The 72,089-nt window shown below is 36.1% G+C and overlaps 4 protein-coding genes across 4 annotated transcripts; all 4 read right to left on the minus strand.

Moving 5' to 3' along the window:
- Positions 1-1,722: 1,722 nt before the first annotated feature.
- On the minus strand, positions 1,723-5,360 carry LOC131626040 (nucleobase-ascorbate transporter 6-like). The gene is made up of 12 exons (XM_058896857.1): positions 4,915-5,360; positions 4,707-4,804; positions 4,430-4,606; positions 4,166-4,342; positions 3,822-4,066; positions 3,602-3,698; positions 3,359-3,445; positions 3,169-3,227; positions 2,902-2,993; positions 2,628-2,705; positions 2,365-2,525; positions 1,723-2,255 (listed from the first exon to the last, which is right to left on the minus strand). Exons 1-12 carry the CDS (start codon positions 5,024-5,026, stop codon positions 2,037-2,039), a joined length of 1,602 nt encoding a protein of 533 aa, XP_058752840.1. The 5' UTR covers positions 5,027-5,360; the 3' UTR covers positions 1,723-2,036.
- A 5,220-nt stretch (positions 5,361-10,580) lies between these two features.
- LOC131626041 (uncharacterized) lies at positions 10,581-13,532 on the minus strand. Its single transcript, XM_058896858.1, has 4 exons — positions 13,180-13,532; positions 13,008-13,088; positions 10,961-11,084; positions 10,581-10,855 (listed from the first exon to the last, which is right to left on the minus strand). The coding sequence occupies exons 1-4, from the start codon at positions 13,482-13,484 to the stop codon at positions 10,817-10,819; spliced, it is 549 nt and encodes a 182-aa protein (XP_058752841.1). The 5' UTR covers positions 13,485-13,532; the 3' UTR covers positions 10,581-10,816.
- Positions 13,533-54,486: 40,954 nt separating this feature from the next.
- On the minus strand, positions 54,487-59,001 carry LOC131626069 (cellulose synthase A catalytic subunit 9 [UDP-forming]-like). The gene is made up of 11 exons (XM_058896885.1): positions 58,864-59,001; positions 58,588-58,783; positions 58,178-58,430; positions 57,764-58,030; positions 57,301-57,646; positions 56,686-56,946; positions 56,384-56,596; positions 56,106-56,277; positions 55,824-56,023; positions 55,314-55,667; positions 54,487-55,222 (listed from the first exon to the last, which is right to left on the minus strand). Exons 1-11 carry the CDS (start codon positions 58,936-58,938, stop codon positions 54,635-54,637), a joined length of 2,925 nt encoding a protein of 974 aa, XP_058752868.1. The 5' UTR covers positions 58,939-59,001; the 3' UTR covers positions 54,487-54,634.
- Positions 59,002-62,306: 3,305 nt separating this feature from the next.
- Positions 62,307-64,795, minus strand: LOC131626070 (putative pentatricopeptide repeat-containing protein At3g49142). The gene has a single exon (XM_058896886.1). It carries the CDS (start codon positions 64,618-64,620, stop codon positions 62,590-62,592), a length of 2,031 nt encoding a protein of 676 aa, XP_058752869.1. The 5' UTR covers positions 64,621-64,795; the 3' UTR covers positions 62,307-62,589.
- Positions 64,796-72,089: the final 7,294 nt, after the last annotated feature.

Raw genomic sequence — 72,089 nt, forward strand, 5'->3', positions numbered from 1 at the left:
TTAAATAAAACACACAAGCAATCATCAAATATCTAATAATCCTAATTAAATAAAATCTAATACAAATAGGATGTTACATATCTCATCATCCATTACAACAATAGGGTTGTCGAAATCTTTGTGTGTTGCTTCAGAGGAAATGGGTCGTCGATAGGAATCCATACAGGTTGTGGAATGTGTTAATGAGCAATGAGGAAGGAAATTAAGCAAATTAGGTTTTTGAATGCAAGAGCCTGGTTGTTGTGGTGTTTCATCTTTGACAGTGTCGCCAAGATTTTCAAAAACGTGAGAAGCAATGTTGGAGGAATTTGGGATTAGAGGCAACCCATTGTCCCAATAATCCATATCATGTTCCTTTTCCTCATCTTCTGTCGGTAATAGGGGTTGCTTATGTGGTGGTTTTGTTTCATCATATAGATTAGGTTGCTCCGGTGATTCTTCCAGTTTCTTCTCGGCAATACAATTTTGCTCGTTCAAGAACGACGATTCTTTAACAGTTTCTTCTTCGTTCTCCTCAACATAATCATTGGTTGAATAAAAGGACTCAATTGATTCATACGGTGGTTCCTCTTCATCATCCAGCGGTAAAATGGGTCTCCACTCCGGCTAGAAACGCCATAATATTGCTGTTGTAAAAGTATCCCAACTATATCTACGGTGAACACGAGACCACCATATCCACCATTTGAAAGTAGAACCTCCCAATGCTCCAACAGCTTTTAAAACCTTCAATGACTTAGGTGTTTCATGCTTTTTGAAAAATTTCTCTAAACAAAGAATCCACCAATAGGCATCTTCTTCCCCCATCAAACAATAATATTGTCATGAATTTAAGCGGAAGTCAGATCGAAAATAAAAGCACCAATTGATAGGATGCTAAATCTAAACCCTAACAAACTAAGAAAAAGTTGTAAAATAAAATAGACAATAAAAGCTAACTAAGAAAATAAAGATAAAAGATAAACTTCATTTCTTTTCATTGATACCCTAATGTCTCAATGAGACATATATAATGTTACTAGTGGATAACAAACTTAAAAGCCCAAATATTAATAAAGGCCCAAATAAATAACAATACAAATAAAACTATTACTTATATAAATTCTAAATAAACTTAAATACTAAATTCTACTCTCTATCACTTTGATGCATAACGGCGAAAAGTACTATGCATAACCTCTAAATCTTTATCTGTCTACAGTTCAAAGTTGGTGAACTGTATCTTTCATTCACTGTCAAATGAAGGTGAACGATACTCGAACTTGACAACTCTTCGATTTTTTGGATATCGCGGAAATTGGATATCAAATTAGTGAAAGGTGTGTCCTCGGTGACCCTAAATTGAATTGACGGTTTTTTGCCATTGAAATACAAAAATACAAGGTGGAGATGTATTCATTCTCTAATTGTGGTGTATTTTGTAGAAAATATGGGATAAAAGACACCTTATTTATACAAGTTTTGGATCACTTTGGACCTTATAAACATTATCCTGTCATTAGAACACATTTCAGAGATGCATGTCCGGATACACCTTATTTTTTTACGAAAAAACAATGTATACAGATATGCACATCCGTAAAGTACCCTGTTGTGTTTTTTTTTTTAATTTAATATGGGTGTATCCGAATAGACATATCCGAAATCAATTTTTGTAAAAAATAGTGACTTTTTGATTTACGAAAGATGTAGCGATTTAATGTACGTCTAGAGGTGTGAGCCATAGAAAAAAATTCCCTAAATAATTTACTTGGTGTGGGCCCACTTCAGAATGACCCACCCATAAATTCAAATTACAAAACTAAATATGACATCATACAATAAAGAAGTATGTAGCTACAATTAATATGACCATATTCTTGTAAAATATTTTTGACAAAACTCATTGCTATCAGTAAATTAAATAAGCACCTAACTACAATTAAATATGACAGTTATTATGTTTCTTCACATTGAAAATGAGAAGCATGACCAACAACAAGATACTGCAAGACTATACCTTAAAATCACCATGCAACAATTCTAAGAACAACTAATTACACAGAAGGAAAAAACTTGTTTAGATTGAAAGGAAGAGAATAAAATTCTTCACTCCTCGTATCTGTCTTGAATGATCGAAACTTATCCCACCAATGCATTCCTCTATCTTTTCGCGTTTGGTTATCTTTCTTATGCAGCGTTACGTCTAAGAACAACGCCAAGAAACTAGCAACGAATGGTTCAGACGCAAACGGAACATTGATCATATCATTGAACTGTCAAAAAAGGAAAAAATATTTGTCAAGGGTCGAGTTTTCTATACTATTAGAATGTGATTTTCTAGTTGAAATCTCGCGTCAAGGAAGTAGGAAGAAAGAGACATACCCATCTTGCACGCGTGTGTACGGGACCATAGCCTTTAAACGCGGTGTACTCGTTGAAATATTGTGGTATTGAAAATCCCATGAAAATAGAGAAGCCTAAGATGAATTTTGTTCTGAAACTGTTTAAATTGCAAAATTGAAGGAAGCTAAGACCTGCAGAGCCTGTGTTGCGTCGAAACACAAATAAAAGTAAGCAAATATTGCTCGAATGAAATTTCGATAATATTAATATCTCAACTTCTTGAAATTGAGAATATTACATACCAACATAAGCAAAGAATAGGCAATATAAAGCCGCGACTATTGGTGCTGGAATTGAAGCAAATACGGCTCCAAATTTTCCTGCATATAACGATGATGGTTCGTAACAAGTTTTCAGTTTCAAGATGGTCTAAAAAAAACATTAAACTAAGCAAACAAGAATATTCCACGGTTAGAATTAGTTAGAGTTTTTTATAGGAAGTTGCGAGTTAATTAAGATTAGTGCGAGTTGGTTTAGTTAGTTTAGTTATGATCACCGTGTAAAGTGTATTCTTACCCAAAATTGAGAAAAAGATCATGAATCCGGAGGATATTTGAACAACTCTTCGGCTACCTACGCGTGTCAAAGCTAAGAGTCCTGCATTTTCCCTGAGGAAAAACCAATATTGTTTCATATCATTTCTACATTGCTAGGAAAAAAAATAGGTGCTTTCTTGCAATAGAAGAAACATAAAAATTGTAGTGTTGGGGGGTGGTGTAATTGTGCAATTATTGTTTTAAAATCTTGCAAATAACATGAAGTCATCTTAGTATGGAATCTTACACAGAAACTGATGATCCATTTCCTGTCCCAAATATCCCAGACAACATTATTCCAACTCCCTGATATGAAACATACAAAATTTTACACGAAAATATTACAAAATTTAACGCGAGAAAAAATAAAAAAGCCTGATTAGTAAATAAAAGACAGAAAAAGTAAAGAAAAAATCGGACTCGTTAATTTTGTTTACCTGCCAGCCTACACCTCTGCTAAGAACCGAAGGTGGAATCGGAGTTGCACTTGCATACCTTGAAACAGCAATGAAAGCACCAGTTGACTGTGGCACAAGTAAGTTAATGCTAGAGTATTAGATGCAATCATGCAACAATACGCTCCGGTTAAATCGTGGTTTTGTCTTGATTTTTGAGCTGGTTAATACTATTAAACCATAATCTAAATGTCTCGTAGGTTCGACGTTGAAACAATAACATACCTCTACCAGAGCAACAAGTGAAGCAGCCATCATAGCAAAAGTTTCACCAGCATCAAATGTTGGAGCTCCCCATTGAAACGGATACGGGACTCTTATCCTACAAAATGTATTTTCGTAAGGAACTATCAGTCGAAATTAGTCTATTTAAGCTTAACCGTTCGCATAAGTACTTTTTGAAAGAGATTATCAAGCAGCTTACGAAAATGTCTTTTGAGCTTACCAAGGAGCACCGCCTATGATTCCAGCACGATCCGTCCTACATGTAATTTGTGTTTTAGGTGCTGAGTTTTTGTAAGCTCCACCAACAGTAAGAAGATAAGCATAAAGCCACACAATTGCCACCGAGAATATAACAGCGAATCGATCGAAGATAGGCTTTTCTCCTTTCATCATGTGAGGAATGTACTGCGAAAATACTACTAGGATGATGATTTCTGGTAGTCCAATCTCCACGCATTTCGCAAGCTAGAATTCATCGGCCACAATCAAAAGAGCAAGAATCAGACATCATATATAAAATATAGGAAGAAATCAAAGGTTAGATCTTGTTAGAAATACGCATACCACAGGAAATCCGAATTCGTACAGTCCAAAGCCTGAGAGAGCAACCAAGGGGACTGCGGAGAGAGGACTTAAGAACCTAACTACATTGCGCCAAAGTCCACTAAAACCAAGAACAATTTGAAGTGTTGAAGCAACTATAAGTGCACCTTGTGTTCCCCTCATGATCTTCTCAAATTTCTGCATATTTATTAAGTAAAACCAAATGATTAATAACAGAAAGAAAAAAATGAAGATACAATCAAGTCGAGTTTGTGATAGACCAACCTCGTGAGGATTCACAATGTCGCTATAACGACCGGCCAAAATAATTGAAATAGTTGTTGGAACAAAAGTGTAGGATCCTCCGATGACTGCTGGAAGACGAGTCCCGAATGTTGTTTGGAAAAATGTGTTAATTCCGGCTACAAATAGTAGGGTCTGAATCACTTTTGCTTTCTCTTCCTACATTGAAACCATAATTGAATTCTTCATTAGATTTATGAACCAAACAACAATATCAATAACTTTTTTCTTTTCGTATCTCTTTGATTCGAAGACTTACATTTCCTCCTCCCATTTGAGGAACTAGCGAGCTCGGAATTAGAACAGTTGTACCAAGCATCACAAGGTAATGCTGAAAGCCAAGTAGGATTGCCTCGGCTTCATTAACATAAAAAAAAAAAATGTCAGTATCGTATTGAAGATGTGTCAATGTCAGCGTCGTGTTTAGTACTGAAAAAATGTTTCAATGAAGAAGTTGAGTAACTTACGCCATGGAGGAGGACTTGTAATGCAATAAGAAACATTTGGTAATTGATCTTTAACCGGATGTGGAAGAAGTTCATCTTGCTTTGGTTGCGGCGCAGCTCCACCTCCTGCCATTCTTTTTATATATTATAAACTTAACAATGCAACCAAAATTCAAAGCTTCTCCACATCAATTTCTCAACCTTAAAAAACCAGTAGTTATTACGCAGAACTGACTCAGATACAAACACGATTCTAAACAAGTATTTTAGTGAACGGATCAAAGAAGTAGAAGCTCAAAACAACCTTAGAGAATAAAAACAACACTCTTGGGAAACTAATACAAGAATTCAAGTAAGGAGACAACTTGTCAGCAAGGTAATGCAATGCATAAAAAGTGAGTGTGAAGATGTGAAGAAAAGGAAAAGGAGGAAGCCAGCTCTTACTAAAGCAACAAACAAAATAAAAAATGGAAAAGAATCACTTTGATTTCCAACTTTGCTTTACATTTTTATAGTACAATATTGTAATGAAATATTTAATAGTGTTAACCATAGTACTTTTCTTTTTATTCAACACGTAAAGATAAAGTAATGCATAAAAGCATCTTGACCTTAACCTTTATTAACCTCAGGTTTAATGTTTAACTTATACAAGTTTATTGTTGGAAATTCAAGTTATGCTTAAGTTATGTCTCTTTTGATAAATTGGCAATTCAAGTTGTGAGAAGGTAACTTGATGCGCACGAAACTCACCACCTTAGATTTATAGATGACTAGTTAAGGACTTTTGATCTTTTTGAGAAAATCTTGTGACTGTATAAACCGTCACAAAAATGTTTTAGAAAAATAGTTTAATTGATTCAAAGATGTTCTTATCGAACTCAAGTCCACACAACTACAACTAGACGGGGTAAAGCTCGCTTCGGTGAGAAACTCTACCTACTTAAAACCAAGGATAGCATCATTGAGTATAATAAAAATGAATCCGACCATATATTTTGCAACTTTTACCAAAGGGACTTTAGAATCCTTTCGGCTACACATTGTTTTGAAAGGGAAAAAATAGCCATTTCAATTTGACCTATCATTACTCTTCATTTTTGTCAAAGTGAAGAGTTCATAGTGGCAACATATAATACTCAATAGTAGAAATCATCCCACGGTTGTTCTGTGGACTAAGGAAAATATAGTTGTGGTCCCCCGTATGAAATGATGTCAGACAAATGCTGAAATAAAGGGTTACACAATTCTTCCTTTAACTTCATCATCCCACATGCTACACAAAAATTATGTACCAAAAGATTGCTCTACAAGAAAGAGCGACGCAAATAAGTTTAAATATCTAATTACTTCCTACAAATATATTATTTTTTGTATTGATCTGTTTAATTTTGTTCGTATGACATTGATCTTTATATATATATATATATATATATATATATATATATATATATATATATATATATATATATATATATATATATATATATATATGACATGTTGTTATAACTAGTGAAGTCATTCTTGATGTCTAGCCCAAAACTATTACTCTAGTCAAACTTAAAATGGCTTTTTATGACTCTATACCCTTAAAACCAGGTATGCATCGTCTCCATTTCTTAAAAGAAATGGAAAATTTTATTACTATAGTTTTATAGTTTTATGTATATAAAATTAAATATATGTCACATGTCTTAGATGTGTGTCATTTACACATAAACTATAATAACAAAAAAATGGAAAGGGAGAAAATGGAGAGGATCTTAACTCCCTTAAAATCGGACATGCACATTGGAAACTTCGAGGATAGTATAATTTGAGTGAATTTTCGATATGAAAAAATCTCAATGTTTTGTTTCAATTATAACATCATTATTCACAATGACGAACATTTCTCCATTGGAAATCAAAAGAGTGTAGACCCTAAGACTTTGTTTGCGAGTTTGGAGAGAAAGGGAGGAGAGAGCTTTGGAAAGGGAGGGGAGACCCAAATATCTTTTAGGTTGTTATACTATTTTGAAAAGAGAATTTCTTAATTGACCCCACTCTCTTCTTGGTCACCCTCGCTGAAATTCCGTAATTGCCCCTATACGTCGGAAATGTATTTCCGAAGTTGAAAAAAAGACTGATTTCGGAGATGCATTTTCGAAATCACTTTTTTTTACGTAAAAAAAACATTTCGAAAAATGCGCGTTTTTGCTGTTTAAACAAAACAGCCTCCCCCCAAAATCATTTACCCTAAAACTCAAAAGTTTTCAAAAATCTTCCCATTTGAGGTTCCTATTACACGAAGTTGCTCTACAAAGTTGCTATACATCCTTCAAAGAGGACTCAAAGGCTACATTCAAAGCTTAAAAATTGTAAGTTCTCACAAACTTAAATTGTAGCATTAAAATTCATATTAGGGTTGTTAAAAATTAGGAAAATGATATAGGGTTAAGTTACTATTAGTCACTTAGGTTGTTTAGATAAGAAAAATCTGATTTTGAAGCATTTAGGGGAAGAAATGGGTTTTCTGCAAAAATGGAGTCGTAGGTGTTTTCGGAAGTGCATTTTCGAAAACACCTTCCTGACCAGTTTCGGAAATGCACTTCCGAAGTTGACCAAAAAGTTTTTTTTTAATTTTCTTGATTATTTTGCCTTTTAACCTGTTCGCTTATGGATTTCAATTGTTTTAGGAAAATGGCAGGCAATCTAGCTAGAATTAGACAGGGGAGAGAGACACAGATAGCGTCGGCTAGACGCGAGCGGGCGGTGCAGCTGGCATCGACGCAGTGACAAGGTAGAGTACGAGCACCCGTCTAGACAGATGAGCCTGGTTCCTCGTCTGGATCGAGGAGTCGGCTGGCTCGGGTATCTTCTTCCCGTCAAGAGGAGGTACGGGAGGAGGAGGAGGTGAGTTACCAGGAGGCGGATGAGGAGATACCTGATGCTGATCCTCCACACGGGGAGGAGGAGGAGGGCTACCCGGGAGGGCCTAGGGATACGTCCGTGCTAATTTCCTACCACGAGCACGTCGCTCGACGTGTCTGGGAGGGAGAGGTATTTTTTATAATTTATCCGACTTTATTATTTAACCGTTTTTTATTTAGCTTTTTATTCCACATTTTCTTAACGGTCTAATTAACAATGTTTTTTGTTTTTGTTGTAACAACAAAGGCCGACTTTAAAAATGGTGAACCACGCTCGGAAGATTTTTGGTCTCTTTAAACGAGAGGCACAGTGGTTTAATGATGCGGTGAATGCTTCCGAGCTAGGTGGGTTGTGCATGACTGGGTATACCACCATCAGCCACGACATGCAGGGGGCTTTTATGGAGCGGTGACATAGGGAGACGTCTTCTTTCCACTTACCGGTTGGGGAGATGACGATCACCTTGCACGATGTGCATTGTCTTCTCCACTTGCCGATAAGGGGGATGCTGCTGAACCATTTCCGGATCCAGAGGGTCGATGCGATCGAGTGGATGGGGATCTATCTGGGTATGGACCCTTATATGGCTGATTATGAGTGTCGGACGACAAATGGGCCTCATATCCGGTTCTCCACCTTGAGCGATCTGTATGAGCACCACTTGGTGGCGGCGGCCAATTCCGAGGAAGCGGGTAACGACCTATTTATGGAGTATCATCGTGCCTGCGCTCTCCGGTGTTGGTTCATGTTTTTGGTAGGCACTACACTCTTTGTGGACAAGAGTGCAAGATACGTCGACGTGACCTACCTCCGCTACTTCATGGACGTGACTACCATTCACTAGTGGAACTGGGGGTCAGTTATTCTGGTATACCTATACCATTCACTCCTGACGGTACGTTTCATTTTAATTGTTTCACATTTATTTATGGTTCGTATTTATTTTTAATACATTATCGTGTTTGTGTTTCAGGGATGGATCATCTCCTACTTCCCCCGCATCCACGACTTCGTCATTGATCCTGCGTACGATGACGCCATGCACAAGGCCGCCTGATACGTTCTCCAAAGGAGGAACAATGCAGTGGGACCATATCGCGGGTACCTCAACCGCAGAGCTCACGATGACATTCGTTGGAGGCCATTCAGTGACTACACTCCTGTTGTCCCCTTTGACCGCATCGCGTTATACTCTGGCTGGTTGGCATGCGAGGCCAACACCATGGTGAGGTATCTCCCTGAGCGGTGCATGCGGCAATTCGGACATGTGCAGATGATACCGAGGTCACCGTTTGAGGCTGCTTCCGACACAGTTACCCGAGTGGAGCTCACTGTCATATTTGAGGACTGGGAGCATCATTTGGTCCCGGAGGAGTATCGTCGCATGCAGGCCACCCAGGAGTGGCATTGTGTAGAGGGATACGTGACATGGTTCTATTGGGTGTCACATCCTCTGATGACACCCGACGCTCCCGACGCTCCTACGCTAGCATACGAGGAGATCCTGGAGAACCAACAAGCCGAGGATGACCACGCCATTGATCTCCTGCCGATATGCCAGCGGATAGAGATGCTTGGGCGAGACGCGTTGGAGCGAGGTATCATTGATCAGGGAAAGTCGTCGTGGTAGAGGGATGGTCGGTGATGCGGCCGGTGCGGCAGCATATAGGAGGCATAGGAGGTCCCAGGGCGTTAGGGTTAAACATACACAGTAGGGGTTCCTGTTTATTTTTCTTGGATTTTATTGTATTCGGGTTGTATTTCTTGACATTCACGTACATTTTCGCACACTATGACTATTTTATTCGGCTTGTATATATTATTCGGCTTGTATTTATTATATTAGTATTTTATGTTGATATGTCGTTTATTTTATTCTGCGTTTTCGTTTAATTAAAAATACGGGACTAAACGTTAAGAAAAACATAAAAAAAAAAGACATTTTCTGCATATTTCGGAAGTGCACTTCCGAAAACTCCCTAAAATGTGAAAAAGGTGTTCTCGGAAGTGCATCTCCGAAAACACCCCCTATTTAGTGTTTTCGGAAGTGCATCTCTGAAAAACACTCCCCATTTTGTGTTTTCGGAAGTGCACTTCCGAAATTTGGAAAAATTTAAAAAAAAAAATACTTCGGAGATACATCTCCGAAGCAGGGGCAACTTAGAAAATTCGCTGAAGGTCACCCCCATAGGAGGGTAAATAAAGAAATTCTCTTTTGAAAATTAACAATTTAGTAATGATAATGACTCTTTTATCAGTTTAAACAAAATCATTTTTTTTAAATGTCAAATATTTTTCTATATTTTTGAAAAATTTCATTTTCGGAAACCTTCCCCTCCCCTCCCTTCCAAACTCGCAAACATAGCCTAAGATACTGAACGCCTTTAACTTGTGGCTTAGATCAACAAAACATGAGAAAAGAATTATCGAATAATTGAAAAAATGCTACAGAAATAACCTCATGAACTCGCCTAGTTACGGGACATTCAGCCCAATATCGGAGTCTATATTTAAAACAACTTGACGACATGTCTTTAGCGGAACAACAACATAAAAATCTTATTCAGCCTGACAGGATGGGAACATAAGGAAACAACACTCATTCTCAATCTCACATTAGTACCTCTATTTAAGATAACAAGCGGAAGTGTGTTGAAGATAATTTGAAGAGAATCAACAAAAATGAGCATAACAACATTATCACTCAAATGAGGTTATCGTCTCCTAACTCACAAACAAACCCTAAAGACCATGCTAGCAAAACACAATGAACAATTCTTGAAGATCAGAACATGACAATCAATAAGGATTTTGGATCTCTAATCTACAACGGAAAGATGAGACGAAGGAACAGATGCGACACTATGCTACAAAAGGCGTTTTTTATGTATCAAAAACAAAATTAGCAAATATCACAGCAATAAATAAAAAACTATTAAAGTAAGGTCAATCTAATATAAAATAAAACGAATAAAGTATATCCTCCATGTTTCTTCCTTAGACAATCTTTCTAACCGCGAAGTTGCAACCTCTTTCTCTCGAACTCAAGCTACAAAAAAGGAAAAACGAAAAGCGAACATCAAACCAAGTACTAGCTGACAAGAATTATTACTGAATATTAAGACTAAACAAATAATGAAAGAAAAATGCTTACCACTTTCTTGACTCGGTCGTTTGCAGCAGGAGTACCACCAATCACACATTCCGAGTGATAAGGACTGCTGACACGAACCTCATTCATCACAACTATGACGGTCTTGTCCCAGTGGACTGGAAGCCTGGTTACATGTAAATGTCTTCTGTTAACAATATAACTAATACGCAGTACAAGACTACTAGTTCATAAATCACATTCATATTGATCGGGACAAATATAAAACAGGTGGAAAGCTAACGACTCCATGGCAAAAAGCACTAAAAAAATATGTATCGATGAACTTGCCTTATAAATCAATTACACAATCCTAACATTCATGTTAATAAAATGAAAGTTGGGTTTCCAAATGACAAAATTCTAATACAAGTTATACAACTGCATGAAGGAACTAAATCTAGTCATGAATATTCTACCACCCAAGTAAAAGTTGACAAACTAAAAGCTCAAGCACTCAATTAATTGACTCAAACAATTACAGATAACGATTGCAGCTTAACATTACAACTCGAAAATTTTTAGAAAACAAAGGTATACGAATTCGCTAGTATCTATATTATCTATTATGGTATCCCACATTAAGCACATGCAAAGGAATGACCGGGTATGTTTCTTTTTCTCTTTAGACAAATAAAACAGAAGTTCCCCTAAAACAAGCATTTTGTTTGGACATCCTTTCACGTTACTCGATCGATATGGTGTTGGGAATTGGGAACACTTGGAACATCAAACATAACAATAACAGAAGTATGTGCAAAGTTAAATTTTACAACCAAAGGAAAATTATCTTCCCCTAAATCGAAAGCTCAATAGTCACCCTAAATAATGCACGCCAGAGAGTAAACTAGGAATTAGGGAAAATCCTGATAGAAAACAACTCATTAGACTTCTGCATAAAAAATAAGTAGCTTATAAATACGAACAAGTTTGGATAAACATTTTCACAAGCTCTTATATAGAGTTGTCAATCATAGAATGTGGAAAATTATGGTTTGTTCAAAATCATCTATGCTACCACTATTTGAACAGCCAAGGTAGTTAAAATTGAGATTTTATGCAAAATCAGGTAGGGGAAGTAAAATTGCAAACTGTGGAATCATAACACTATGTCTAGGATTATACAAAATTCTAAAACTCATATATATGTATATCAAACAGCATTAGTAAGACTGTAAGACAAATAAAATCTAAATCACTCGAAATACTTGAGTAAATTTAAATTCATAAGCACAACTCAAAAGTAAGATAACAAAAAACCTTAAATCACACTTGAAATACTTATATAAATTTAAATTCATTCATAAGCATTATTGCAGAAAGTTTTCAAGGATAATAGATTATACCATTCAACAATTAATTAACAGGAAAGATTCCACCCGATTCCACCAAAATAGGATTATGTATTCTCTTAATTGCCGAGGGCAAGTATAATCACAAGATCATGGATTTTTACAATTCAAATCGGGATTTTAACTACCATGACAACACTCTATACTAACTAGAGTATTGCTTCCACCACGCTATAGCACCGCTATATGATAATAGCACTACTTTTACAACAACAACAACAACAACAACCATGTATTATCCCACTAAGTGGAGTCTGCTACACTAATCAACTTCGGCCATAATGTTTTATCCAGGATCATGTTTCTATCCAAATTGTTAATCTTGAGATCTTTCTCAATAACTTTTCTTATAGTTTTTCTAGGTCTTCATCTACCTCTAACTATTTGATTTCTCACCATCTGATCTACTCTCCTTACCACGGAATCTACACGTCTTCCCTCTACATGCCTAAACCACCTAAGTCTATAACACTACTTTTATAGAAATTATAAGACGAATTAGATAAAAATAAAAAACTCCAATTATATAGTAAGTTAGAAACTAATCTAATTTGGTACAACTAACCAAAATTTTAAATTCACTTAAAAAATGATTACAACTCTAAGATGCTAAACCCTAAACTCAAAATTGGACATGATAACAATGAATATGCTTTGATCCATTCATACAATTTGAGTTAATTTGAAACAGAACTTACGTTTTAGACAAAGCATCAAAGATAATCTGTGCCTCACTAGAAACACCAACCCCTATCCTCTCAGCTTCAGCCTCTGCTTGTCTACAACCCCAAATCAAAAATCAAACATCAAAATCACAGAAAAAAATCATTTTGCAAAATGATGAAAAAATTTGAAACGAATTTAGAATACCTAATGGCAAGTAGTTCCCTTGATTGAAGAGTATGAAGGTCAACATGAGAATCAATTGGAAGTGGGTCATGACCCTGACCTAAAAAGGTGAAATCTTTGATATAATCAGCACTCAAAATCCTGATGTTGCGAAGAGGGCCATGTTTGGAACCTTCGAGGAGTCCGAGGAAGTTGGTTGCTCGATCAAAGGTGACAACTTGACCTTCGAATTCGTCGCCTAAGGTTGTCCTGATCGACAGGAAACAACCGACCGCGAATTCATCTGCGTTGTTGCTGATGATGCTGCTTCCACTTTCGATCGACATTTGGGTTGGTTTGAGCGATGTTACTGCTCTTGTGCGGGGAAATTATATTTGATGTTTTTTTTTTTTAAAATAGTATTTCTCATTGGGAAATATTTAAGGCTTTGTTTGGATTGATGGAACCGGGTGGAGCGGAGCGGAATGGGATGGAATAAAATGATATTCCATTGTTTGGATAAGTTAAAAACGGATGGAGTGAAGCGGAATGGAGTGGTATGGATTCCATTCCATTCCATCACTTACCACCATTTTTCTTTCCCTTCGATTTGGGCAGAATGAACAACCTACTTTGTTCCGTCCTGAAATTTCCAAACAATGGAATGGTATCTTCGTTCCGCTCCGCTCCACTCCGCTCCATCTCACTCCGCTCCGCTCCACTCCGCTCCATCTCACTCCGCTCCGCTCCATTCCGCTCCGTTGATTTTATGATATCCAAACATAGCCTTATCTAATCTCACGTTAATTTTGATCTATTTTCTTTTAAAACGACTAATTAAATCTTTTATCATTAAAAAGTGTGATATGTTTGTTCTTTCTGTTAGATTTGTTAGTCAAAGTCAAAATTGTGTGTCAAATGCGCTGATGTGAAAATTAGTTGATGAGGTGGAGTCTGTAGGGAGTATTAAGTTAATAATGTTAACTTTGCCATTTTCATTTTATCTTTGAATCTTAACATAGTGAAGCCTTAGCAAACAAACTTCAAAGCATATTTAGAGAAGGCAACGAAAACGAAGGTGAAGACAAAGACGAAAACGAAGGTGAAGACGAAGGCGAAAGCGTAATCGAAAGTGGAGAAGACAAAGGTGGCCTCGATTAGTAACAGTTACATTGTTTCGATTTTAGGATTTAGGGTTTGTGATGTTTTCTGATGTTTTTCTGAAAGGTTTAATCTTGTGGTATCTCTCGTTTTAGGATTTTAGGGTTTTCGCCCTTAGGTAAGAATGGTTGAACACTTGTGTTTGTTTTTGGGTTTATGGTTCGTAATGTTATATGTTGTTTTTATTTTCCCCTTGGCTAATTTTACGTTTTTCAGGACTTAGGTAGAAATGGATGAATACTTGTGTTTAAGAATTCATCGTGATGGTGAGTTTATAGACAATGAACAAACTATGTGTGAAGGAGGAAATGCGAGAATTTAAAATTGATATGGATAGGTGGAGTTACTTTGAGTTGGTAGGTATACTGAAGGAACTAGGTTATACCGAGGTAGATACCATTTATTATAATGACTCCACTTTTGGGATGAATGTGTTAAATGATGACAAAGGAACATTAGACATTGTTGACCTTTGTAGGGTCCATTTGAGATTTGATGTTTATATACAAAATCACATGTCTCAACGTAACTATGTGTTAGCTGAAGATTTCGTTTGGGAAGAAATGTCCTTCGAAGGTCTGAAATTTGAAGGAGGTGGTTACTGATGACCATCTTCGAAGATAAAGAATGGCTACTGATGGCCATGCTTCGAGAATGATGTTTAAGTTAAAACAAAGATAGTGAGCACCGAAGCTAAATTCGAGAAGAATGGTCTTTGAGACTTAGACGTTTTTGCGAAATATGCAAAGTACTGAAGCTTAGCGTGTTTTCGTGGCATTCTCGATTATAATTATGTTGCCACGCGTCGAAGGAGGATTCAGGCGGGATGATTTGAATTTCGAAACAGTTTATGTAACCGCACGAAGACAGATGGTATCCCTGGATTTTCTGTAGGCAACGTGGCGTTAGATTAGTGTAGGACCGTTAGGGTCAAAACTAGTATAAATAAGGGTCTTAATATTAGGATTCCGTGTGTTCATTTTGTACAAATCACTCACATATTGCTCAAGTATCAAGTGTTAAGAGAAAGAGTTCGCTGAGAAATGTACGTATGACACCAACACCAATTTAAATACATGTGTATTTTCCTTTATTCAAGTATCTTTCGATATTACAGCGTTTCGTTTACTTTCTGTCATTTACATTCCTGCACTCTTTATTTGCATGTCATTTATCTTCGGAGCATTTTACTTTTCTGCACTTTAAAATTCTTGCACTTTTACAGTTTTGTCTTATGTTTTATCTTTAACTTACCTTTCGCTGATGTTATATTTACGTGTATAACAAGGTGATTGCTAATCTTTATTTATTTGATCAAGTACTTCTTATTTCGAGACACACCAATCATAGACATAATTCGAACTATCATGAATAACAACCTATTTGACTATGTCCTAAGATCAATCTAGTCGATCCTGCGAGTAACCAAATCATATTTATTATAGTTTGGAAGACTAGCGGTTGTTTATCGAAAATTACCGTAAACACTATGTTGAGAGTCTTATTCTTGAGGAAATAGCTATTCCTAAGTATGTTGAGAATCTTAATCATGAGAAAGAGGATATAATTGTAAAGCTTATTGAAGAGATAGCTAGGGAGGATGAACATGATTATGAGGTGAAGGATGGTGAGATGTTGAATGATGGTGGTGATGGGATGAATGATGTTGGACAGGGGTTGAATGATCGTGGTGAGGGGATGAACGCTGTTGGTCAGGGGTTGAATGATCGTGGTGAGGGGCTGAAAGATCTTTTTCAGGGGTTCAATAATGGTGGTGGTGAGCTGAATGATGTTGGTGATGGAATGAATGGTGATATGGATGAGGTGCTTATTGGGATATATGTGTTAAATGTTGATGCAAGCTCTAATGACAGTGAGGATGGGCGTTATAATTATGATAGTGCTTTGGAAGTTCTCTTTGATAATTCTAATGAGAGGAAGATTATGTTGAAGAAGAAATTGGTAATCTAATTGACTATGAGGGAAATGGGGAGGGGACAAGAAAAAAGAATAAACATAAATGCGAAGAAGACAATGGAGAGGAAAATGGGAGTGCAAGTGAGAGTAAAAAGTTGGAAAGTGGACGTGAAAGTGATGGGAGTAATGGAACAACCAAGAAGAAGTATCATATGTTCAACTCACAGAAAGACATGTTAAGTTACAAATGGAAGTTAGTGAGTTTAAGGACGCAATCCAAACATATTTTGTCCAATCTGAGAGGAACCTAAAGTTTTAAAAAAAATGAAGGCAAAAATATATCAGGGGTCCTTTAAGTTATTTTATTGTAACAAGGTGTTCCTTTAAGTTGTTTTTACTACTCGTTGGTCCTTTAAGTTAACTAACGTGTGCACCGTTATCTTTTTTTAACAGAGAAATATGCTAATTGTGAATGAAATTATTTTGAGTGGTATGAAAATGATGAAATGAAACCAGAAATACAACAATCAACATTTCTAAATGTTCGAAATGTGAGAAAAAGGAGGTAAAAATCACCCTAGAGGACCAAGCTGTAGCAACAAAAAAACTTAAAGGACCACCTTATTACAATAAAATAACTTAAAGGACCTCTGGTATATTTTTGTCAAAAAATGAAAAATAAAAGGTCGGATTATGTGTGAGGAAAGTTGTTAGTGGGAAGCATATTGTGCCAAGTTGCAAAAGGAGGAAACTTGGCAACTTAGGAAAGTAATTGATATTCACAATTGTAGTAAAGAATACAATGTCAAGATGATGAGTACCCAATTATTGAGTAAGGATTCAAAATTCACTAAAAACAATCCTAGGATGAAGATAAAAGATATAAGGGAAAAGGCTCAAAGGAAATGGAATGTAGGGGTTAACAAAAAAAAGACAATTAGTGCTAGATTTGTAACTAGGGACATGATTGATGTTTCTTTTTAATGGATTATACAAGAATTTATGACTACTATCATGAAATCCTAAGGATAAATCCTGGATCAACTGTAAACTTAAATTTCCAAACTGTGCAAGAAGGTGTTGAAGATACAAGGTTTTATTTCAAGAGACTATATATATATATATATATATATATATATATGTTATGCAGCTTGTAAAGAGAGTTTGAAGTTGTGTAGACATGTCATTGGTCTTTATGGCTGCTTCTTAAAAGGTATTTGTGGAGTGCAAATTCTGACAATAATAGGTAGTGGTCCTAATGATCAGATGCTTCCAATAGCTTTTGTTGTTGTGGAGGGGAAATAAAAGATAATTGGGCATGGTTTTTAGAGCTTCTAATTGATGATCTAGGATGTAGTGATGAATGTCTATCCTACACATTCATCTCAGATCAACAAAGGGTACATTTATCTCAAGTCTTTATTTTGGTCATTGTATTTTGTTTAGATTTTTCATTGTATCTTCTGATATTTTATTATATTCTGTTTATTTTATTTTGTTTACAGGGTATGTTACCTGCAATGAATAAACTATTTCCGAATGTTGAACAAAAATTTTGTGTGAGGTATTTATATAACAACTTTAGGAAGAGATTTTCCGGAAAGTTATTGAAAGAAATTATTTGGAAGGCTTCCAAATCAATTTATCTACAAGCATATGAAAGATAAATGAAAGGAATGAGGAAAGCAAATGAAAAAACTTTCAAGCATATGATGAAGACACCTCCCATATTTTGTAGTAAATCTTTTTTCAAGACATAATAAAAATGTGACTATGTTTTGAATAACATGTCTAAGGCATTCAATAGTGTAATTGTTGAGTCAAGGGCTAGCCATTGATGACTATGCTGGAAGAAAATAGAACTTACCTCATGGAAAAGTGGATAACTAATAGGATGATATTTCTACATCTAAGTGATGGGGATGTTTTACCCAATATCAAGAAAAAAGTTGAGAAAACCAACTCTTACACAAACTTCTGCATTGTAAGATAAATTTCTCAATGTACATTTGTAATATTGTTAATGTTCCTTATTCAATATTAATTGGTTGTAAATGGAATGTTTGTAGGATGTTAGCTGAGTACATTTTTAAGGTCAAACATATTGAAAATCATGCATATAAATTTTCTGTCAACTTGAAGGATCATTTATGCTCTTACTAAAAATGGGAACTCGCAACTCTTCCTTGTGTTCATGCAATATCATCCATGAACAACAGGAACTTAAGAGTTGATGACTACATCCCATATATTTACAAGAAAGAAAGGTATCAAGCTGTCTATAGTCCAATTATTTATCCTGTAAATGGTTATAATTTATAGGTCAAGACAGAGTATCCAGATGTTCAGCCACCCAAATACAGAAAAAATCCTGGAAGGTAATCTTCTTCAAACCAAAAGGTAATCTTTCTATTACTTCTCCATTAGCTTTCTTCCATTTTTTTATCTATGTTTCATGTATGACACTAGTTCTTCTTAAAAATAATTTTTTTCATTTGGCATGATTTACTTCTTTTTTGGGTTATGTTTCCGTTTATGTTAAGATGTTGTTAATGCTAGTTTATTTTTCCAAATCATGATAACATTCTTAAAGCTGTTTATATTTCAAAATCTGGTTCAAGAGTTTATGTTTCCAATTCTGTCTACATTTGGCATGGTGTTTTTTGACTTGTAGGAAAGTGAATGAAATAAATTAACCTAAGAAAGCGCATATTGTGGGTGTGGTTCTTAAATGGTTTGTGTTGCTATGGAGAAATAATACAAGAAGTATGAAGTTATTTTGGAAGCTTCATCCGCCTTGTATTTTTCCTTCATATCAACACAAAGTAGATCAACTTCAGATCATTCCACAAATCTTTTCAAGAAAACGTATGTTGTTGTTTTTTTGTTGATAAATGTTTATGTATGTTGTTATTGATAAATGTTTCTCAGAAGATCTAGTTGAGTTTATTATATCATATGTAGATTGCTTGTTTCACTAACCTTTCACTGAACACGTATTCATTTAAATTGATTTAGAAAATAATAATTTGAAAATTAAGTTATATTTGAAAACCAACTTAGATCATTCAATGTTTTTTAAACTGCAAGCATCTCGTAATTTATTTATTGCTCTTTAACACGTAGAACTTGATTCAATGCCCCAAACTATTCAAAGAAACGATTCGTTCTCTTTTAGTTTATATTGCAAAACCTTAAATTTGTTGAGAAATTTTGAATTATCTTCATCGTTGTCATCATAATAATAATCATTATCGATTAAAATAATGATGGTGATAACGATGAGGATTCTAAATTAGTTAACATATTGATACTTTGCAAAATAAAATAGGAGAGAATAAACTTTTTCTTTGAAGAACTCGGGGCATTGAACCAAATTCTATGTGTTAAATAGCAAGAGAAGAATTATGAAATACATGTAATTTGAAAAGAGTGGTTCCTTTAAGTTACTTTTCAAGAATAATTTAATTTTTCAAATTATTATCTTCGACATTAATTTTAATAGTTGTATATGTTTAATGAGGTGTAGGAAAAAACAAGCAATCCACATATTATATAATAATCTCAAGTATACATACGACAACGACTATTTTTTGTAACTCAGGTGAAATGTTAATTTTATTCATGATAAACTATTGCTGATGGATTTTAAACCCATGACCTAAATATATATCACAGTGATTGTTTAAGATAATCACTGTGATTTGATAGCATGCTACTTGACTTATAATCACGGTCGCACGACCATGGCGGAAAGCATAATACCTTTAACCACCCATTACCTCACAAGTGTTGTGGTATCCCTTTTCCAACCATTGTGAAATGACTTTTATGTAGTAGTGAGCACACATGGATCACTTGATTACATTCTTGCTGATCTTTGAGGGTCTGCTAAGAATCCTTCACACTTAAGTGTAAGGCATTTTCTATCCATAATTGATGATTATTCCAAAAAGTTATGGATATTCACTCAGAAGACTAAGGATGACACTTTGAAAAATTCAAAAGTTGGAAGACCCTGGTTGAAAATCAGACTCGCAAGAAGATCAAGAGGTTGAGAATCGATAATGACCTTGAGTTGTGCAATGAAGCTTTCGACAATTATTGTGCCATGTCTAGTATTATAAGGCACAAGACTATAGCGGATACTCCTCAACAAAATGGCATGGATGGGAGGTTCAATCGAAAAATCCTGGAAAGGGTTAGATGCACGTAGGTTAGTGCTGGATTGAAGAATGTGTTTTGGGGTGAGGCTGTTGTAACGGTAACATACCTGATAAATAGGTGTCCCTCGACTGTCTTAAGGATGAAGACACAAGAAGAAATTTGGTTGGGTCCTCCACTAGATCTCGACAAACTCAGAGTATTAGGTTGTGTAGTCTAAGTACAAAAATCATATAAAACATTCTAAAACAATACATCCTCACATCATGAATCACCCCTAGAAAAAATTCATCAATGGATAAAGAACACACAAAGGTGACAGACTTTTAACATTCACCCTACAATCTTGCAAACAATAGACTAAATAATGCATTCATCCAAAAATCATATTAAAAATACACAAGCAAGAATCACAAGGGCTTTTCATGGTTGTAGTGTGGCTTGGTTAACAAACAAGGGATAAATTCTAAGGCTAATCGAAACAAAAACTTGCCTAAGCCTAAGGGAGTAATCAATCTACAAAGTTTCACGCAGCAAAATCTCGATTAAACTTCTTCCTTAACCACGAGTTTATCAAACCAATCATAATACTTATTAGCATAATTATTCGCTTCTCTTTTCCTTTTGTTTTCAAAACTTTTTCACATTTTTTCTTTCGTTTTCTTTTCTTTCTTTTTTCACAATTCTCTTTTCTTTTCTTTCTTTTTCACAATTTTATTTTATTTTCTTTTTCTTTCCAACCTCATAGAAACAACCAAATAAGTACATACTCCTTTCTCTCCCCAACTTGAATTCAACCACATCATAATATGAATACTCCATACTTTCTAAGGCAAGACAAACATTTATACAATAACACAAAGTTGAGGGTTCAAGAAAAAAGCAATCAACATCCATACAAAAATAAGTGAACTAAATGCAAGCATAGAAGTTCAAGAAATAGCATGGATATTGACAAAAAGCTCAAAGGGGGTAAGAAATGATCACGCACTCACAAGGTGAATTAACTATTTGGCTAAGATGGTTGTGCTTAAAATGAAACAAAATGCAGTGATCCTTTTCATGCTTTCATAAAATCAACATAAACAAAAGACTAAGCATAATAAAATGCAATTAAACTAAAGATTATGACCTCCAGCATATATGAACAATGGAAAGCTTCCTCACATTTATGGTTTGGGAACTAAAGCGATTTAATCAAAAAGCAATTAATGTAAAAGAATGAATTGCATGGTAATTGTATAAATGAAAATTTTCCTAAACATGATATGCTATATAAAGCGATAAATAAATACCTTGAATGATACAACTTCAAAAACAATATCATCACCATACATCTGCAAGTTGATACATTCAAACTTTGGAAAATCACTTTAAGAATCTTCGAGTTTTGACCAAAATTTGAGTCCAAACAACCAACAAAAGAATTGGAAAACATACTACTAAATAATAGTGGTGAAAGTGGGAAAAATGACGGCTAAATGGTCACATTGGGAAAGAGGGAAGAAGAGAAATTTCTCCGTGTGCGCTAAGCAGGCTAACCTCGCTAAGCGATAGCAGAGAAATTCTAAAAAACTAGAAGAGCCTCTCGTCCTTCAGCTTCACCCAGAAGTGGCGCAAATTTTCCTTGCCGCTAAGCGAGCCAACCTCGCTAAGCGATATCAGAAAAATGCAGAAAATCAGACTTGGGTCTGATCTTTCAAGCTCACCTCCACTTCACACACGACTACAAAACAAAAAAAATAAAACTTACAACAGTTGGGGTGCCTCCCAACAAGCGCTTGTTTTACATCGTTAGTTCGACGCCTTTATTGTGCCCGGATAGTAACTTCCTCTCGTCATGCCATGGTGACGTCTCACCGCGCAAACCTAAAGAAAGTGTCCTAACCAAAACACTTAACAAACATTACGGGTACAAATATACAAAAATTTCACGAACATAAAAGAAAACACACATATACAAGTATGAACACATACAACTATTAACATACAAAAAGAAAAAATTGGTGAATGTTGGATACGCAAGTTGAAAAGTAAGGATTTGTAATTAAAGAGTTAATCCGAGTTCAACTTGTTTCACAAACAAAAGTACACTTATATGTAAACATATACAAGTAAATATTTACAGGTGAAAATATACATGTGAACATATAAAATATATATGATATATACAAAGCTCAAAACCAAGGAAACTATTACGATGCATTCCTAAACAGAGCCATTCCCGACAACGACGCCATTTTGTTGAAGTTGTATACGGCAAACAACAAAAGATTTGGAAATATTTATCCAAGATTTATTGTGTCCACAGAGATGGTCGTAGAATTCCATTCAACGGTTTCAATGTATTCGAGCTTGGGTTTGAATGGGTTGAAAGAAAAGATATAAACAGAAAAAATAAATACATTCTTCTAAGAGAATAACTTATCAAGCATGCAAATATACTCACTTGTCAAAAACTTAAATCTATCGATCAGTTACACTTAACCTACATTACTCTTCATTACCATCATGTGTCTCTCACACACATGTCCATCTCTGAAGCACCTATGAGACCAATCACAACCAAGGTTATCTCTAACACAAAGTTGTGAGAACATATGTATTCTCGCGTTGGCGATCTCTCGCACGTAACTCAAACACGAAAGCATTAAGCTTTGACACACAAGTGATTGTAAGCTCTAAATCCATCTCTAGAGTTTAGAAACTTACAGATATCCATCACCAATCAGGATCCACGAAGTTTATCTCTAAAGAAACACAAATCCCAAACATAAATGCAAAAAGATTAGAGAAGGTAACAATAACGATTTGTAAAGCAGATTTTATACAACGCCATGAGCGATAAATATACATAAGATTCGAGTAAATATACAAACAAAGCCCAACAACAGAGAAATACACAAAGAAGAAGAGAAATGAACCAAAAATCTCCCGAGTTGTCAGCTCCGATTAATAAGTAATCCACCTCTGATCATCCAAATCCAAGCTCCATAGGTGTTTTCTAAGCTAATCATAATCTAAGAATGAAGGTGATGAATTAGGGACAAAAAATCCCGAAACCCATAACCTAGAAATGTCTCAAATGAAAGAATATAAAGAAAAATTTGCGTAGGCTGGCTAAGAGAGATTGGTTGGCTAAGGGAGCTACACTTATTCCCTAAAATATCTAGTACAGTAAAGGAAATCTCGCTTAGCGAGATGACTTTGCTAAGCGAGCTCTGGAAATCATTATGCCTTTGTTTGTGAAGCTCTTAGCGCGCTTTGGCTAAGCAAGCTTCTGTAGAATTTCCATGTTATTGCTCCAAAACTGTGTAATCAAAGTCGTGTCATCGACACTTTATTACTCGAGGCTTCGATATGCATCAATACCTATAAAACGAATGAAAAATTGTCAAATGGTACATAAAATGAATCAAAACTCAAGTATACGAATATTTACACAAAAGTTGGGATTTTATTATAAAAACAGAAAGAATAGAATCGATAAGTGCCACAAATATATACCCAAAATAATGATATTTTGGCACTTATCATGTATTTGATGAATGAACAAGAGAAAGAATGAAGATGAGAAGCAAATTTTGTCTCTTTCAGGTTTCAAAGTTATATTGAAATGGATGCATGAATGTATTTGTATGTGTGTGTGTGAAAGAGGGATAAATATGGAAAATTCGTGCACAAAAATGCCTAAAAAGGAATGATGCGTCGTGTAACACGGTGGGAGAACAGACTTTTTGAAATGTTGCGGATAGCAAGAGTCGCCACCGACTTTTATTTTATCCAATTGGAAAGGCAAAAAGAACAGGAAAGACCTTTGAAAGATTTTGAGTTCGGGGGGTAGGTTATACAAAGGGAAGGTGTAAGCACCCTTTGTATCCATGGTTATCCATGGGCTCTTAATTTGTTAGCTCACTTTGTTTGAATTGTTTGAAAAGTTTAAAGTGTAGTGTGTGAATAGAAAAGTTTTGAATAAGGACTTTAGCTTGTAAATAAGCGTAGCCTTTTTGAATTGATTTGAAAAGGAGGTGTGAAAAGCATTTTGAATTTTTGTATTGATTGTGAGCAAGCATTTAAGAACTACCTACCCTAAGATTGTCTTTCTCGTTCTTTAAGTCTTTCGGGCGAAAAGGGTCTATCCATACCATGAGAGGGCAGGAAGTCTTTCAATTGGATGTGCGGGTCATCGAAGGGTCATCGAGAATAATCGTTCGCCACAAGACTGTCCCTACCATAAAGAGGGCAGGTAGTCTTTAGGGAAGGATATAATAGTCATTTAGGCAACAAGTAAGGACACCTTAGCATTCGAAAGGACGATCACCATTTAATCGAGGGACAAGATCATTTATATCGAAGGCAACATCGAAGGGACTATGATCTTTAAATCGAAGGGACATGGTGATTTTTAATCGTAGGCAGCAGGCTAAGGTATCCCTACGCTCGAAGGGACTTGACTATTTGATCGAGAAGGCAGCATAAGAGTGGTTACCTTAAAGGTGTGTGTGTGCACCAATCACGTGAGTTCCATTCAGATACTTATCTTGTAAATAATGTTAGCTACATTCGATTAATTATCTTGCATTTCCTAGGATTACTAACCACGCAGTTAATATCATGCAGAAATTAAAAGGCAGAAAATATAAAGTCCTACGCTATTACAATAAACACCTATGGGCAGGAAAATAAAGGCAATAATTATAAACCTAAACTATTACAATAAACACCTGCGGGGAAATAGAGACAAAATATAGAAGGAATATAATTATCTTTAGGGTAATCGAATGGCTTGAGCTTTCATCGATCCTTGATCAACCCTGAAAAATAAGAATGAAGAAGAGAAAAGTTAGTGCATGAAAGTTCTATTTAACAAACCTTAATTTAACTATCACAAGCCACAAGGGCAAATCACAAAAATAAGAGAAAAATTAAAAGACGGATTAAAAAGGTTTTTGAAATCAAGGTTAGCAAACCTAAAATCAATTATTGGTTATAAACCTAATTAATCAGTTAATTAAAATTATTTAACTTAATTACAACCTAAACCTAATTTAAACTAATTAAAATTATTAACTAAAACCTTTAATTAAATTAATTCAAATCAATTATATTAAAAAAAAAAGAAAAAAATAATTTCATAAAATAATTTCATTATTATTTTTTAAGGGTAAAAAGAAAAGATTATTTTGAAAAACAATGGCTTGTATGTGATTTTCAAATCATCAACAGGTTCAAATTTGTGTGGGGTATCACCCTCATAGCCAACGCCAATTCTTTTGTTTCCAGAAACACCATATATCATAGAAGCAAGATGACTTCTGCCAATACTTCTAGATAGAAACTTCCTGAAGCTCGAGTCATATTCTTTCAGAATATGATTGAGACTAGGAATGGATTTTTCTGATTCAGAAGGAGATCCAATATCTTTGGATAATTTTAAAACTTTTTCCTTCAGTTCAAAATTTTCCACTTCCAGCTTCTTAGTTTCAAATTCAAATAGCTTTTTCAGCTTTTTGTATTTGATACTAAGATGAGCCTTGAGTTCCAGAAGTTCAGTTAAACTGGAAACTAACTCTTCTCTAGATAGTTCATAAAATACCTCTTCAGAATCTGATTCTGATGTAGATTCTGATCCGTCATCCACTGTGCCCATCAGTGCAAGGTTTGCCTGCTCGCCTTCAGAGTCTGATTCTGATTCTGATTCTGAATCATCCCATGTTGCCATAAGACCTTTCTTCTTATGAAACTTCTTCTTGGGATTCTCCTTCTGAAGTTTTGGACATTCATTCTTGAAGTGTCCAGGCTCATTGCATTCATAGCAGATGACCTTCTTCTTGTCAGATCTTCTGCCTCCAGAAGATTCTCCTCTTTCAGGCTTCTTTGAACTTCCTTTGCTTGCTCTTCCAGAGATGGTTTACCCTTCTGGAGATCATGGACAGTTCATCTTCTTCTTCTGATTCTTCAGAATCTACTTCTTCAGCCTGAAAAGCATTAGTGCATTTTTTATAATTAGATTTTAACGCAATAGACTTACCTTTCTTCTGAGGTTCATTAGCATCCAGCTCAATTTCATGACTCCTCAGAGCACTGATCAATTCTTAAGGAGAAACTTCATTCAGATTCTTGGCAATTTTGAAAGCAGTCACCATAGGACCCCATCTTCTTGGCAAGCTTCTGATGATCTTCTTGACATGATCAGCCCTTGTGTATCCCTTGTCAAGAACTCTCAATCCAACAGTTAGCGTTTGAAATCTTGAGAACATCTTCTCAATATTCTCATCATCCTCCATCTTGAAGGCTTCATATTTCTGGATCAAGGCAAGAGCTTTAGTCTCCTTGACCTGGGCATTTCCTTCATGGGTCATTTTCAATGACTCATATATGTCATAGGCAGTTTCCCTGTTAGATATCTTCTCATATTCAGCATGAGAGATAGCATTCAGCAAAACAGTCCTACACTTATGATGATTTTTGAACTGCTTCTTTTGATCATCATTCATTTCTTGTCTTGTAAGCTTTACACCAGTAGCTTTCAATGGATGTTTGTAACCATCCATCAGTAGATCCCATAAGTCACCATCTAGACCAAGGAAGTAACTTTCAAGTTTATCTTTCCAGTATTCAAAGTTTTCACCATCAAATACTGGTGGTCTAGTATAGCCATTGTTACCATTTCCATTGTATTGCTCAGCAGAGCCATATGTAGATGTATTTGTTGGATTTTCACCAGACATCTTGACTTAAGCGTTTTTCTCTTCCTGAATCTTTTCTAAACACGGTTAAGTGCTTGCACCTTAGAACCGGCGCTCTGATGCCAATTGAAGGATAGAAAAACACTTAGAAGGGGGGGGGGGGTTTGAATAAGTGTAGCTTTAAAACTTGTAAGATAAAAACAATTTGCACAATGATTTTTATCCTGGTTCGTTGTTAACTAAACTACTCCAGTCCACCCCCTTGGAGTGATTTACCTCATCTGAGGATTTAATCCACTAATCACACAAGATTACAATGGTTTTCCACTTAGACAACTTCTAAGTCTTCTAGAGTATACTGATCACAACCTGATCACTCTAGGAACAAACTGCTTAGATACCCTCTAAGACTTTCTAGAGTATACTGATCAACAACCTGATCACTCTAGTTCTTACAACTTAATGTAAACAAATTCTAAGAGTTACAATGCTTCTTATAAAGCTATTATCACAACTGTGATTTTCTCTTAAGTTTAAGCTTAATCTCACTAATATATTACAACAGCAATGTAGTGAGGTTGAATATGAAGTTTGAGAGCTTTTTGAATTTGACAGCGTTTCTGTATATTACTCAGAGTTCGTTCTTTTGCTTCTCATCAGAACTTCATATTTATAGGCGTTTGAGAAGATGATCGTTGAGAGCATTTAATTCTTTGCGTAATCCGTACAGCATTGCATTTAATGTTTCACTCTTTTGTCAACTACCTCGAGCCTTGCTTTCGCTGTGTCTACTGACGTTGCCTTTAATATCTACTAACGTTCCTTTTGTCAGTCAGTGTAACCTGCCATCTTGTACTTGCTTCTGATCTGATGTTTGTGTAAACAACGTTTGAATATCATCAGAGTCAAACAGCTTGGTGCAGAGCATCTTCTTGTCTTCTGACCTTGAAGTGCTTCTGAGCGTGATACCATGAGAACTTCAGTGCTTCTGCTTCTGATCTCAAGTCCTTCTGATGCTTCCATAGACCATGTTCTGATTCTGCTTGACCATCTTTTGATGTCTTGCCAGACCATGTTCTGATGTTGCATGCTGAACCTTCTGAGTCAGTGCTTCTTGCGCTGATTTTGTGCATACTTTTTATATAATTCCTGAAATGGAAATTGCATAGTATTAGAGTACCACATTATCTCATACAAAATTCATATACATTGTTATCATCAAAACTAAGAATATTGATCAGAAAAAATCTTGTTCTAACAAGGGCGCACCGTATGGCTTTGTGAAGGCGTGGGCATGGGATCTGGACGTGAGTATTTGTTTAAAAATAAATGGCCTGGGTCAGACTCGAACCCAAGACCATAGGAATGCCTTCCAGTTTCCTTTGCCAATTGATCTGCAAATATCACTTGTCATTATAGTATCTTAATAAAAATAAATATAAAACAATTAAAGTAATGGGACAAGTCAAAAGAGAAAGTCAGATGGGCCCCCCTGCGTTATTGTAGACCAATCGCAGCAAAGGAGAGTGCTTTGACTCATTGACTCTCCAATGAGAATCGGAGAGAGAGTTGGCCACCTCAACCCACCAACCACGAACAGCCACGCGTGGTCCTCCTTCTTCACATTCCTTGCTCCACTTTCCTGCGGATTTTCTTGCAACTTTTGTTGCGGATTTTCCTGCGGGCAAACCTTCGAATTTCTGCAAGCAACGAAAACTAAAAAAAACACGTGAAGTCAAGGAACATAAGTGCCTAGATCACCTATTTGAGACCTTCTGAGTCTAATGGTGATATTGGTTTGATCTGAAACGCATTGTATCATAGAATCCGAAGCTTTCGTTCCTTATGCCCTAAGCATGGTGTTTCACGTTTTATGCGTTATGGTTTCGCCTCAAGGGTCCAATCCTTTCCTAAAATTCCTCAATAACTCAAAGAGGTCATTAGCTTAGGTCAAAACACGTTAGATAGTAAGCAAAAGAAAATCAAGAATGAAAGCAAATGTATGAACATGGTATGCGAGTTCCATGTGTGATTGAATGATACCAACTACCTGGATTCACTCTATGGTGTCTCAGAAGTGGAATGGGATGAGTGTTTGGCCTTGAGAATGTTTTGAGAGGGCCACACGAATTTTGCACTTTCTTTTGATGTTTTGCTCTTTGAAACCCTAGTCTTCTCCACCAATTTTCTGTCCCCTCTTGGCTGCAAGTGTTAGCTATATATAAGTGAAGATGTTAGGTCAACTTTTTTGGAAAGAAATTGTGTGATTGATGACTTGAAAATATTAAAAAAATTTGATTTATTTTGTATGAAACCTTTCTATTTTCATTCAATCAATCTCTTCCCAAACAAATATTTGATTTAATTGAGTCCTAAGAATGATATTTGAGTGAAAAGATTGAATCATATACTAATTTGATCTTTATTTTATTTTTTCTTGATTTAAATTGAATAAAAATAAAAAATAAATAAAATAAAAATTCAAAACCATGCTTGAACGAAATTCCCTGGCCCTCATGGTATTTCTTGGGCCCTTATGTGATCCAAAACAAAGCCCCATAATTTAATTTGCTATTTTTGATATTTTACCCAATTTATTTTGCATTTAAATGAATAAAATTCAAATAAATATAAATAAAAATGCCAAAAATATGAGAATTATTTTATAGGTCCTTATTTGGGTCATATATGTGTTTTAAGTCCAAAACTTAGGCCCATTTAGTCAAAAACTCAAAATCATCCACTTTGCCTTTTGTGCATTTCTCCAAAATTGTCCAACTTCATCAAAGAATAACTCTCTCAATTTTTATGATATGGATGTGTTCTAGGACTTTTTGGAAACCTCAAGATGTCCTCTACAAGCCACTTTGGAACATATTTTTCATTTGGAGATTTTATCTTGATGATATGGCTCCTGACAAAAAACAACTTCTTGCGATCTTCTAGAAGGACCTGTAATGTATTGGCTCATATCTCTTATGCGGAAGCATTTCTTGACCTTGGGCCCAACATCGTAGTTGTAGAGAATAAAATTTCCTTGAGAATGAGCTTCAATTGAGGAATTTATGAGAAAGAGAAAGTATGAGAGATATATGGCTGGTCAAAGTTCCGTTGACTTTTACCTAGAAACCCTAATTTAGCAACTTTGTACTTTTGTGGATTTTTGATCTTTTCTTGATGAATCATGATCAACCTTTGATCAAATGATGAATATAACATTATAATGTTGATGTTGACCAAAAATCAGGAATTTTGACTGCAATTTGACCACAGTTGACTTTTAGGTCAAACTAGTCGACTGTTGACTATCTGAGTTGTTGACTGAGCAATCCTATGAATCAGAGCTTGAAAAATGGCATGAGGACCCTTTGAAGCATATGAGAGGCCATGGGATCCATTTGAGGTCTTAGAACTTGATTTGATCTCGAGAGAAACAAAACCCTAGTTGTGGGTTGATTGCTTAGGAGATAAGTAAGTGTGCCCAATTCTTGCATATGCTTGATTAACTAAAGATCATATGAGTCAAGATATATTGAAATATGATGGGAAAATTTTGGGGTATGACACGTCGACCTCTAGGACTGTATGCTTCGACCTCTACAAGGCAATGAGGTCTGGAGGTAAAATGCACAGCATGCATCGACCTCCAGGACTATATGCGTCGACCTCTACAAGGCAGTGAGCTCTGGAGGTAAAATGCACGGCATGCATCGACCTCTAGGATCCATACGTCGACCTACTTCATGATATGCGTCAATCTACAACTTTTGTGTGTTGACCTCTGGCTGGAAAAAGTGACCTACAGCATGCTATGCATCAACCTATAGCTTCTGTGCATCGACCTCTGACTGGCAGATGTGACCTACAACATGCTATGCGTCAACCTACAACTTTTGTGTGTCAACCTCGGGCATGCATATTCACCCAAAACCATGTTTTTGACTTGTGAAACTGATCCACATGCATATGAACAAGTTTAGAATGATTATGGAAACATTTTCATGCAAGAGTACACCCTAGGATAAGAGGATACCGTCTAATATATTCTACTTCTAAAGACCTAGTTTTGACATCACTCAAAATAAACTTCTTGAGGTATGCACTCACATACTCCCATTTTTCGATGATGGAAAAACATGTCGAAGTGCTTGTCTTTAGATAGTTTGTCTTTTAGGTAGCTCCCCCTTAATATGTGCTCCCCCTTTGACAACATCAAAAAGAGTACAAGCACAAAAGAAATGTTAGAAGTATCAAATATGACTTTCAAACACACAAATACAATTCAGAGGCGGTTTCAAATGAAATAAACATTAACATTCATTCACATAAAATGTGGTTAATGCAAGATAGTCAATATTTAACCGGGACATACAATTCAAAATAAGCACGACGTGCATATACAGAAAAATATTGTTCAAGGAGAAAATATATATAAATAGAATGTCTATCTATCAAATACATCAAGAAATGTCACATTTGATGAATATTTGACACAATAATATGCATTGAGAAAAGATATCATATAGAGTCACTATAGGCATATTAATTGATTACATATTAAAGAATCAATGAGATTTTGGAAGTGAACAAACATATATCATCACTAAGAATCAACATGTATCACATACTTGATACAAAAACAATCTATTCATTCAATAATAAAGAGGGATTAGGAGTCGAGAGAGTTAGAAACGATATTACCTCCAAATCTTGAATGTAGATAGCACTCATGTTTACTGTGGAAATTGGTAAACAACTGCTGGTCCTCCCAAAGCCTTAAAACTAAGGGTTACTTGCAAGATCGACTAGTTGATCTTAGGACAACGTGCTAAAGTTTTGGGATTGTACCTGTTCTGTCGAGAGTGTTTGCCTAAGAAACGTTTTTCTAAGGCTAGGAACAAATACAACGGCTTTCCACACTGAATGCTAGATCTGACCGACAAGTGACTCGTGACCGACGGAAACTAACCTAGACCTAAAGGATTTGTTAAAATATGAATTTTCTGGCTTCAACCTACTGGGGTAACTCGTGACCACCAGACGGCGTCTATTCAGAGGTTGTTTTTAGGCGTAACCACCAGTTTCAGACTTTTGGTAGAAATAAAAATAAAGATACAAAGTAAATGCTGATTAAAGAACACAACACAAATGAAAACTTCTGAACATGCAATTAAAAAGTAAAGGGTTTGCATTGAAAATAAAGATGGTGATTCACGTACATCAAGACTCTTAGCAACTCTTTTATCCTTAAGGCGGAAATTGGGCAGAGTATCAGCAAGTAGTTTGATTGTAATAGTGAACACACCTTTTCTACATTATTGTGACCTATTTATAGGATTTACAAGAGATAACTGCTCATCATGATCTACGACTAATATTTAAACTGAAAACAATTGCTTCGTGGGATCCTTTCTTGCGTTTGGCGCCTTTGATGCACGATCTGGCTTAATAACCACCCACTAACATTTAAAATCTTGTGACTTCCCGCCTGGCTTTTTTCAATAACTGTTTCCAACCTTGACGTGTCCTTTCCGATCGAAGGTTCTGTCTAATGATTTCTTAAGTACGAGACTTTCATGTTCTACCTTCGCCCTTTGCTTCGACCTAAAATATCTTCGAAATTCTTCAATTTTGACTATTTACTCCAACTCTTGCTTGTGGGATTCTTTTCTTAAATGGAAAGATCCCCATCTGAGGACACGTGTCCTTCCACATCTTTGGAGTTTTCCAGGGTAACAACTCACATAAGGTATTATAGCTTACACTTTCTCAAATAAAGGTTAAGCAATATATGTATATGATGGAATTTACAATACAAATCAATATTATTATTTTGCCGTCAACTTGTTTGCTTCTAAAAACTAATTTTCTATTGCTTACCTGATGATCTTGCGGACGTGGGATGGAAAACTACGCAGCATAAAACTCAAGTAGGTTTAGAAAAATCAAGGTTGATTTAAATCATCAAGTAAGGTAGTCATACGTGATTTTCAAAGAAATTGAGGAACAAAATATAGGTAATAACGAAATAACCAAATTTATCTTGGCATGTGTTGATGCGCTTTTTGTAATTTACTAAAGGAATATCATCGTTGTTAATTGGATGATTTTCCTTGTTCTTTTCATGATTGCCCTCTTTCTCCTCCCCAAGCTTCATTCATTATGGGACGATAAATTCCCTATTTATTGTATTTGAGTATGTCTTCTGAAGATACACCTATATCATGAACGAAACACCTTTTCCGACATTTTTTGAATAAGACCCATAAAAAAGCAACAAGCACATATATATTGCATAATCATAATCTCCTATTGAATAACATGTATGTATTTCAAGACTAAGTCAATTAAATAAACCACCCTCAAGCTCTTAAACAACACATGTTTTACCATTATGAAGTTTAAGAACGAACGAAAAAAGGACATATGATATAGAAAAGGTGAAGGGTTACCTTAACTACTATTACCGAATATTGTTCCCTTGTTGTTATCACCAAAGGTTACAAAATCTTTCATCTATGCCACAAAGTCAAGGATTAAGATACTGTGAGTCGTAATACGTCTTAAACATCCACTATTGAGATCCCATACTCTCTTCGTAGACACATAACATTCCACCTACATGGTTAAATAAGGGAAATAAGTCCCCAATTCTCATTGGGTCCTTGAGTGTTAGTGACATATTGGTTGCATTTAGGCAACCATTGAAAAATGCCTTTAGGAACTAAAAACTTCGAAAACAACACTTCGCAATGGTGTGACCGTTCTTGCAACAATATAGGCAATTAAGATGATGAACATGTTCACTTTTGCTAGTTGATTCCTTTGGAATAAAAGTGTACTTTTTATACAAAGAAGTAAAAGATTTTTTTAATTTTGCGGGATCAATGGCAAAAGTTATTTTAGGTTGTAGAGCTTTGTCTAATTTGGCCTTAATAGTTTTCTCTTATTTTTACCAAATATGACAAGTCTCACAACCAAACCAAGATGATTGGTTATCCTCATTTTCATCCTTTTGAATGTCTAACATATATTTCCTTAAAGATTCCATATTCTTTTCGATTTCTTCAATCTTAGATTCATGATTTGAAAATATTTTCTTATTGGAAGCTAATCTTTTAAAAGCTTGAATAGCCTCTCTATGTAGTTCATCAAAAACTAATTTTAATTGAGAACGAGATACACTATCTACAAGCTCGGGTTTCAAGTGACTTACGTGTTTCTATTTCTCATGTTGATGAGACATGAGACATAAGCTTTCTGTTTCTTCTTTACCTTTTGAGCTATCTTTCCTTGAGGATTCGTCAATTTCCTAAGTTATGTAAGCTCTTCTAGGCTTATTTTAATTTTTGCGTTGGCTCTTGTCTTTGTCATCATGTTTCTTCTTCTTGTGTTGATGAGTTGTGAGACAAAAGTTTGTCGTTTCTTCTTCATTGTTTGAGCTATCATCACTTGAGGATTCATCACTTTCCTAATCTATGTAAGCTCTTTTAGGCTTGTTGTATTTTTCACGTTGGCTCTTCTCTTTGCCCTTCTTGAGTGATGGGAAATCTTGTTTATAATGTCCGGTTTTTCCATGATTGAAACATAGTCTTTTGAATTTTCCCTTCTTGTTTTTATCTTGAATGAATTGTTTGGATTGCTTTCTATAGTTGGTTAGGTTCTTGTTCAAATGTTTCACATCATTCTTCCTTATGTACCTATTATACCTTCTCACAAACAATTCAATTTCTTCATCATCAGAGGCTTTGTCGTCACTAGAGTCACTCTCATTTTTCTCTTTGTTTGAGGTCTTGGAGCTTGAAGCCTTTAGAGCTATGGACTTCTTCTCTACCTCCTTATCTTTTTTTTTCTCCTTCTTTTCTCTTTTCTCATGCTTGTCTAAGCACATGAGATGTTGCTCATGGTCTTTAAGTTTGCCAAAGGGTGTTGTGATGTCAAAAATTGAGAGATCATTAACTTCCTTTATAGCCATAACTTTAGGTTGCCATTCCCTGTTCAAACATCTCAAAATTCTGTTAGTTGTCATTTCATTGGAAACGTGCCTCCCAAGTGCGTTCAAACGATTAATAAGATGTATGAACCTCTTTTGCATATCCGCAATGGTTTCACCATTATCCATATGAAAGAGTTTAAACTCTTGTGTTAAAGTATTGATTCTAGCTAGTTTGACATCATCCGTGCCCTCGTGGGCAACTTGCAATGTGTCCCATGTAACACCCGGTATTTAATTAATTATTTAATTAAATATTTTTGAATTATTTCGAATTTAATTGTTGAATTTATGGAGTGTTGAGAATTGCTGACATGGGTTTTTATGATTAATTAGTCGACTAATGAATTGATTAAGTTGTAGATATAGTATTGAAGAAATACTAGATTTATTATATGGACTTAATTAAGTGATGGTGGTAGTAAAAGGTGGGGCGTGAGTGTTAGGCCCAATAGGTTTAATGAAATTAGGTTAAGATAAGGATTAGGTTAATTAGAAGGGAAAAAGTCTTGGGGAATCGGTCACGGGAAGTTGCAGAGAAGAGAGAAAAAAAGGAGAGAAACTCATTCCCGTTTTTCTTGCAGTAGTCTCACTAAATCGAAGATCCCCGATTTGTTAACCGTTGGATCGTGGCCAAATTTTGTGGGTAGGTTCGCAATACCTTATCTAACTTTTGACCGTTGGGATCTTCAAAATAAGGTCTGAGTTGTGAGATATCATCATCGCACTGTAGCTGCATATTTGGGAAAATTTTCAACTTTTGATTCTGATTAAAAGAGGCAAGGGTTGGAAGCTAAGGATAGAAGGCTTCGATCAGTAGAATTATAGAGCAATCTCCAATTCAAGGTAAGGGTGGGGTTCTTGCTCTATAACCAGGTATATGATGGATAATATGTGGGACTCGGGTTGTTAAAATTGTTGTTGTCTGTGTGTGTTGAATTGTTGTTGTTCATATGATTTGGTGTTGTTATTGCTGTTAGGAATTTAGGGATTCGTTGTGTGAATGTTGTTGTTCGTGTGAATATGGTAGTATAGTTGTTCATGAATTAGTTAATCAATTAAAGTTGTGGAATTAAATAAGTATGGGAGATTTCTGGAATTTTGTTGATCAATAAAGGTTGCTAGAGAAGTTTGAATCAGATGAGTGTTGCAGGAGAAGAAGCAGTAGAAAACAAAAATAAATATGTTGTAAGGCAACGGTGTGCCGAGGGGCACACCACATGAGACGAACAGTAGGAGCACCGTGCCGAATGACACAAGTGGAAAAAGGGACCCTGCCGACCGGCAGGGGATACTTGATAAAGGAGGGTGCCGATTGGCACCCATTGGAAGTGGGAGAAGTTGTTCCGACCGGAACACCATTTATTGAGGGCATGTGTTTTTTTTGTCTGTTTTCTTGATTTTCCTTTTTTTTGTCTGTTTTATTAAATTATTGTTTTTAATAAATTATAGCAGCAGTGTGGATAATACTGTATCATACAAATAATAAGGATAAATTAATAGCAGTAGAAATGTTGAGTAACAGAAAGTTAATAGTAATTTATAATAATTAGATTAGTAGTATAATTTGGTAATGGTTTTAGGAATATATGACAGATAATTATAGTAGTATAATTTGTGGATTAGGTGGGTAATAGTCTATGAAATTAGCAGTTTAATTAAGTTGATGAATATTAGTAGTTTAACTGGAGAATTTAATTAGCCAAGTTTAGTTGATTTTGTCTGGATAATTAAGTAGACCTTAAATATATTTCGGTGAATTATTTATTTTGTTTGTTGTTGATTGAAGTTATTGTTGAATTAAGTTGTTGTTGACATGTTGATATAAAGTTGTAGGCCTATGGTCAAAGTTGAAATGTTGGGCTGGATTGGCAAAATAAGTTGAAGGCTTATGCCTTGTTGACGCCTCGATAACCTGACGGATTTTTGAGTTGGGAGTTCTGCTCCAATGATACCACATGCATGTGCATTTGTTGAGTCGCATTCATTGTTGTGTATTTTAATGAATGTGTATTTGAGTTGATTCGTATTTGAGATGATGTGTTGATGAGTTGTTATTTTGTGTTGATGATTATGTGGTGAATACTATTGCTCTAAAATGTTGTGAGGCGTGATTTTAAGATGAACTGGTTCTAATATATACTGTTATCTTGATTTCCATTATATTAATAAGTTATTATATAAATTTATTATTGCATGTTAATGAAAAAGTTGTTATAATATGTTGATGACATAATTGCTGTAAACGTTGTATGAATGGTTGTGAAGTAATAATTTTATATAATCTGAGTCTTATATATTATTTATCATACACTCAATTATATGATTTGATATCCCACCCCTTTTGTTTGAATGTTATCCCTATGTTGGTAACGCGCAGGTAATCCAAAGTGAATGTTGTTTACCTTCAGTAGTTCGAGTCTGGTGTTGATTGCTCTGATACGTAACACTCGGAGGGATGAATGCATGTTGTTTTATTGTTGAATTTACTTCAGTTGTTGAATCTTAAGTTGATTACATGAAGTTCTTGTTGTTATGAAGTTGTTTTTAGCTGAACAAAAGATGTTATATAATTAAGCTGAAGTTTGTGAATCCGCTGCGTAGTATTAATAAAAGTTGTTGTTATTTGTTCATCCAAGTTTTAAAGTGTTATGTATTTGTATTACATGCGATTGAATTATATGTTGATTGTTTTTAAAAGTTGAAAAATGTAGCATCTCATTGTACGTTGTACTCTGATTTTATTAATATTCATTGGATAGAAATGAGGTGTTACATCCCACATAGCCTTAGCAATAGTACAATGTGAAATGCGATAATATTCGTCAACCCTCAAGGAGGAGATTATAATATTTTTCACTTTCCAATCATATGAGTACTTTTTCTCATCTTCCGCATCCCAATTTGCTTCGAGTTTAGGAATGGCAACACCATCCTTATTGAGAACGGTTATTGCAACCGGTCCATTAAGGATAGCTTTCCATACGTTCCTATCAGGGCCGGTCCCGACTCTTTAGAGGCCCAGGGCAACAAAAAAAAAAGGCCCCTCACAAAAAAATAACGTTTTATTCGCCTTCAAAATGAAAAAGAATCTCAGAGACAATATCAAAAATATAAAGTCTTGGTTGTTTTTAACAATAAAAAAATTTCAAAGCATAGCTAATTGTATAACAAAATTTTAAATATTTAATCATAACATATAAATAGTCTCTAAAATTTATACTGAAATAAATGAATAAAATTGGAATACAGTAAAGAAATTTTACACCGTCAATTAATTACAACCGTTAATTTGTTGGAAATGTTTTTTTAATTTAATTTCTTTTATAGTAATATAATTGAGTGGTTGTGGTATATTGATAGTGTAAAATTTTACACGGAAAGTGCATTGCAATTAAACTCGAAATAAATTAAAATAAAATTATAAGGGTTACAATAAATAACTATCTAAAATAAAATTTAATTTCAATTCTCATTATATATTATGATTAATTATATACAAATTATTTTATAATTAAAATATAATTGTTAATTGTCACAAAAATTTAAAATATAATTGTTAATTGTCACAAAAATTATATCAAGAACTTATTAAAACCTAAGTAATTAGGTGCAGGTAAAATAATAGTAATTGAAATAGGTAAGATTGAAGTGTTGTCCTAAAATAATAGGAATTGAAATTTTGGTAAGATTGAAGTGTTGTCCTAAAATGATGATAATTAAAATTCTAAGGCCACGTACAGGTATCGAACCGCTAACAACAAAACTCCTAAGAATTTGGCTCAACCGTTGGGCTACAACTAAAGATTTGTTAAATTTTTTTGCTAATAAACATATATTTTATTATTTAAGTATTTAAATTTTAATTGCACCCCCAAATTGAGGCCCTCACTTTTCTGAGGCCCTGGGCTGTGGGCCTGTTTGCCCTGGCCCAGGGCCGGCCCTGGTTCCTATCAATAGAGTTGATATGAACGCACATACAATCCTTCTAATAGCCATAGTTTTCACCGTTAAATACTAAAGCTCTATATACGCCCCTTTAGGTTCGGAAGTCATGTTTCTAAGAAGTGTTTTGGAAGCAAGGAATTAACTAGGCTCTGATACCACTTATTAGACGCTATGCTTAGGATCTAGAGGGGGTGAATAAATCCCTTTATAAAATTTATTCACTTTTAAAAATTGTTTTCAAAGATGACTTGCGGAAGCGCTTCGGGATTGACTCATGTCTATTCTAAACCGCTATTGGTAGAATCGAATATGCGGCTAAACCTTTAATAAATGTGAGAATTTCTAAAAAATGAGAAGTAGCTTGAATCAATTGATTTTACAAAAATATTTGTTTGAATAGTTTAAACACTCAAGCACCTACTTCCAATGAAATATATTTGATAAATTGACTTGATCAATTTATCGAACACTTGTTGTGCAAATGTTGTTATGCACAAACAATTTCACAAAAAGTTGGTGTGCAATAGTTAACAAGTCAATGTAATCTAAGTGTGGTTGATTGTGAAATCCAATTGCAATTAACAATTGCAATTCTCTATGAAAAACAATTCTGTATCACAATTTAACACTTAGAATTATTATCGAGTTAACAATTGTGTATCAATATCAATATCAATATCAAGTAATAGAGAAATAGAGAGAGAGGAACACAAAGATTTGTTTAGGCAGTTCACTGTTCGTTCTCGTTACGACTACGTCTGCCCTTAATTCCAAACGGGAATTGAGATAGTTTTTATTTCCTTGCAAAATGTTATTACAAGAGAAGTTAAAGCAATAAACAAACAAACTCAATTTTGATGTTGATTATTTATCTTCTTTCCCATTGACCTTAAGCAAGATCAAGCCGCCCAACAATCTCGAATCAATCCTCCGGTTACCGCTACTCCCTTGACCAAACCCACCGTTCTTCAAGGCTTTCACTCGGCTGAATTGCAATTGCAAATTGTTGTCACCCAAGAACTTTGATTGATCCTCCATCTACCATTACTCCCTTGACCGAACTTCACAATCCTTTAAGGCTTTCACTCGGCTGAATCGAATCCAAAACTTCTTGTAAAAAGCCCCCAAATCAATCCGATTTTGGAGAACAAAACCCCAATGGTTTTATTCAATGAAACCATCAAAATTCTTCACCTAATCGGAATGTACAAATCCCTAACCTTGGATGTTATCACTCTCAATCTATGGTCACTCAAGCAAAAATGATTATGTGCATTTGATGAATGAACAAGAAAAAGAATGAAGATGAGAAGAAATTTTGTCTCTTTTAGGTTTCGAAGTTGTATTGAAATGGATGCATGAATGTATTTATGTGTGTGTGTGAAAGAGGGCTAAATCTGGAAAATTCGTGCACAAAAATCCCCAAAAAAGAGCAATGCGTCGACCTCCAGGAGTTTATGTGTCGACCTCTACAAAGAAGTGAGGCCTGGAGATAAACTGCACAGCACACGTCGACCTCCAGGACTGTATGTATCAACCTCTATAAGGCAGTGAGGCCTGGAGATAAAATGCATTGCATGCGTCGACCTCTAGGAACCATGTGTCGACCTACAACATGCTATGCGTCGAATTATTGCTTGTGTGTGTCTATCTATGGCTGGCAAAAGTGACCTACAACATGCTATGCGTCGACCTACAGCATCTACGCGTCGACCTATGGATGGCAGATGTGACCTACAGCATGCTATGCGTCAACTTACAACTTTTGTGTGTCAACCTCTGGCATGCATATTCACCCAAAACCATATTTTTGACTTGTGAAACTGATCCACATGCATATGAAAAAGTTTAGAATGATTATGGAAACATTTTCATGCAAGAGTGCATCCTAGGCTAAGAGGATACCATCCAATACATTCTATTTCTAAATACCTAGTTTTGACATCACTCAAAAGAAACTTCTTGGGGTATGTACTCACAGTCTATGCTTATATTAGGCAAGACAAGGTCGAACCTAGAGCTCTGAGATGCATGTTCATAGGGTATCCCAAAGGAGTAAAAGCCTATAGGTTGTGGTGCCTAGAACCATGTCATATAAGGTGTATCACAAGTCATGATATAGTTTTCAATGAAGCAGAAATGACGTTCAAGAAAACTGATGACGTTGGTTAAAATGCAAAGATCTTTGAAGAAGAGCTAGAATAGGAAGAAAATTTTGTTGAGGGGGAGCATCCTGATGCTGTATTGCATAGCCCAGATGAATTCGAGGAAGAGGCAAATGATGGTGAAGAAAATGAGAAAACTATTGATGACTACCTGCTGGCAAGAGACAGGTCGAAAAGAGTCATCAAGCCCCCTCAGAGATTTGGTTATATAGATCTCATAACATTTACTTTAATCTATGCTAGTGAGATGAAGAACCTAGAGATTACAAATAAGCTATAAGGAGTCGAAACAAGATTGAGTGGATGAAAGCCATGTATGATGAGGTGAAATCTCTTAATGGTAACTACCCTGGAGAGTTGATCGAGAAACCTGCAAGAGCCAGGTAAGTCAGTTTTAAGTTAATTTTCAAGGTTAAGGAAGGAATCAAAGGAGTAATGTCAAATATATTTAAGGAATGGTTGATTTCTAGAGTGTTTACTCAGAAAGAAGGAGTCGACTTCAATAACGTGTTCTCACCTGTTGTGAAGAGTAAATCCATTAGAATGTTGTTGGCCCCGGTGGTGAAGTTCAACTTAAAACTTGAACAAATGGATGTGAATACCACCTTCTTCTATGGTGATCTAGATGAAACAACTTTAATAAAGAAACCTGAAGGGAATGCAAAAAGAGGCAAGGAGGATTATGTCTACAAGATGAATAGATCATTGTATGACCTAAAACAATCTCCTCGATAATGGAATAGGAGATTTAATAGTTTATGGCACACATAAGTTTCACTAGGAGTCCGTTCGACCATTGTGTTTACTCGAGATTTTTATCTGGAAGTTCACTTGTTATTTTGTTGCTTTATGTGGATGATATCCTTATAGTAAGCGACAGTTTCTAGTTGTAATGAAGGTGAAGGCTGAACTCAATAAGGATTTTCAAATGAAGGATTTGGAAGCTACCTCCAGGATTCTTGGGTTTGACATATGGAGAGATAAAAAGCATTTGAGATTATGCTTATCTCAAGAGACATACCTAAGGCACTACGCCAAATTTGGTTTTTAGCAGCACCCCTACGAAAGCGCTTTTAGGAAAAGCGCTGGCATAGGCTTCGCTAAAGACAAAATTAAAAAACACGCTAAAAAAGCGCTCTAATAGTGGGGGGGTATGAAAGCGCTTCTAAGAAGCGCTCTGATAGGGGGGGGTTATGAGAGCGCTTTTCAAAAGCGCTCTGGTAGGGGGGGGGGGGGTACGAAAGCGCTTTACAAAAGCGCTCTGGTAGGTGGGGGGAACGTGGGGGGAACGAAAGCGCTTTTCAAAAGCGCTCTGGTAGGGGTGTTTAATGAGAGCGCTTTTTGTCAAAAGCGCTGGTATAGCCCAGGCTATGAGAGCGCTTTCCAGAAGCGCTTTAGTAGCCTTATTACTAAAATTAAAACCAAAAACACGCTTCTACTGTTTCTCACTTTCTCTCTTTCTTTTTCTCTCTGCACGCGAACCAGAAACCCCACCCCTCACCGTCGTCGGTCCTCCGTCCACCACCATCGCGCGAACTTCTTCTCCTCCGTCCACCACCATCGTTTCGTCTCCGTCTCTTCTCCTCTGGTAGCAACTTTCTTTGCGCCACCCAGGTATCACACTTCTCCGTCTCTTCTCCTCTGGTAGCTCTTGATTTTAGGGTTTGTGTGACCAATTAGCCATGTCTAACATTATATGCATTGTTAGTTGCAACTGTGGCTTGAATCTTGGAAGATAAATTTTGTGTCGCTGTATTTAGACTCATTGCTGAATTAAGTTTACATATGTTTATGAATTAAGTCGATTTAAAAATTGTGGCTTGAATCTTGGAAGATAAGTTTAGCAGATAATACATTTCAGTCGATTCAAAAATTTATGAATTAAGTCCTAATTGCAGAATTGGCATTGCATATGTTAGTATTTACTCTTTAGCCATGAAGAACTTGTCATCCAACACATGATTGGAAGATAGTTATAACAACACAATTGATTTTCTTAAAAGCAAATATTATCCAAATTTTTTTAAAATTATTTGCCGATAGGTGCTAAAGACGTAGCTCGCATGTTCAGTGACTGAAACTGGTTCAGAGCATTCATTTCCTGGTGAATCTGAGTTACAACTAATGTTTGCTGCATTGCTAGCAAGCTGGATATGCTTTTAGGTGATAGGGTTCTGTTGAACTGTGAAATGGTGGCTGTTGGATTGTTTGGGGTCTGCTTGTATGGTTTTCACAAAATATAAATTTAACCTCTTCTTATCTTTTGAGTTCTGTTCCATAGAGAGGCTCTTATTCTTAATTTGTGGTCTCCATTTATGTCCTTAGCCTCTTCTTATCTTAGTACAATTGAAATTGTGAGTCTCTTGTTATCTTAGTAGAATTGAAATTGTGAGTAAAGTTTCTTGACTGTTGTATAAGATAGTGGAGGAGGTGCAATATTTCTCTACCAATGATGATATATGTAGTGGATTTTGAGGCATGTCGGTATATACATACGTGTAAAGGTATATAACTAGCTAGTGGCATAACCGATGCCCATCATATATTTGGGCATAAAACTGAATATAAATTAAATGATATAAAAATGAATATATAATAGTATCAGTATGAACATAATTAAAAATGAAACATCTCATGAAACAGAGACCAGCACTAAAATCATACCATTCCCTCCATATGCCATAAAGTTTTATAGCTTCGTGTTAGTAGTGGTGTATTTAATTAACTGCATCGTGTGTCTTGTGTTAGTAGTGTTAGTAGTGGTGTATTTAATTAACTGCATCATGAGCTATTCACCCATTCTTATTATAATCATACATTGAATTGAATTTCTTGTATAGGTCTGACTGGATTGATAACTTTGGATCTCTTTGGAGCTCGTATCATTGACTCTGGTACTACATATTTAGGAGTATGTACACACATCAAACTATTGTTGATTTCCTTTGTTCAATCGATTTTGTCTTGGTGGTTACTAACTTTGTGAATTTGCTATAGGGGTAACTTGTGTATAGTGAAAGTTTGATCGTTTCCCAGCCTAGTTCGACGTTTGGCGTTTTCTTGAGTTCGGTAACATCCGAGGTAAATTTCTTTCTCAAATTACTGGTATTATGATGAATTTGTCTGAAATTGTGTGATTATATATGTTACGTTTTATTGCTTCGGATTCATTCCGTTTATACTTTGCGTTTTGACAGAAACACATTAGTTTTATGTGTTTAGAGAGTTAATATAGGAGGTACTTACTAACTTTGTGAATTGAATTCGCCATAGGGGTTACTTGTGAAGAGTGGAAGTTTGACCGTTGTTGTTTAGCTTAATTAAGACATGGATAAGACATGGATGAATTCAAACCGATTGTCGAAAGAGTACGAGAAAGGGGTATGGGAATTTGTTGAGTTTGCGGTTGCGGACTCCAAAGACCCGCTTCGAATGCCGTGTCCTTGCTTGGGTTGCTGTTATGCCGGGGGTAAGGTTGACGGGAATCAGTTGGGATCTCATTTACTACGGTTTGGAATTGATAGAAGTTATACATGTTGGACAATGCATGGTGAGAAAAGTACCGGGAATGCTGGGTCGAGGTGTAATAGGAAGTATGCTTCAAACGACGATTGCACAGACACATACGATTGTGATCGAGTCGAAGAGATTGCAGAAGCGCTGGAAGAAGATCTAGCGGATTGTCCCAAAATGTTTGAGAGGTTGGTAAGCGATGCAGAGAAACCGTTGTATGATGGTTGTTCAAAATTCACAAGATTGTCTGCGGTGTTAAAGTTGTACAACTTAAAGGCGGACAATGGATGGTCGGATAAAAGTTTCACAGAGTTATTAGCCCTTATGAAAGATATGCTACCAGAGGATAATGTTCTTCCCAATCGAACGTATGAAGCCAAAAAGATGTTGTCTTCTATTGGAATGAGCTATGATAAGATACACGCATGTCCAAACGATTGCGTTTTGTTTCGAAACGAGTATGCAGCGTTGAATGAGTGTCCTAAATGTGGTGCCCCTCGATATAAGAAAAAGTTGTCTCCTGCTAAAGTCTTATGGTATTTTCCTATAATTCCGAGATTTAGACGCATGTATCGTAGTGAGACCGATTCAAGACACTTGACTTGGCATGCAGATGAAAGAATTATTGATGGAAAGTTGCGACATCCGGCAGACTCACCACAATGGAGTAAAGTTGATACTGAATATCCTGAATTTGGAAAAGAAGCAAGAAACCTTCGGTTGTCATTGTCTACTGATGGAATGAACCCGCATGGTATTCAAAGTATCTCGCATAGCACATGGCCTGTGATTCTTATGATTTATAACTTACCTCCGTGGCTATGTATGAAGCGTAAGTACATGATGTTATCTATGCTAATTTCTGGGCCTAAACAACCAGGGAATGACATAGACGTATACTTGGCACCCTTAATCGAAGATTTAAAGTTTTTGTGGGAGAGAGGTGTGGAGGTTTACGATGGGTATAGGAAAGAAAGTTTCAACTTGAGGGCGATGTTGTTTGGAACAATTAATGATTTTCCAGCATACGGAAATCTATCCGGGTACAGCAACAAGGGTCAAAAGGCGTGTCCTGTTTGTGAAGATGAAACCGATACGACACGATTGGCGCTTTGTCAGAAGAATGTCTTTCTCGGCCATCGTAGATTCTTAAATTCTAATCATCACTACCGTGGGTGGAGAAAAGCATTCAATGGAGAGGCCGAACATCGTACAGCCCCGCCTTTTTTGTCAGGTGATCAAATTTTTGAAAAGGTGAAAGATGTGAGCACTCAGTTTGGCAAGCCTTTTGCACATTCAATTGTCAAGGGTGGGTGGAAGAAGAAGTCAATTTTCTTTGAACTTCCATATTGGAAGTCGTTGTACGTAAGACATTTCCTGGATGTTATGCATATTGAAAAAAATGTATTTGACAGCGTTATAGGTACGCTACTCAATATACAAGGAAAGTCTAAGGATGGCGTTAACATAAGGAATGACATGGTAAACATGGGGATGAGAACTGAATTGGCGCCCGTGACGAAAGGAAGACGAACATATCTGCCACCTGCTGTTTACACTCTATCTAGAAAGGAGAAGAAAACATTGTGTAAGTTCCTCAGTGAAGTAAAAGTTCCAGAAGGCTACTCTTCAGATATTAGAAGACTTGTGTCCATGAAAGACCTCAAGTTAAAGAGTTTGAAGACGCATGATTGCCATGTTATAATGGAACATTTTTTACCAATAGGTATACGTTCTATTCTGCCAGAAAAAGTAAGAAGCGCAATAACTAAGCTGTGTTTCTTCTTCAGGTCTATTTGCAGTAAGGTGGTCGATCCCGCGATCTTACCAACATTGCAAAATGAGATAGTTGTTACTTTATGTGATCTTGAAATGTATTTTCCTCCCTCGTTTTTTGACATAATGGTTCATCTAGTCGTTCATCTTGTGAAAGAGACACAACTGTGCGGACCAGCTTATATGAGATGGATGTACCCTGCTGAACGTTATATGAAAATATTAAAAGGGTACGTGAAAAACAGAAGTCGACCGGAGGGTTGTATTGCCGAGCGATACGTTGCTGAAGAAGCGGTTGAGTTTTGTACTGAATATCTGTCAAATGTTCAATCAATTGGACTCCCCAAATCTCATATTGTCGAAAAAAAAGAAGGAAAAAGGCTAATTGGAAATAAAGTTGTGACAGTATCAATGGTCGAACGGGATCAAGTGCACTTGTATGTTCTGCACAATGAGATTGAGGTTGAGCCGTTTGTTGAAATGCACAAAGTTGTTCTCCGAGATTTAAATCCAAATAGAAATGAGAACTGGATAGTACGAGAGCACAATCGAAGTTTCATACCGTGGTTTAGAGATCATATTTATTCAAAGTATCGTTCAGATCCTGCTTCAGTAACAGAAAGGTTGAGATGTTTAGCCTATGGTCCATCTGTAATTGTACTTTCTTATAGCGCATACGCAATTAATGGATACACATTTTATACCAAAGAACAGGATGATAAAAGTACTATGCAAAATAGTGGTGTAACCTTGGTAGCTGAAGCTATGCACATATCAAGTGCGAATGACTTAAATCCGAAATTTGCAAATTTGTCATATTTTGGGGTTATCGAGCGCATTTTGGTGTTTGATTACGCGAAGTTTCAGATTCCTGTATTTGGTTGCAAGTGGGTTGAAAATAATAGTGGCGTACGAATGGATAAGTCAGGATTTTTGCAAGTGGATCTCAATAGGGTAGGGTACAAAGATGAGCCTTTCATTCTAGCCTCTCAAGCTAAACAAGTGTTCTATGTCAATGATCCGACAAGTACGAAATGGTCTATAGTGCTTTTATCTAACAAAATAGTTGATGAAAAAATTGAAGATCAAGGTGATATTGGTGTTGGCATTGAATCTTGTACAAGAAACGATCAAAATGAGAATGAATCTTGTATTAGAAATGATCATAATGAGGGTATTTGGATCAATCCAACCGTCCGCATTGTTAAGAGACGCGTAGTACACAAACCTACCAAGAAAAGAAAGAGACGTTAGTGATAAAGGTAATAGTATACATAGTCCGACTAATTTGTTTTATTCAATTTGGTGCATATTCTCGTTTTGTACATAACTTTTGAACCATGTATCCGCTTGTTGACTTCTTTACATGTAACTATACTATTTTGACGATTCCGGAGCTGCTCATGCACTTATCTTTACATTTCGGGACTATTTTTTTATCGGTTTTGCTTCTGCCCGTAATCAAAAGTCGGGCTTAGGGTCTGAATTTCGGAAAACCGACTTTGTTTTTGAGTCCGTGGCGACGTTTTACCATAGCCATGTAAATTTCGTTCAATTCCGATAACTTTCTTTTTTACGCTTATTTTGATTTGTACCGATTTCGTTTCCGATTTACTTGTACATGCATGGTTTGACTTCCATTTGACTTGTATAGATTGTTAGCTTATTAATAGTGTACTAATGTGCTTTAGTTTGTTTGATACAGGTTCAATGGCTTCAGATAGAGATGCTCCACCTGAAAACCCACCTGAAAACTTACAAGAAAACTCACAAGAAAGAGTTGCTTCGGATACAAATGCTCCACCTGATACTGAAGCAAAAGAGGTTGCACGAGGCATCACTATTATGAGGAGTATCATACGACATAGAGACCAAGGATTAGTGTACCGATTGGAATGGAATTCTGATAAACAACCAATTGGTCCTAATTCTGCAAAGTTGACAAGTTATATTGGTACACTTGTCCGTATGCATATTCCGGTCTCCATAGCTACCTGGAAATCGAAAACGAAAAATTTAGAATTGGAGGAGAAAAAACAAGCGATTTGGGAAGAGCTTCAGGTATATATCATATATGGTTAATTGTTGTTATTATCTTGACGATAAATTGTTTAAATTATTTATACTAACACACTATGCGTACGTTTTTTTGCAGAGGACTTTTGAGATACCAGATGAACGTAAAAGCTACATACTTAGTTTGGCCGGCAAGAGATATAGAGGGTGGAAAAGTTTTTTGACAAACACCTATCTTAAGGATAAAGATGGAAAATTTCTTGAAAATGCACCGGGACGGCCAACAAAGTATGCGACCTTCATTGATGAAGCAGATTGGGCTGAGTTTGTAAAGCAAAGAGATGAAGCTTTTCAGAAAAAGAGTGCCACGAATAGGGAGAGAGCATCCAAACCCGCGTATCCATACAAAAAAGGGCGTTTGGGATATGCACGCTTAGAGGATAAAATTGTAAGTAAATAGAAATTCGATTTAATTAATTGTCTACATGTGCATGTTTTAATTGACGATTTTATCGTTTGTGTCAATGCATAGTTGGAGGAGACTAAAAGTGAGGAAGCTTCACTTCCTGTACATGTGTTGTGGAAGGAAGCTCGTGTGGGCAAGAATCACGCTGTCGATCCCGATGTTCAGAGAGTTTATACTGAATGTGTAAGTATAATACTATGTCTTTAATTAAATCAAATGTTTTTTAATATATAAATGACTTTTTATCTCCACTAATAATTATTTAAATGTAAATGAATTACAGGAGACCTTGTCGCAATCGGCATCCACCGGTGAGGAGAGCGTACTTAGTAGAGTACTAGATGCTCCCGAGTATCCCGGTCGGGTGAGGGGTAAGGGTCATGGTGTGACTCCAACCTCTTTTTACAAGAGTCCTAGGAGAAGAAATCCTTCAAATGAAGAAGTGTTGCAAAAGTTGGCGGAATTGCAAGCACAAGTCTCTGAATTGCAAAGAGATAAAGAGGCGTATATGAGAGAAAAATGCAACACTTCATCGGTGAAAGAAACTAGTGATAAGGCTAGTATCAACTATCAAAGGAAATTTCCCGAGGTAATTATAATTTTTTTTCCTTTTAAATTGTTCTATTTTATTAATGATAATGACTTTATATTTACTATTGGTTTAGGGCATTTCATCTTGCCAACTATACTTATCGGAACCGAGTTATCGACTAGTTGGCAAGGGAAAAGTGCACAACACTTCGGGAGATTTACTTCACCACAGACCGCTCCCGGATGGACACCTGAAAGTATCGGTGGATGTTGTATTAGATCGTGATGCGATTCTACCGGTACCTGACATGGTCTCAGAGACGACATTGCTGCGAGATGCAATAGGATCGTTTGTTGCATGGCCCTCGGAGCTCATTACCATTAGTGATGAGGTAAATTGAAAACGATTATGAATCATTTAGTTTTCGAATGTCAATTCTAAACCGTTTATTAATTATGTTTTACATTTTATTTTTAGACTGCTCCTATAAAACCCGCAATTAAGGGTAAAGGGATTTTACAGGAGGAGAAGTCTGTTGCATCGCTAAAAGAGGTACATTTAAAGTGTTAATATATAATCTGAATCAAAATATGCATGATTTTATATTTTACCTAACTTATATGATTTTTAGGCATCCGCTCGGGAGTCACAACAAGTGACGCAGCAGGTTCGTAGCGTACCACCCAGTGGTCCTCCGAAGCAAGCGGCAAGAAAAGGCGGTGCTTTTGTGCCTCGATACCGGGCGACACTCGCAACAATGGTTGATATGTCCGATATGAAGGATGGTGCTTTACGGGAAATCGATATGGATGAAAGTGTCTTCGGTATTGAGTTCAAGTCACATATTACAATTGATGACTTGCAAGAGATTTTTAACCAAGATCAACTAGGCGTCAGTAATATGCATTCATACATCCGGTAATATTCACTCATCCGATATATTATTTAATTAGTCCCACAATATAATTTATTTACACTTTTCAATGAAAAGAATCTAATGTTTATTATGTTTTTATTTAAGGTTGTTGTATGACAGAGTGTTGCGCGGGACTGCATTGTCTAACAGATTCCGGTTCGTGTCTTCCGCCCATTGCAGCGGAATGGAAATTGTTTCGGATCCGGAATCTGTTAGACAGCGCTTAGTCGATAGATTCATGTCCACCGGCAATACAGAATGTCTGCATCTTTGGGCGTATAATACCCGACCAGTAGGGTTAGTTTCTCATTCTTTATTCATCTAATCTCTGTTTCTTTAGTGTATAGCAATATTTTCATATAACCTATTGTTTTAATTTATAGAGCACACTGGTTGCTGCTTGCTATCAACCCGATAAGGGAAGTCGTGTATTATCTGAATTCGGTAAAGGGTGAATGGACCAATTATCCGGCCATGAAGGAAATCGTTGATTTGTAAGTAGGATCGTTCTAAATATATATTCGTGTATATTTATATATTTACTTATTTGTGGGATTGATCTAAACATATGCTTTTATATATTTGTTAATTAGATCAATACAAGTATTCCGTAGTCAACGGGACGCACAGGTATCCCGGACTAAATCAAACAACATCACCTGGATCGAAGTGCAGGTACATTACTTTTCACAAATTTGCTTATAATATTTATGCTACTTGGTAAAACAAGACAACTTATATAGAATCTTATTTGTTTTTCTATGTAGTGTCCGCTACAGCGTAACAGTTCAGACTGCGGATACTTTGTATTGAGGTTTATGAAAGAAATCATTCAGGCGAATCAATTAGAGATTCCTCCCACGGTATAAAGTTATAACTTAAGATAATTTCATATAATTTATTACATTTACCTAAATATATTATTCATATTATGTTTTTGTTTTATAGTACCTTGACGAATTCCGTGCTGCTGGGTACTCGAAGCTAAAGTTAGAAGAAATCAAAGAGGAATTGTGTCAATTTTATATTAAGCTATTTTTCATGCAGATTTGAACTATAATATTGTTGATTTTGTAATGATGTATATATATAATTTTGTAATGATGTATATATATAATTTTGGATATTATAATGGTATATATTAGTATATATATTGTCTTACTGATGGCTGAAATAATATAGTCGAAAATATATTACAGGTCGAAAATATATTACAGGTCGAAAATATTACAGGTCGAAAACATTACAGGTCGACTGGGAGGATTAAATTATAGGCTGCACATAAAAATACCTCATTTAGCAACTACAGCGCTTCTAAAAAGCGCTCTTAAAGGTCCACATACTAGAGCGCTTCTTAGTAAAAGCGCTGGCAAAGACCAGTAAAAAAGCAAAAAAAATTAAAAAATTACGCAGCATACAAAAGCGCTTTTGGAAAGCGCTCTGGTAGGCCCCCCTATGAGAGCGCTTTTTCTGGAAAAAGCGCTCTCATAGGGGGGCCTACCAGAGCGCTTTCCAAAAGCGCTTTTGTATGCTGCGTAATTTTTTAATTTTTTTTGCTTTTTTACTGGTCTTTGCCAGCGCTTTTACTAAGAAGCGCTCTTAAAGGGGGGTCTACCAGAGCGCTTTTTCCAGGAAAGCGCTCTAATAGGGGGTCCTACCAGAGCGCTTTTTCCAGGAAAGCGCTCTTAAAGGGGGGGTCTACCAGAGCGCTTTTAAAAGCGCTTTCGTAGCCTACGCCAGCGCTGGCTATGGCAGCGCTTTAAAGCGCTGTTAAAGGCCAAAAAAAGCGCTGTGAAAGCTGTTCCGTGTTGTAGTGAGGAAGATTCTCGACAAGTTTGGTATGTCGAATTCAAAGCATGTCATAACATCAACAAATCCTCAATTCAAGCTGAGTACGACTCAGAGTCTGATAACTGAAGTTGAAAGAACCTATATGAATAGAATCCCTTATAGTATAATAAGTTCTTTGATGTATTCTATGGTCTGTACGAGGCCAGACATAGCCTACGAAATGAGCCTTGTAAGCATGTATATGACTAGTCTTGGGAAGGCACACTGGAAAGCTTTGAAGTGGATTTTGAGTTATAGAAAAGGATCCCTGAGCAGGGTCCTGGTTTATGATGGAGCCATAGATGATGTCAAAGTTGAAGTCGAAGGATTTGTCGATTCAGACTATGCAGGATGTATGGATACTAGAAAATATCTTACTGGATATGTTTTCACTATGTTTGGTACAACAATCCGTTGGAAAGCAACACTTGAGAAGGTTGTAACCTTATCGACCACTGAAGCTGAATATATTGCTCACACTGAAGTTATTAAAAAGACATTATGGCTTGAAGGGTTTGCTAAGAAACTGGAACTTCACGGTCAACTATCACTGTTAAATATGATAGACAGAGTGTCATGTATATGTCGAAGAATCCAACTAAAGCTGTCAAAATGGGCTAGCCCATATGGGCCGGCCCGCCGGGCCCGAAAAATCATACGGCTTGGGCCTTAAAATTAGAGCCCATATTTTTCAGGGCCTTTTTAGCTCAGCCCTGAAAAGCCCACTACCCATTAGGGCTAGCCCATATAGGGCGTGGGTAGCCCATCAGGCCCGCATAATTATAAATTTTAAAAATATATATTAATATTTATATTATCTTACACCAAAATAGCATATTGATTTTTCTTACTTCACTAAATTTTATCTCTATTTTATTCAATCTTTCTCTTTTAAATATTATACATTAATATAATCAACATTTTTTCATCGTATTATATTAGTTTTTCTTTTATAATAAATATTCAAGTATTATTTTATACAATTTAGACATATATTGTATTTAGAAATACATTATAGTATTTATAAGAGATAATATACTACTTAAAAATGTATTATGTTTAAAATAACATAATTTTTAATTTTATTTATAATAAATATCATGGAGTTTTTATTTTAATTTTTTAAATAAAAAAGCCCATTTAGGGCCGGGCTCGGGTAGTAAATCTCGAGCTCATATTATACAGGGCCTTTTTGGCCCAGCCCTAAAAAGCCCAGGGGCCGCTAGGGCCGGCCCGTTTAGGGTCGGGTAGTCCATATTGACAGCTCTTATCCAACCTATCATGAGAGAACCAAGCACATTGATGTTAGACTGCATTTCGCTAGGGAGAATATCAAAAGTGGAGAAGTCAAAGTGATGAAGGTTTCGACTGATCACAATGTTGCAGATATGATCACTAAGTCATTGTCAAGCAGTAAGTTCTTCCATTGTATGTAGTTGATAAAGTTGCACGATGATGAAAGCTAGTTTGTTTCCTTGATGTTGTAGAGTTTGTTCCAAGGTGGAGTTTTGTGGTATTTTGGATCGAACTCTAGTCTTGATATGGGTAGCTTCATGGTTCGACTATGAGGTGCACGTTGTAGTCGAAATCTGTTCAAACATGCAATTATCGAAGTGCATGTTGTAGTCGAAGTTTGTTCTAGTATAGAATATTCTATGTTAACTTTAATATGTATGATGTTGTAAATATGTATGACATGTATTTAATTTATCATCATACATAGGCTAGTAGTCTATAAATGGACTGGTTCTCTCACTTGTTAGAGAGAGTGTTGGTTGTTATTCACTTATAACCTTTGAGCCCTTATTGAAAAAGTGGATAGAAAAACGGTTATAACCAATCCCATTTCTTCCTCTTCTCTCTCTTTCGTAAAAGTGAACCGTTTCTTGGTTGTATAAGAAACTCTATCTTTCTCACATATTTAGATTTACATCATTAATTGGTATCATTAATTAGATCAAAAAGAGGTATTTTCTTGAAACAAAGAAAGTACTCCTATGGATCCTAATACAAAATTGAAATCTGACTCTGCTGTTGTTTTCTCAAATCCTACTATTTTTTAGAGATTAATTAACCAGCTTTTATATTTAACCAACACACATTATAACATCTCTTATGTTGTTTGCAGGTTAAGCCAACTTTTATCAGCTGTTACTGTTCTGCACTACAACTCAGCCCAGAATATAGGGCCCTTGTAAATGTCACATGTAAAAACTTTTCTTCTGTTTCTCTAGTTACAAAAATAAGTACAAAGTGTTCTCGCTTTCATAAACACAACACTAACACGTCAACATCCGTAATAATTCCAACACGTATCCAACAACAAACTCATCTTCAATTTAAAGTGTCGGTGCAATGCAACATAGTTTGCATATATTTCACAAAACTTTTTCATCTGTGTAAAAACATAATCAACAACTAATCCCACACTGTTTAACATCAGGCCCTTTAGTTTTCAACACAAAAGGATCAATTCTCACCCAAACCAAAGAGAATATAGAAGCCAAAAGCACAGACCAAATAACAATTAGAGTTGGTGTTCTATTCTGTCTCCCCATTAGTCCTTTAAGAAAAGGATAAAGATGAGCAATAACCCATGAAGAGAAGAACAGTTTCCCAATCAATGGTCCCCATTCATGTTCACCGCTATTTATAGCATCTGTGAAACCGGCCACAATGCCAATAAGGTTGATTATTGTGACTGTTGTTGGAGGTATTAGTAGTGCTGTCCATCTAATCGTGTAGAGCTCGTTAAACTGCCCGTCGCTGTCAGGCGCCTTCGATACAATGCTGAAATGATCATTAATTTTTCCAATGAATCCTCCCATTAGGCGCTGTGTGATTGCAAAGAGGTGCGCTGATACACTTCCAATCACCCAAAACTGTTGATTTCTCCACCATTCCTCGAGACTAACTCCACTCCATCTCAATTCAAGAATAGCCGATGCGAAGATTGAGATGAATAGAGAAATGAATACTAGACTCGCAAAAGTTCCAACCTGAATATTATTATACATGCATCCAATCAAATCACGCTGTGATATTGTATACGAATTAAATCTAAAAAAGAGATAGACTAAAATGGATTACCGATGGTGTGATGAATTTATCAGTAAGCAAGCAGACGGCGGGAACGATACAATAGATGATGAGAGGTAATGCACTAAAAGGGTAGACAGTACTGTTAATATAGGCAATTCTCTGGAGAACCTTGAGTCTTCCTTCTTTAAAACCATACCACAATGGACAGTGGCGGCTGAATAGGATTTCGAGTGATCCTACTGCCCATCTAAGAACTTGGTCAAGTCTTTCTGTGAGATTGATTGGTGCTGTTCCCCTAAATGCAGCTCTCTTTGGCATGCAGTATACCGATCTCCAACCACGAGTATGCATTTTCAAACTTGTTAGAGTATCGGCCGCTATAGATCCATAGCTCATACCAACCTGTTGATGGAAAAAGTTATCAACAATGTTTCAGTAATGCATTTGTCTGTCTTATTAGATAACTTGTGAACCAAGTTTTGTCCTTTCTATATAACGCGCTATGTTATTTTTACGCAAATTTGTGTTTCAAAGTATTATTTATATTCTATATTGTACCTCGTATCCCCAAAGAGTTCGGTCTTCGTAGCTACAGCTCATGACATGAATGGCTTCTTTAAGCAAGGCTTCCTGAGTTGAAGAAGGATCTACACCACCTTCTTCTGATAATGAAGAATTCATGAAAAGTGTAGACTTTCCAAATTTATCTTCAGTGTTCATATCTGATTGCAATAGCTGCTTGTCTTCATCAGTTGCTTCTATAAAAAGAAAAATGCATTATGGAAATGAAAAGGGAAAAGTTGTTTGTTTTGTTTGTTTTTTTAGTGAAATTATGGTCACCTATGATGCTTGCATCCTCTTCATTTTCATCCTGTTTTGAGTGAACTTGTACGACTTGAGAGCGTTTCGTTGTCTTAGGAGGTTCAAAGCCATTTAAAGCTTTCCTTCTGAATATACAACCTGATCCAATATAAACAGGTCCTTGAATTCCATCTAGACACCTCAGGGTAATCTGCAGAAGAACAAAGTAGAAAGGATATCATGTTATTGTCAAATTCCATTGACACGAATTCAATGAACGCGGTACATGAATTAACGAGTTTAATTTTGATACTTACATCAAATAAAATGGTGTTTTTGTTGGCGTATCGGTCATTCTTATCAAGGCTATCGAATCTTAGAGGAAACTGAACAAAAGCTATACTATTCCCAAGTTGTATGTCCATAAAGAAACACATGGCTTCTCTCACAACCTTGCTGTTGTTCACATAATGATTGCAATCCAAGTTGAGCACAAAAGGAGCATTGCTCAACACTGCTGATACGCGAAGCTGAAAACAAAAGTTTAAAAGCTTAGCTTGATGAGCTTTGATCAGAAAAAAAGAATGAATGTAATGTTGAAACTTGGATTATAAGTTACCAGCGCGTTCATTGCACCAGCTTTTGTGTGATGTTGAAATGCAGGCCTTTTCTCTCTAGAGATGTAGACAAGAGATGGAAGTTCATTCCCTTCATTGTCACCACCATTATGACCAAGTAGAATTTGAATCATACTTGGATGATCTTTTGAATTGTTTCCTGGCCACGGTGTTTCGTCTTTCATGCACCATCCTCCGGATGGAACTCTCATGGATTTAGCCACAAGTGCATTTATTCTGACCTTAAATTCTTCATATTCTCTCTGTTAGTCAAGTAAGTGTTAAAGAAGTGTTAGTTTTGACTAATAGATATTCAAAACTCTGCAGATAAGCGTGCTTGAACGACAGTAGTATTAGGACGGGTGACCTCCTGTAATTTAAATTAAATTCGTCTCAAACTTTTGAGAGGCCCTGTGTAAGAAGTTGAAGTTATCTTCAGTTGAATCGTGAAAATTTTTCAAGGGGCCCTATTTAAGCATAAATTAGCTGTGGAATATATAATCAGAGGCCCTTTTTGACATAACTTAAATATGAAAAAAGTGTGAGGCCCTGTGTTGTAGGTCGCCTTGCACGCCCTCTAAGACGGCCCTGAATTTAATATGTGCTATGGTACTAACCTTCATAGTTCGGCGTTCTTTTACATATGTGGTTTGAACCTTGTCCTTCAGAAAGTCTATCTTCTCAGAGAAGTACTTCTCGGGAGCTCGAGGTTCCGCAGAGAATTGTTTACAGAAAGGTACCCATTTTTGCGCAAATTCAGCCGTTTCTTGAAGAGCTTCGAAGGTGAGCATGGAAGCACCGTCATCAGAAACATAGCATGAAATTTTGCGCGCAGGATAATCTAGTGCCAAAATTGAAAGAATAGTATTTGCTGTAACAAGGGGTGGTTCCTTGATTGGATCTACCGTTGTTACAAAGATATCTATTGGAGAAAGCATATTCGGCTTGTTTTCCGGTTCAAACCTGCATTTTACAATGAAATCCACGACATGTCAGCTCAGTAGTAAGAGTTTAGCCTTGTAATTGTACTTTCAAGAGACGGAGATCAAATCTCGTCAGAGATAGTTGTAAAATGATCACCTGACTGAAAGACGGTCGAGATATGTTTCGCGATCAATAGGGAACCATTTAGGAATCTGATCAACCATCCATGATAATGCAAGCCAGATTTCACATGATACTGATATGAACCATAGTCCAACTGCTTCATGTACTGGATGGAAGATTCTGTACTCGAAGAAGAGTATTAGAAGGATGAGCCTAGCCACAACCATCATTCTATAAGGACTCAGTTTTCCTGAAGGTATTGCCACTTTCCTCGAAAGTGGCTGTCTGGTTTCATCTTTCCTGCATGCACCATGTTAATTAATCACTTAAGTGCTTATCATATAAGTTCTAATGTATAAGCTATCTGAAGAACTTGTGAACATGTCATTGCTACTTGAGAGAGTCACATGACAAAGTTCATAAATTCATGATGCATAACATACATACATGGCCTTTTCAGGATCAACTGCATCAGTTTCAATCAACAGATTGCCTTGCTGCGACTTCCACTCATCTGTTTTCTCCTTCTGATCTAAATATGCATCACCGGGCTGCTCTCTATATTTAGTATTCTCATCATCATCTCTACTATCCATATCCTCTTCATGCATAAGCTTGTACTTTTCCTCTTCCATTTTAAATTCTTGTTCAATATCATCCACATCTTCTTCATCTTCATCTCCCACCACTCTTGGACTACCTTTTGCATTGCAAGAAATAACAATCAAAGATAAAGTTACATAATTAGAAAAATCTATGTATCGTATGCTATGAAACAGATACACAAATACAGACATCAGACACAACTCTGACACGTGTAATGTCAAACACAGACACGTGTCGTACACCAGTCATACCTTTGATACGCTTGTATCTTGTATGGCACTGAGGACAAACTTGTGTGCCTTCTCTTCTTTCATACTCATAGCATGGCCTGCAGACAGGGAAGCCACACTCTTCACAAGCTACAAACAAATCTCCATCCACTGTACGACCTACAGAATCACCGCATATCTCACATACTTGACCGTCCAAGTTCTTCACTGTCTTAGGCTGCAAAAACACAAAAATCTTTCAGAAAATGTCTCCAAATCATAATACAATTATCTGCAAATTAGTTCTGTATGGTTTACCTCATTGTGTTCTTGGATGATAACAAGTTCATTGCTGTTAAGAGACCCTGCAAAGAGGCCACTCTTAGCTTTCATGTTGAGTGTGCAAGGGTGGGGAATTAATGAAGATATGGGTTATTATATATATGATATGATAACTCTTGTAGTGAAATAAAGTTAAATTTTAAATTATTGAGGTGCATGTTTTAGTTTCATGTGTTACGTAAAGATACTATTGTTGGTTGTGGGGTTGTAAGTTGAAAATATAGTGCAACTTAATTAATGTTGAAAATGAAAGCAGGATATGATTTTGCTCTTATGAAATGTATAGCTTAACGCAGAGAGATTTTTCTGAAATGGACATGTTTTTTTTAGGTAGATGTTAAAGGTTAAGTTTCGGTTTCATAATGTTTATGCATGCATATATACTGTTACTTCTTATAATAAAAATAATACTTAGAGTGAAGTTCAATTCTCATACCTCATAAAACTAACATAACCTAAGTTACTTCTTAAAGCAAAAAAAAAATACTCTCTCCCTTCTCTCCGCCTCAAATTATATATCATTTTATAAAATCAATAAAATATTAATATTTTATAATCATTATTATTATTATTATTATTATTATTATTATTATTATTATTATTATTATTGTTATTTTATTATAAAATGATTAATAATTTTTTATTTTTGATGTAACTAATTATTATTATTATTATTATTATTATTATTATTATTATTATTATTATTATTATTATTATTATTATTATTATTATTATTATTGTTTTATAAGATTTAAACTACAATTTTCATTGTTCTCTAATATAAACAAATTTTATTAAATTTATTAGTTACAATATTATTCTGTCCATATTATCATTCATTGAATTATTATTTTTTTCAATAGCATTTCATTTAATTATAATTTTTTATTCCTAAGAGTAAAAAAGTCATTTTAATTTTTGTTGCACAAATATATTAGCCTAAATTAGTAGAGATTGGATAGTGAAAAGATGACCAAAGTTTACTTGCAAGAAGATTTACATTGTTTGCCATTTGTTTGTTCTTAATAAAAACTCATACCCCTAAACATTAAGCTTAAAAATTAAAATAAGAACATGTTTGGAGACATTAACATGAATGTTCAAGTTGTCGAGTCTAAATCTCGTAAATTTATAGTTCTATTATAGTGGCTATAATAGTAATCTTCTAGACCAAGAGAAAGTTGTACAAATTAACTTGGACAAAGCTCTAAGAGGCTTTGGATGAGGTAATTATTATTTTAAAAGAATTTAAAATGTTAGACAATCTGAATGCTTCAATTAAACTCTTTTTATTTTTAAATTCTTTTATTTAAGTAGAATAATAAATAAAATTCTTCATTGTTAGTTTTTGGACCTTTTTTTTTTCAATCTTGGGTCAAGCTCAAAATTTTAAAAAAGGGAATAATTTCCAAAACTTTCATTAAAATATCTGCAAGTTGAAAGGAGCTCGTAGCAGATAATAAATAAAACAGTTTGGCATGAAGTTTTTTTTTGCGAACAACATGAAAATATATGTCAATGTGCTCAGTTAGTTTGTGAAATGTTGGATTGGCTGCAATATACATTGGTTATCACAATAATGGAGGGCATGTGAAATGAATGGGATTTGCAGTAAGAAGTTACGATAACCATTTCACAACTCGTAGTTGCTAAGGCACGATACTCAACTTCAAAAGATGACTGAGATACAACATTTTGTTTCTTCGATTTCTTTGAGACTAAAGAGTTTCCTAAAAAAAAAACAACCAGTCACGGATTTACGAGTTGCAGGGCAAGACACTCAATGGGAATCACTACAACCTTTAAAATGAAGGATGGAAGAAGTAGGATAAAATAACAATTGGGCAGGAAAGTTCTCGATGTGGCATAGAACATGATGGGCAACTTTTAAATGAGTGGAAGTAGGTGCTGCCGTGAACTAACTTGACCAGAATTAGGGATAGTAAGACCTTTAGGAACGATCATGTAGACTTCTTCATGAAGATCTTCATGCAAGAAAGCATTGTCAATATAAGTTGTTGAAGAAACCAATGTTGCATGGCAACAATGGAAAGTAACAGTCGAACAATTTTCAATTTGGCCTTAGGGGAGAATGTGTCGAGAAAGTATTTTCCTTCAGTTTGGGTACAACCTCTTGCAAGTTGCAACCGAACAAGCTTTTACTGTTCAATAGATCCATCAATCGTATACATGACCATTTAATCTCATTTACAACCGGTAGGTGTTTTATCAGGGGAGATCAACAATTTTCCAAGTGTTGTTGAGTTGAAGGGACTGGAATTCACTAGCCATAGCTGCCAACCAGTGATCATGCTTGGAGGCTTGAGCATAAGTGGTGGGTTCAATGTGAGAGGATGTGGAAAGTATAAAGTTTTTATAAATAGGAGAGTTTGTCATATGGTATCAAAAAGTGAAGAGGATAAGGTGTAGACGTAGTAGTGACATTGTTCAATACGCAGTATCAAGACTAGTTTGGGGAATGACTAGATTCTGAAGTAGGTGTTTTTGAAGAAGATGTTCTTTGGGTGTCAAGTTCAATTAATTAAGAAAATTAAGAATCAAAGAGGGTTAATGTGTCATCATGGACAGTTTGTGGCTTAATAGTGTTGGTGGCAGTAGAATCAATAAAGGGGAAAGAATCTTCATCGAAAACTACATTTCTTGAAAGAAAATATTGTTGAGGAGCAAGATCCGTGAAACCGTAACCTTCGTTCCTTGTTTATAGCTTAAAAAGATGGATTTTCTGGATCTTTGATTCAATTTTTGTGTGTCTTGCAATAAGGTAGAGGCAAAGGCAAAGCAACCAAAGAGATTGAACTTGAAGTGTCGAAAATCTGGTCACTTGTGAAAATCTGTAAAACATTCTTCAGGCGCCAGACATTGAAGGATCCTGTAATAGACAGCTTTTACATAATTAGTAGAAATATTGTGGAACATAAACACAACATAGAAATGTAAGAACTAGCTAATGTGCCCTTAAGTTTGGGTGTGTTAATCTTGAAAACTTAAATTCGTTACACGCATAACTCATCAAAAACGAGACCCAAAAAGAAGGGTAAAATAACACATTTAACCCCCAGATTTGAATATTCAACAAGTATTCTGCTGGTACCCTCATTTTTATTCCTTCTTTTTTTTATAAACACCTCTCTGTGAACTGCAGTCCTCCTCTCCAAAGTATCTTCTCTAATTTTCTATCTTTTTTGTCTTCGTGTATCATTTGCCCTTTTCTATCCACTATTATTGGTTTATAATCCACTCCCTTTTTTAGGTATTAGAATTGAAATCACCTTTTACCAGACATTTCCATCTCTCCATTTGACCACACTTAGTCAAAATAATGGAATGTGAAGCCTGGTCCTCTGCAAAATTTGTTGAGTTTTCATGTGATGGATAACATATGAAGAGGTCATGACTCGTTATCAATAAACAAAACAATTCAGAATCAGACCATCAATATATGCTTATAAATGCACACAAATCATTTCAGTGCTGAAAAAATAAACTCACAATATGCTAGTGTGTTATTCTGACTTCAAAGGAGATTGTTCTAAGAAGTCCTGTACCTAAGCTCCAATAGCAGTCATCAGGCTTCACAGTGCAATAAACTTACAATAAATATGCACAACCAAATTCCGATCAAAATTGCAAAATTCCAGTATTTAGCGTGGCTGAGTTCCGGTTAAATTTTCATCAGAACCCTCACCAATAATCACCACAAGAGCAAAAACCATCTTTAAAATGGTGGAATCTATTAGTATCTCTAACAACAATTTCACGTTTGACTATTTTGGAGATTAACTTTGCAGCAATGTGACAATCTCCACAAACACGGAGGTTTTTGGTAATTCTGATTTGATACTCTTGTGTATTCAAAAGAGCAAACACAATAGCTAACTTTTCACTGTGAACAGCTAGATGGCCTTCCTTATCCTCCTCCTCCACATCATGAAGTGCTGAATCAGTCTCAGGTACATATCCTAACTCTTTCATCTTCCCCACAAGCACACTTAGCTCTTCATATATTTCCTTTGACTGCGGATGTGATGTGTCGCCCGCAAGAAATGTATGAACTTGATTGTTTAGCTCAACATTACTGATGCCCGGAGTTTTCCGAATTTTTCTTCTCTTCATTACTGATCGGATATCCATTACTTCTTTCCATCTACCAGCCTTGGCATAAATATTCGATAACAAAACATAGTAACCAGATTGCTCGGGAGCTAATTGAAGTAGGTTGTCAGCTGCTAAAAGTCCAATATCCATGTTTAAATATACCCTGCAAGAGCTAAGAAGTGTCCCCCAAACTCTTTCATTTGGCTCAATTGGCATTTGTTTGATAAAATTATAGGCCTCGTCTACACAGCCGGCACGTCCTAATAGATCAACCAAACAAGCATAGTGTTCGATTCTTGGTGTTATTCTAAAATCATCTGTCATCTGTTTAAAGTAAAACTTCCCTTCTTCCAGTAATCCCGAATGACTACAAGCCGAGAGAATTGCGACGAATGCAATAGAATCTGGAGTTTGGCCTGAATTTAGCATTTCTGTGAAGAGTTCCACAGCATTACACCCTTGACCAGTCATACCGTAAGAAGATATCAATGAAGTCCATGATGCAACATCACGGAACTTCATTCTGTCAAACACTCTTTTTGCATCTTCTAAACATCCACACCTAGCGTACATGTCGATCAAGGAATTCTCCAGTAGCAAATTTGGGCGTAATTTCTTCTTCTCAACATATTCATGAATCCTCCTTCCTAACAACAATGCCGAAAGATCCCCACATGCCGGAAGAACACTAGCACATGTGATTGCATCCGGTTCCACTCCACTTTTCTCCATTCGCAAATACAAATCCACAGCATTTCCAGGCATGGAATTTTTCATATAAACTCTTATCATCACATTCCACGATACCAAATTCTTCCTCTCCAAATTCACAAAAATCTTCTCAACATACAAAACATTCTCCACCGAAGTGTTAGCTACAGCCGGCATAAGACTAGCCATCGTACCTCCATCCGGTCTCTGTCCAAAATCCTCCATTTCCCTACAAATCTCCAACGCATCATCAAATCGTACATTCTGCGCATACCCCGCAACCATCGAGTTCCACGAAACAACATCCCTACAAAACATCTCATCAAACACACGCCGCGCCTCAACCAAACACCCACATTTCCCATACATAGCAATAAGACCATTCCCAACAAACAAATTCAAATCCATCCGAACCTTCAAAACAGCTCCATGAATCAACAACCCATAGCTCAAATTCTCCGAGCAAGAGCAAGCCTTAAGAACACAAGGATAAGTATAATTATCAGGCCTAAACCCTCCATTAACCATCTCCTTAAAAACAAACAGCCCATCATTGTACTGGTGGTTATTCACGTAACTTCTAATCATGACATTATAGAAAATAACATTCCTCTCAGACATTTCATCAAACACCTTGCGTGTCAACATGGGTTCTCCACAAGCGGAATATGCTCTCATGAGTTTGATTCCTAGAGATGGATTTTGGTTGGAATTGAGATGAAAAAGCTTGGAGTGGAGATTTTTCAAGGTTTTGATGTCTGGGTTTTGGTCTAGTGCTTTTGCTAGAAGTTCCAAAGGAAGAAGTGGGTTTTGTAGGGGTGATATTGATTTGTGGAATGAAGAAACTAATGCTTGTAACTCTGAAAAGTGGTGAGAAGCTCTGCTGGCAAGATATAGAATGGTCATATGGGGCGGTTCAGATGAAAATTTATGTTTAAGTCACCAAGCTGCTGGATGCGCAGTCATTGTCTCGTCACTGGTCCATGCAGAGTAACCTGATGCTGTTCGCCGAAGGTATGGAAGAGAGTGGTCGAGGAAGGGAAATGGATTGTCTAACTTAGCACGGGAAAGGCAATGTGACACTTACTTGTTCTAATAACTTGTTTTCTCTTATAGAATCAGGCAGCTACAAAATAAAATTATTGAGGTAGATAAACTTACTTGGATTTTACAGAGTCAAATATTAGATTAATCCATTATGTCATATTTTTTTCTCTCACAAAAACAAATGCTCGTCAAAACTCTTGTCAGTTGTGGTTTTTTTACTACTAGCAAAAATAAATCCTTAAAATTGTTGTAGAAATTGAGTGTTGACCATTGGCATTGGAAGTGTAACACCTTTCTAAACCCCCGCGACAATTAAAATAAAAATCAGAGTAAACATAAAACAAGGGTGCCACAATTAAGAAAATAATGAAAACCATAAGTCGTTCGTCATGCTTTATTAGGAACGATTAACAAAATAATCAAAATACATCATCGACACAGCGGAATGTCATTCAATGGTATCGTAAGACATCACCAAAACATAAACCAAACGATACATAATCCAAAACAGTAAAATAGAGTATCATAAGTAACTCTTAAGTCTATCGTTCCCCAATGTTACAAATCAGAGGATGACTCGACACAGACTACGGACTAGCCTATGAGCTATCCTCACCAAATCAAGATGCCGCTACTCTTTAATCTGAAAATGTCAACATGTAAGGGTGAATCTCATTCAAAATTAATTAGTATTATACAGTCAAAAGTAATAAAACATCATAGCATTATCATTCACCCAACCACAACATGTATTCAGATTTTATAACAACTGATCACACACCAAAATCAAACACATCACCAAGTATAATATACAATCATTTGATCATACTATATTATCATGCACATGAATGACTGACACTATGCATGTGGTACCATACATGGGCTAAACCCATCCAAATGATCTTTCATCATCAAGATACAGTCCAACCGGCACAAATTTCGCACAATGGGAATTATGCCCACCATTTGATCCACAACATCACCGGGATCCATCATCAAAATGCGTATTAATGAATGTACACATATGACATACTTATAACATCACCGATCCCATGCTTCGCATCGTCTCATTACAACTCACCATTTCATCACCAATAAGCATGCACATGTATTAACAATCATTCAGTCATATCACATATAATCATGTCAAAACACCACCCAATCAAAATGAAATTCAAAGTGGCTACACCACCACATAACACATTGTTACATTCACATATATGTGTACACAATGATATAGTCCATTAGTTAAATTAAATCAACATTTAAAATCAAATAGGACCACTGCCCATTTCATCAACTCATCATCTAAAGCTTTAAATTAGCTTCGCAGCGTTCGAAACGATGCTCAAAACGGATGTACGGTCTGAAAGTTATGACCTCCGGAAAATTTGTCAAAAATTGGATGTTATGCGTCGACGCAAAACCCCCTTCAGGTCGACGCATTAGATTTCCTGTCCCCCTCGGATATGCGCACGCCGACCCATGAGTCGACTCATGCTGGCCTTTTGATAACCGATAGGTCGACACATGTATCACATAGGTCAACGCACACTGCGCAGATGCAGAATTTTTCTGCGATTTTAACATATTTCTTCTCCCAATCTCATCCAAATCACACCAAAACAGACACATACCAAAACCTCATCAATTAACATAACATAATACAAATATAACACGTTTTAGAAGTCATCTAACACCAAACCATTCATCAAATTCATCAATTGTATCAAATCAACATAAACAACCTAAATTCCCCAAAACCCAAACATGCAATTGAACCAAATAACAATCCTAATCAGTTCACTACCCCTGATTATATAATAATCACTAACCCGAAGAGCCCCCCCTTACCTTTGAGTCGAATCTTCGAAGGTCCTCTTCTTCCTCTTCTTCTCCTTTTCACGTATCTTCTATTTTTCTCAGACTTTTGCTCTTTTTCTTCTAACTTCCTTCTTTTTTTCCAATTTCCCTTATTTTATGAAAAATAGAAAATATCTCAATAAGGCTTACATAGTTAACACCTCCCTTTTGCTAACCACTACACTAAGCCCAATTGTTCATTTCTACAATATTCCTCAATAATTTACCGAAATGCCAATTAATCCAATTAAATAATTTAAAATCTAATTAAATTAAATAATGGAAAATATGGGGTGTTACAGGAAGCATAGAATTATTCCCTTGATAAAAAAATATGTTTATTATTGATAATGAAAAATTGTGCCAAATATCATTTAGCCTCTATATAATGGACTATATGACAGTTACAAAAGAGTGGAAAAGAAAATGGGCCTAAAAGAAAATAAAAGCATTAAGTGGGCTGGACAGGTATTTTGACACCCCCCCTCAAACTAGAGTGTATATTTAACAGTCCTAGTTTGGATACACAAGAGTTGAAAGGGCCAAGGTGGAGGGATTTTGTAAACATGTCGGCAAATTGGTTTTCAGAGTTGATGGGCATGAGATGGATTGTCTTCTCCTGCAGTTTGTCACGCACGAGATGGCAATCCATTTTGATGTGCTTTGTGCGTTCATGGAATATGGGATTTGTGGCGATGTGTATGGTACTTCTGTTGTCGCAGTATAGAGTAACAGATTGGGGATGTGGAATTCTGAAGTCTTTTAGCAGGTATAGAAGCCATTGTGCTTCGCAGGAAGTATTCGCAAGTGCTCTATATTCGGCCTCTAATGAAGATCTGGATACGACGGGCTGTTTCTTTGTTTTCCAACTTAAGAGGTTGTTTCCAAGGAAGAAACAGAAACCTGTTGTGGAACGTCTCATTGTGTGGCAAGCACCCCAATCGGAGTCCGTGAAACCGGTTAGCTGAAATGTTGAGTTCTGTTTGAAGTGCAGTCCAAGGGCAGGTTCATTTTTGAGATACTGTATTATCCTGTGTGTTGCAGTGAGATGGGTTTGTGTTGGTTGTGCAAGATGTTGGCTCAACCTGCAAACAGAAAAAATGATATCAGGGCGGGAGTGTGTGAGATAAAGTAACTTACCAATGATGCTGCAGAATGTATAAGGATCTGGCAGCTTTGCTTCGTCGGGATTATCAAGTTTCAGTCCTGGTTCAAAAGGGGTAGAAGCTGGTTTGGCAGCAAGCATCCCTGTAGCTTCAAGTAGTTCGAGGTAATATTTGCATTGACATAAGGTGATGCCCTTTGATGAATGGGCAATCTCAAATCCAAGAAAATATTTTAGTTTGCCCATGCCCTTGATGCTGAATTTCTGGTCAAGAATGTGTTTTATTGCATTGATTTCAGAAAGTGCAGTACCTACGAGTATTAAATCGTCTACATATACTAATATAACAGTGAAGCAGACAGTAGTGAATTTGGTAAATAACGAATAATTTGATTTCTATTGGGAATAACCTAAGTTTAATAAAGTAAGGGTAAGTTTGTGATTCCATTGGCGGCTGACCTGTTTGAGGCCATAGATGGATTTTTTTAGACGACATACCATGTTCTTAGATATTTTCATGCCCGGTGGAAGTTTCATGTAGACCTCTTCCTCAAGGTCTCCATGGAGGAAGGCCGTATTTATGTTGAGCTGGTGAATGTGCCAGTTGGAGGTAGCGGCAATGGACAGTAAAAGGCGTATGGTTGTGATTTTGATGACGGGGCTGGATGTTTCGAGGTAGTCAAGGCCTTCGGTTTGGTTAAAAACTTTAGCGACTAGTTTAGACTTATATTTATAAATGGTGCCATTAGGATTATATTTAAGTTTGAATATCCATTTACAGCCAATGGCTTTTTTATAGGGAGAAATAGGAGTGATGGTCCAGGTTTGTGTGTCAGTTAGGGATTGTAACTCATTTTGCATGGCTTGTTGCCAATGAGGGATGGTAATGGCAACAGAGTAGGAAGAAGGTTCAGTGGTAGTGGTGATGTTTAAGTTAAAGAGTTTGTGGGGAAGAGATAATTTATCATAGCATAAATAATCAGCCAAAGGATAGGGAATCATACCTGACGTGGAATGGTTGGATGGAGTGGTACCTTGTAATAAGGAGCAATGAAAGTCTTATAGGTATGTAGGGGATTTTGTTGATCTTGTGGATTTTCTGATGGTGGATGGAGGGTTATGACTTATGAGTGTTGCTTGTTGGAGGAGTGATGTCGGTTGGTGGTGTAGTGTTAGTGATAGGTGATGGTTGAGGTATTGGTTAATTGTTTTCAGGAGGAATGAGATTGGTGCAGGCTGTTTGATTGGGGCTGGAGGGAGGTGTAGGTGTATGATTTGTAGGTTGGGGGTGAATAATCTAATAAATCATCTGTTGTTGGAGGATATATAGGGCGAGGTGATTGGTAAGGTGGAGGTGTGGGTTGTTTGTAAGGGAAGTGTTCTTCATAAAAGATAGTGTCACGTGATATAAAAATGTTTCTAGTAGTAATGTCATATAATATAGAACCCTTGACGCCTTGTTTTAATACCCAAATAAATGCATTTGATAGATCTAGAGTCTAACTTAGTTCTATGGACAATTTTACTGCAAGTAAAGAATAAACATCCAAAAGTTTTAATAGTTGAATAATCAGGATTGGTGTTATGAAGCAGTGTGAAAGGGCATTTGTCTAGAGGGCAATCGATTTATTAAATAAACAGCATAAGATAAAGCATAAGACCAAAAAAGTTTGGGAAGATTAGCTTGAAAAAGGAGGGCCCTGGTGACACCTAAGATGTGTTGATGCTTACGTTCGACTATACCATTTTGTTGGGGGTGTGTAAATGCAAGATTTTTGGTGATTTATACCTTGTTTATTGTAAAAGTCTTTTAAAAAAATTCAGGTCCGTTGTCAGACCTTATGGTTTTTATTGTGATTTGAAATTGAGTTTGTATTAATTTAACAAAAGAAGTAATGAGGGATGATGCTTAAAACTTGGTTTTCATAAGGAAAATCAAGCAATAGCGGCTAAAGTCATCTACAATAGTCAGAAAATATCTATGTCCATTTATAGAAGTGCATGAGATGGGACCCCATATATCCATGTGAATGATTTCAAAAATGTGTGAAGTATTGGTTTGGCTGTGAGAAAAAGGTAACCGTTTTTGTTTGGTAGAAAAACATGTTTCACATGGTGCATTGGATTTATGTAAATTTGACAGAGGAAAAAATTTATTGATTTGAATAAGAGTTTCATATGAAGGGTGGCCAAAACGATTGTTCCACATAGTACAATTATTTATATGGGAATGGGTGATGTCTGTGGAAGGTAGTAAAGGAGATGCAAGGGTGTGGAGGCCTTGTGCTAACCTAGCTGCACCAATCGTCATCAGGGTATGTGTGCCTTGTATGATGGAGTAAAGATAAATGTGCAGTTTAAGGAGCTAGATAATTTAGATACAGAGAATAAATTGGTTTTGAATGAAGGGATGTATAGCACATCTTTTAAGTAAAAATTATTGTTAAAAAAAACCGTGCCCGATTGATTGGTATTGATAGTGGCTCCATTTAGGAGTCGGACCAGAATGGGCTTAATATGTTGAATGTTAGTAAAAAAGGATTTATCATGGCAAACGTGATAAGTAGCTCCTGTATCCAGGAGCTATTCAGAATTCATACTGATATTAATATTGTGAAAGAATGTTGTACTTGATGGATGTGTTGTTGTGGACTATAAATGTTGAATATTGGGAGCAGCTGAGGCATTGGTTTGTTGAAGTAGAGCAAGCAAAGCCTTCTGTTGTTCAGTAGTGAATCCCACGTGGTCAGAGGTTTCTTTTGTGTGGCTTGAAGTGGATTCTTCAAGTTCTTGGTCATCTGGATTAGCATGAGCCATATTTGCCTTCTTCAAGTAGGGTGGGAGACCGTGTTTTTTGAAACACACCTCAATGGTGTGACCTGTAACACCTCATAATTCCAGTTTATTAATTTAATTTGGATTTAAATTAAATAATTGGAATTTTAGTATTTTATTTGGATTTAATTGGAAAATGATGGAGTAAGAGCTATTGGGTTTATGGTGTGATGTTAGTAAAAGAGGGGTGCTAATTGGTTAGGCCTTTTACTAAGTTGTGATATTTTATTTTATATTATTTTTCATAAAATAAGAAAAGGAACCATTTGGGGAGAAAGGAAGAACACGTGAAAAGGGCAAGAGAAGAGAAAGAGGCAAGAACATGAAACCGGAAGGAGAGCATTCAAGATATTCATCGAGGTAAGGAGGGACTCTTCCTTTTAGTATCTCTTATGTGGTCTTAGGTAATAGGTAGATTGATGTATGGTTTGATTCAATTAGACATTGGGATTGTTAGGTTAGGGTGTTATAAATTGGATTGATATGATGATGATTGTGTGAACTTTTTGGTTAATAATGAGTTTAAATGATGTTTTGTGGTGTATAATCGAATGTATGATGATTATATGCCTGTATGTGATGTCTGGGTTCGATTTTGGACTAAAACTAGGTGGAATCGCAGGGTCTGTCGCAGACCTGAGAATTGCTGAAATCGCAGGTCCGCTGAGCGGAGGAGGTCCGCTGAGCGGAGGTCCCAATGTAGTTCGCTTCTGTTGTACGTCGCTAGAGGTCCGCTAAGCGGAGGTCTGAAGGATTCGCTTCTGCCTTGCGTCGCTGAGCGAACCTTGCTGTGTGTGAATTTTTCTAAAACTTTAAAATGACGTATCTTTTGATCCGTGAATCATTTCTTAGTGTTGTTTTAGGCGTTGTGCAAGTAATTGAATGTTTAATGTGATGATGAATTGGTTGTGATTGTTATTATGATTGTGATGAATGCATGACTATTTGAATGATGTTGAAAACATGTACATACTTATTGGTGATGTGGTGTTGAGATGAGTTGTTCATCGTGATTCAGTAATGTTTATAAGTATGTTATGTGTGTTTCATTCATTCATATGCATTTGATGATGGATCCCGTTGATGAGTGGATCGTTGGTGGCTAATTCCCATTGTGCGGAGATTAGTAAGCAGTCATCGTGTGCCCATGGGGGTGTGAGCGATGAGGATAGTCGTGTGCCCATGTGGGGTGTGAGCGACATTGAAGGGCAGTATCGTAGAGAGAAGTCCTGTGAATGTGATTCACGAATTTTGGTACCACATGCATAGTGTCAGTTGTGTCATATGCATTTTGTCATAATATGATTGTATGGATTTCTGTGTTTTGTGTTGTAATATGTTATTGTGTGATTTGATGAATAATAGAGGTGAATCTGAATGTGTATAATTGGGTGAACGGTATATTATGATGCTTGTTGCTTATGAATTGCCTAATATTTACTAATTGAGAATGAGACTCACCCTTACATGTTGTCATTTTCATATTGAGGAGTAGCGACATTAGTACTCGGTGAGAATGACTCGT

The sequence above is a fragment of the Vicia villosa genome, unplaced genomic scaffold (assembly GCF_029867415.1).
Source record: "Vicia villosa cultivar HV-30 ecotype Madison, WI unplaced genomic scaffold, Vvil1.0 ctg.000256F_1_1, whole genome shotgun sequence".
Lineage (NCBI taxonomy): Eukaryota > Viridiplantae > Streptophyta > Magnoliopsida > Fabales > Fabaceae > Vicia > Vicia villosa.

What these genes read in the sequence shown, in the direction of transcription:
- LOC131626040 (XM_058896857.1), bottom strand. Translation starts at nt 5,026, where the DNA reads ATGGCAGGAGGTGGAGCTGCGCCGCAACCAAAGCAAGATGAACTTCTT. An exon ending in GATCTTTTTCTCAATTTTGG is followed by an intron (nt 2,706 to 2,901) that starts GTAAGAATACAC and finishes CGTTATATGCAG; the next exon opens with GAAAATTTGGAGCCGTATTT. An exon ending in TACACACGCGTGCAAGATGG is followed by an intron (nt 2,256 to 2,364) that starts GTATGTCTCTTT and finishes CTTTTTTGACAG; the next exon opens with TTCAATGATATGATCAATGT.
- LOC131626041 (XM_058896858.1), bottom strand. Translation starts at nt 13,484, where the DNA reads ATGTCGATCGAAAGTGGAAGCAGCATCATCAGCAACAACGCAGATGAA. An exon ending in TTTGATGCTTTGTCTAAAAC is followed by an intron (nt 11,085 to 13,007) that starts GTAAGTTCTGTT and finishes ACATGTAACCAG; the next exon opens with GCTTCCAGTCCACTGGGACA. An exon ending in ACGACCGAGTCAAGAAAGTG is followed by an intron (nt 10,856 to 10,960) that starts GTAAGCATTTTT and finishes CCTTTTTTGTAG; the next exon opens with CTTGAGTTCGAGAGAAAGAG.
- LOC131626069 (XM_058896885.1), bottom strand. Translation starts at nt 58,938, where the DNA reads ATGAAAGCTAAGAGTGGCCTCTTTGCAGGGTCTCTTAACAGCAATGAA. An exon ending in TCATCCAAGAACACAATGAG is followed by an intron (nt 58,784 to 58,863) that starts GTAAACCATACA and finishes GTGTTTTTGCAG; the next exon opens with CCTAAGACAGTGAAGAACTT. An exon ending in AAGATACAAGCGTATCAAAG is followed by an intron (nt 58,431 to 58,587) that starts GTATGACTGGTG and finishes GCAATGCAAAAG; the next exon opens with GTAGTCCAAGAGTGGTGGGA.
- LOC131626070 (XM_058896886.1), bottom strand. Translation starts at nt 64,620, where the DNA reads ATGACCATTCTATATCTTGCCAGCAGAGCTTCTCACCACTTTTCAGAG.